Here is a 72,089-nt window from a genome sequence, read left to right on the forward strand (position 1 = left end):
TTATTCCTCATGTTGCCTTTGGTTCTTTTGCCAATTACCTTAAATCTGTGTCCTCTGGCTACCAACAGTTTCTCCTTATTAGCTCCATCAAAACCCTTCATGATTTTGAACACCTCTATCAATTCACCCCTTAACCTCCTCTGCTCTGAGGAGAGCAACCTCAGCTTCTCTCGTCTCTCCACATAACTGAAGTCTTTCATCCCTGGTACCATTCTAGTAAATCTCCTCTACACCCTCTCTACAGTGTCAGCCATAGCTCAGTTCATAGCACTCTCACCTCTGAGTCAAACGTAAGTCAGCATATGCTCATAGAAAAGACACTGATCAAAATGCAAAATCAATAAGCAAAGGTACCTCAGTTGGTGTGTAGCTCTCTCTCTCTCTCTGTGTAGCTCTCTCTTAGTGTGTAGCTCTCTCAGTTGGCGTGTAGCTCTCCCTCAGTCGGTGTGTCACTATCTCTCTCTCTGTCGGTGTGTAGCTCTCTCTCTCCTCTCTCTCTGTCGGTGTGTAGCTCTCTCTCTCAGTCGGTGAGTAGCTGTTGTTTTGAACAATCTTCTGTTCAGTTGAGTAGTAAAGAATTCAGTCTTATGGTTATGATCACTTTATTTTTTCTATTTTAACACAAAAAATCTAAAAGCGGAGTATAATTTCTTCAGAGTATAGCAGAATTTTGTCAGCAGTTCTGAGCGTAGGCATGCACTCAAGTAGGTCTCTCTCTTTCTAAACTTCACACAAAAGCTTTTTTTATACACTATTCTCTTTATCAAACTGGAAGTGGCCTTGCCTTATTTAGTAGCCTCCGGTCAATGCACTGCCCTTCAGCTGATTCTTACACACACAAGTTTACATTTCTCATACATCAACATCCCGCATAAGTTGTAATGGTATGTAGTGGGATTTTTATAGTATGGCATGACTATAAACATCCCAAGGCCAGGCCTTACTTCAATCTTGAACACTGGCTGTTGCTAGGGTGATCTGTAATTCTCTCTCTCTCTCTCTCTTTCTCTCCAATTGTGCCAATCACTGTTTTTGCTCTATATTGAATGAACTAAACATGAACACCTTTCAGAAGCCGAATTAACCAAGTACTATGTGCCAACAAGCCTTACTTTTTATTATTTTTTTCCCTCGATGGGTTACCTCTTAGCAAAGTGCTTTACACCCTTCTTTACCTTTAATAATTCTGGCTTCCTCTTAGAGCCCTTGCTATCTCTTTACCTTTCCTTATATTTTCTATATCTCTTATTGACTTCTTCATACAGTATAACACAATGATCAGAATTACTAATATTACCACTTCCGCTATCACCAATCGCATCTGAAATAATCTAACCCATGGGTGTAACTCCACCCCATTCATGATTTCCTAGTTTCTTAATTGCCTGTTCTATTTGATTATTATCTTGCAGCATATGCACAATATATTTTTGTGAGGTTCTGTAGATTATGGATTTCAAGCTGAAGGATAGAGGGGGTCAATCTGCCCCTAATTTTCTTTGGGTGCGCAGCTCCTTTAAGGGGCTGCGCGGTCCATTCACAGTTTTGTGCATACATAAAATTTAACATTGGATGGGTACATAGTGTTCATTGTGTGAAATTGCTTGAATCATCTCATTCTCCAAAACCTCCTCACTTGGAGGTGGGTCTCAATATGATGGTGTACTGGCACCAATGCTTTATCACCAATTTGGCTTTTCCCAGCTGGAAACACACAGAATCAGTGTTACGGTATGGGTCAACAGTCATAAAAGCAGCTGTGATGGTCACACAGTATCTTCCCTTGCCTTTGTAAGCTATATTAGTCCGTCCCTCTTACCAGAGTTTTAGACTCGTCTTACAATTGGGTGATTTCCCCATCAATTATGAACCCGCAGGCTGAAGTGGTATGTTTTTGTACCACATTGCACCTACAAACTCAAGTGGTCCCTTTTAGGGTGCAGCACTCTGTCCAGTGCTATCCAAGTTCCAGCGTTCTTTATCAATGACATGGGCATTCTTCATATTGTTTATGTATCGGGCCTATTCCAGAGTCTTTGCTCACTTCGATAGACTCTGCTATCTAGTACACTTCCCAAGGTTGACTCCCATGCTTTGCTAACAAGAGTAGTGCCAGTACTACCGGTATGATATTGTCCCCGCCCTCATTTCGGAGGGCCAAAAATGCCATTCCCATCTTTTTTATTTGTTTTTTTATGGGATGTGGGCATCGCTGGCAAGGCCAGCATCTATTGCCCATCCCTAATTGCCCTTGAGAAGGTGGTGGTGAGCCGCCTTCTTGAACCGCTGCAGTCCGTGTGGTGAAGGTACTCCCACAGTGCTGTTAGGTAGGGAGTTCCAGGATTTTGACCCAGCAACGATGAAGGATCGACGATATACTTCCAAGTCAGGATGGTGTGTGACTTGGAGAGGAACTTGGAGGTGCCTGCTGCCCTTGTCTTTCGAGGTGGTAGAGGTCGCGGGTTTGGGAGGTGCTGCTGAAGAAGCCTTGGCGAGTTGCTGCAGTGCATCTTGTAGATGGTACACACTGCAGCCACGATATGCCGGTGGTGGAGGGAGTGAATGTTTAAGGTGGTGGATGGGGTGTCAATCAAGCGGGCTGCTTTGTCCTGAATGGTGTCAAGCTTCTTGAGTGTTGTTGGAGCTGCACTCATCCAGGCAAGTGGAGAGTATTCCCTCACACTCCTTACTTGTGCCTTGTAGATGGTGGAAAGGCTTTGGGGAGTCAGGAGTTGTGCATGGAATGGAACTCTGTACAGTCATCAGTGAACATCCCCATTTCTGACATGTTGGAGTGAAGGTCATTGATGAAGCAGCTGAAGATGGTTGGGCCTAGGACAATGCCCTGAGGAACTCCTGCAGTGATGTCCTGGGGCTGTGATGATTAACCTTCAACCTCATATTATAGTCTATATCCATGGTTCCTTTGAACCACTTTCACAGTTGTTCTTCATGAATAAACAAAGTGAATTGATTCCCCTCGATGTTGTCCAGTTCCTTCTGTACCTCGTTCATCACAAATGTCACACAGTACTTCTAGTAAGGTCTTGCTTTTGGTTAGCCTCATTGTTTGCCAATAATCTTTTAAATTTCCTCTTCATTACCTCATCATAAGAAATAGGAGCAGGACTAGGCCAATCGGCCCCTGCTCCACCATTCAATAAGATCATGGCTGATCTGATCCTAACCTCAAATCTTCTATCACTCTCCATCCCACCCGAACCCATGTGATCTCCCGGGAGAGGCGAAAAACCAGATAAAAAACCCAATGGCCAATTTGGGAGAAAAAATCTGGGAAATTCCTCTCCAACCCATCTAGGCGATCGAAACTCTTCCAGGAGATCACTCTGTCCCTATTTTTTCTACAGTACTTACCTTCTGTAAAGGCGATCTCCGCCCCAGCCAGGAACAGGAATAAAACCATCTCCTGAAATCTAACACAGAATTAGAACACAAGAAGTAGGAGCAGAACCAGGCTACACGGCCCCTGGGCCCGCTCCACTACCCACAGGGCCATGACCATTCCGAACCTAGACTCATGTCCAATTTCCTTTACTTCTAGGAAACTATCTATTTCTGTTTTAAATGTATTTAATGATGTAGCTTCCACAGCTTTCTGGGGCAGCAAATTCCACAAACCTACCACCCTCTGAGTGAAGAAGTTTCTCCTCATCTCAGTTTTGAAAGAGCAGCCCCTTATTCTAAGATTATGCCCTCTAGTTCTAGTTTCACCCATCATTGGGAACATCCTCACCGCATCCACCCGATCAAGCCCCTTCACAATCTTATATGTTTCAATAAGATCGCCTCTCATTCTTCTGAACTCCAATGAGTAGAGTCCCAATCTACTCAACCTCTCCTCATATGACCACCCCCTCATCCCCGGGATTAACCGAGTGAACCTTCTTTGTACTGACTCGAGAGCAAGTATGTCTTTTCTTAAGTATGGACACCAAAACTGTATGCAGTATTCCAGGTGCGGTCTCACCAATACCTTGTATAACTGCAGCAATACCTCCCTCTTTTTATATTCTATCCCCCTAGAATAAAAGCCAACATTCCATTGGCCTTCTTGATCACTTGCTGCACCTGCATACTAACTTTTTGAGTTTCGTGCACTAGGACCCCCAGATCCCTTTGTACTACAGTACTTTCCAGTTTCTTGCCATTAAGATAATAACTTGCTCTATGATTTTTCCTGCCAAAGTGCATAACCTCACACTTTCCAGTATTGTATTCCATCTGCCAAATCTCTGCCCACTTACTTAGCCTGTCTATGTCGCTTTGCAGGTTTTTTATGTCCTCCTCACTCACTACTTTCCCTCCCATCTTTGTATCATCTGCAAACTTTGATATGTTACACTCGGTCCCCTCCTCCAAATCGTTAATATAGCTTGAAAAGAGTTGGGGACCCAGCACTGACCCCTGCGGAACACACTAGTTACTGATTGCCAGTCTGAGAATGAACCATTTATCCCAACTCTCTGCTTTCTATTAGAGAGCCAATCCTCCACCCACGCCAGAATTGTTAAGTCTGTGTGTTCCAGTTGTATTAAGATTAATTACTGACACAGACTACAAGAATAAAGTTCAACAGGTCTTTACTAGTTGGAGGTCAGGACTATACTAAATACAATATCACTACACAGTACCTATATACCGGTGGTCACCACCGGTATTACGTATACAGCAGCCAGAGAAAGTAGTACATCTCTTAAGGTGGAACAGGCTTAAGTTCTCTTAAGGTGGAACAGGTTACATACACCACAATCCTCCCTTTTTAGCTTAACAGTCATATCCCCATTTAACATAACATCATAACATATATACATATATAACTTCAGGTATAAACAGTTCAAAGGTTCAGTCTCTCAGGAGGCCTTCTGATTCGGTTTGGATAACGCCTTTCAGTGGTCTCTGATTCTTGTTGCTGAGGTGACTCTTCTTGTTGGTTTCCTATGTATTGGACGTCATCATCAGGTACAGTCCCTGCCGAGGTAGATGCTTCAGGTTCATTAACGTCTTCCACAGTTGTCTCTGTCGCAACCATGGGTTCGACCCTTGCTCTTGATTCTACCAGTTGATCCGCATGACGCCTTATCACATTGTTACCAATATCTACTGTGTACATCAGAGGTCCTTGTCTGGCCCAAATTGTTCCGGACTGCCATTTTTCGTTTCCATAGCCCCTTGCCAACACTGGTTGTCCTATGTCGAAACTTCGAGTGGACTTGTTATTAATATGCCGGAACTGTTTGTTTTCCACTTCCCTCCGCATATTTGGTTTTAACAAGTCCAACCTGGACCGCAACATCCTGTTATAAAACATCATGGCAGGATTTTGGTTAGTCACTGCATGAGCGGCATTTCGATATGCCATTAGGAAATTGTCCACCTTGTGTTGTAATGGAATCTGATCATCGTTCATGGCCTTTATTGCCTTTTTGAATGTTTGGACAAATCTCTCGACCAACCCGTTTGTCGCCGGATGATATGGGGCAGAGGTATAATGTTTCACCCCGTTCTTCTTTAAGAATTTTTGGAATTCTTCCGACACGAACTGTGGTCCGTTGTCCGAACATATCTGTTCTGGCAATCCGTTCCTTGCGAATATTGTTCTCAACACCGCAATTGTCTTTTCTGAAGTAGTGGTATTCATCTTGATCACTTCTGGCCATTTGGAATGTGCGTCCACCGCAATTAGGAACATGGAGTCCATGAATGGACCAGCAAAGTCAATATGTACGCGTTGCCATGGGGCTGAAGGCCATTCCCATGGGTGTAGCGGTGCGATCGGAGGTGCATTTTGCACTTTTTGGCACCCAGCGCAGCTTTTTGTCAACTCCTCTATCTGTTGGTCAATGCCCGGCCACCATACATAAGCCCTAGCAAGACTTTTCATCTTAACTCCCCCCAGATGACCTTCATGCAGTTCCTTTAGAACTCTTTCCCGTAACTTGGGAGGAATAATCACTCTTGTCCCGTACATCAAAGTACCATGGCAGACGGACAGCTGGTCTCGCCTTGCCGAGAATGCCGGTAACAGAGGATCACCATGTGTTGGCCATCCCTTCACTGTCACCTCGTAAACTCGGGACAGTGTCGGGTCGTTCCTGGTTTCTCTTTCAATACTTGCATTGGTGACTGGTAAACACTCGATGATGGTCGAATGAAATAACTCAACAGGGTCAACTTTCGTCGTCTCTTCCGCTTCAGGTAGTGGCAGGCGCGACAGCCCATCAGCATTGCCATGCTGCTTTGTACCTTTGAATTCTATTTGATATTGATGTGCCCCTAGGAAAAGGGACCATCTCTGGAGTCGCTGTGCTGTCATCACCGAAACACCCTTCTTAGGGTTAAAAATGGATACCAACGGCTGATGGTCTGTCAGAAGTGTGAATTTTTGGCCCTGCAGGTAATGATTAAACTTCTTCACTCCCCATACAAGGCTGAGAGCCTCCCTATCGATCTGCGCATAGTTGCGCTCAGCGGAGGTCAATGATCTGGATGCAAACGCGACTGGCCTTTCCATGCCATTTGGCAACTTGTGTGAGAGTACTGCCCCAATACCATATGGAGAAGCATCACAAGCCAACCGAATAGGCAGTGTCGGGTTGAAGTGAGCCAACACTTCCTCTGAGGTGATCAATTCTTTGCTTTTGCGAAATGCCTTCTTACAGTTTTCGCTCCATTCCCATGGTACCCCCTTCTGTAAAAGAGCGTTCAGTGGGTGCAGTACCATGGATAGATTCGGTAGAAACTTATGGTAATAGTTAATCAATCCCAGAAACGACCTCAACTGAGAGACATTATCCGGAGCGGGAGCCTTTACAACTGCCTCTATCTTGTCAGGAGACTTATGAAGCCCCTCCCGGTCAATGACATGACCACAGTACGAGATCCGCTTCTGAAAGAACTCACATTTCTGCCGATTAACTCTAAGTCCATACTCTTTCAGTCTGTTGAGCACCAGTTCCAAGTTTGCGAGGTGTTCTTCATCACCATCACCTGTAATCAGAATATCATCCAGGTAACATTGTGTGCCTGGAATTCCCTGTAATACCTGCTCCATGGCCCTCTGCCAAATTGCCGGAGCCGATGCCACTCCAAAAACCAGCCTATTATACCGGTACAAACCTCTATGCGTGTTGATCGTGAGGTACTGGCGTGACTCTTCATCAACCTCCATCTGCAAGTACGCCTGCGCCAGGTCTATATTCGTGAAGTGTTTCCCGCCAGACAATGAAGCAAAAATATCCTCAATCTGCGGAAGCGGATACTGCACCGTGTGAAGCACCGGATTAACGGTGATCTTGAAATCTCCACAGATGCGAACCTTCCCTGGTTCTCCTGGCTTGTTGCTCGAAGGACGTTTCATAACGGGAACAATGGGCGTAGCCCACTCACTCCAATCTACCTTAGGCAGTACACCTGAACGTTCTAGCGCTTCCAGTTCCGCTTCTACAGTAGGTCGTATTGCATAGGGTACCGGTCTGGCTTTGAAAAATTTTGGTTGCGCATGTTCATCAATCTTGATGTTTACCGTAATTCCTTTCAGTGTTCCCAGTCCTTGCTGGAACACCTCTTTAGCATCATCCAATATTTTGGACAATCGTTTAGGTTTGACATCTGTTTCCCCGGAATCTACCGTTAGTGCTTTTAAGGAGTGCCAGTCCATATTCATTTTCCTAATCCACTCCCATCCCAGTAGTGGTGGACCTCCTTCAGGTAGCACATATAAGTCCATTACTTGGCTTTCTTCGCCCTTGTGGACCACTTTTACCTCTATCTTTCCGATGGGGTACACTCTTTGCCCGTGTATGTTTTCAATATAATCTCCGTATCCTGTAGGGGAATATGTTGGAATAACCTTTTGTAATCTTTCTTATTCATGACCGTCAATGCCGATCCAGTGTCCAATTCCATCTTTACTTGGACTCCTGCTATCTGAAGAGTGACCCAAATTGTCTGGAGATCTGCATCCTTACCAACGTTGTGTACTCTTAAGCTATCCAGTTCATTACTGCTAGCGTCTGAATCTGACTTCTGTTCGTTCGAACTGGTCTTTGTCACCTTGTGCACCTTTATGTATTTTCCTTGCGGTGACTTTTTGTTGCTGGTCTTCTTTCCTGACCGGCATACTTTAGCTATGTGGCCAAGCCTGCCACACATTCTGCATTCTTGGTTTTTAAGCCAACACTGGTTCTGATCGTGTGTTGTCTTTCCACAACGATAACATTTTACAGTACTCAAACCCAATTTATTTGTACTGTGTTCCGGTGACCGTAGCTGCATTACTGCCATGCCTCTCGCTGCGGCTTCGTGTGCTGCTGCCATAGTGACCGCTTTCTCAAGCGTCAGCTCATTCTCCTCGAGCAGTCGCTTTTGTGTATCTTCTTTTAATAATCCACACACAAATTTATCTCTTAGCACGTCTGTTAGTCCCGTTCCAAACTGACAGTACTTTGCTAGCTTATGCAATTCCATTAAATATTCAGCATTGCTTTCATCCTTCAGCTGCCTTCTGCTGTAAAATTTAAATCGTTCCGCTAGCATCAGCGGCGTGGGGTTTAGATGATTTTTCAGGACAGTAACAATCTCCTCGAACGTCTTATCCGCCGGTTCATCTGGTGATAAAAGGTGTTTCAATTGCCCGTATGTCTTCGCACCCATTAAATTCAATAACGTTAGTGCTTTCTCTGCATCTGGGATTTTATTTGCTTTACAATAATTTTGTATGCGTTCTACATACATGGCCCAATCTTCGATGTCGCCATCAAAGGTATCAATGTTCCCATGTTTAGGCATCGTTGCAATTTATTTTATCCCAAGATGGCGGCTTCCCGCTCTTGTCTTCATCCTCCGCCTACAAAATGGCGGTTTTCCCGCACTTGGCGGTCTTCACCCACTGGCTGCAATGGCGTTTGGCGTGCCGCTGCTGCTCCCCTTTCCCAGCAGTTAGTAACTCCCCCGACGCTGTCTCCGCTTCACCGCGGCTCCCTCAGGCATTCGCGCTTCCCCGATGTCGTGCCTCGCAGCCCTTCTTGCAGCCCGGTTATTAGCACCGGCTGCGTTCGCCTTCACCGCGGCTCTCGCGCCTTCAGTCGCCCCAGACGCTGCGCCTTTTTGGCCCGAAAGCGGCCCGGCCCTTATCACCAGCTGCGATCAATGTCCCCGCGCTGCGCCTTTCGGCCCGAATGCGGCCCGGCCCTTATCTCCGGTCACGATCGATCTCACCGCCCTTATTCCTCCGTCTTCCTCCCCCCGTCTGTACAGCCAACGCGGCCGACTTTCTACTCGCGTCGCTGACCGGCTTACCCACCACCGAGGTAGAAAGAAAATAGCTGACTGCTGCTGATGGAGGCTTCAAGTTCAGGATGTCTTCTGCACTCCGGGTTCTTGATGCCTGCCGCGCGACGTGTCTTCCAGCAGGGTGATGAGGGTGGATGCCTCTCTTCGACGCCTGTTCTGTGGACGAAGCCGCCGTGAATATAAACTGCCGCAGGGTAAGAATCGGACTCGTCGCCACTGTTAAGTCTGTGTGTTCCAGTTGTATTAAGATTAATTACTGACACAGACTACAAGAATAAAGTTCAACAGGTCTTTACTAGTTGGAGGTCAGGACTATACTAAATACAATATCACTACACAGTACTTATATACCGGTGGTCACCACCGGTATTACGTATACAGCAGCCAGAGAAAGTAGTACATCTCTTAAGGTGGAACAGGCTTAAGTTCTCTTAAGGTGGAACAGGTTACATACACCACAAGAATATTACCCCCAATCCCGTGATTTTTTATCTTGAGCAATAATCTTTTGTGTGGCACCTTGTCAATGCCTTTTGGAAGTCTAAATACACTACATCCACTGGTTCTCCTTTATCCACCCTGTATGTTACTTCCTCAAAGAACTCAAGCAAATTTGTCAAACATGACTTCCCCTTCATGAAACCATGCTGAGTTTATCCTATTAAATTATGTTTATCCAAATGTCCCGTTACTGTCTCCTTAATAATGGACTCTAACATTTTACCAACCACAGATGTTAGGCTAACAGGTCTATAGTTTCCAGCCTTCTGCCTACTACCCTTTTTAAATAAGGATGTTACATTAGCAGTTTTCCAATCTGCTGGGACCTTTGCTGAGTCCAGAGAGTTTTGGAAAATTACTACCAATGCATCCACAATCCCTACCGTCACTTCCCTCAAGACCTTAGGATGTAAGCCATCAGGTCCAGGGGATTTATCCGGCTTAAATCCCATTATTTTACCAAGTACCACTTCCTTAGTGATTTTAATCGTATTTAGCTCCTCTCCCCCTAGAGCCCCCTGTTTGTCCAGTGTTGGGATAGTCTTAGTGTCCTCTACCGTAAAGACTGATACAAAATATTTGTTCAGCGTTTTTGCCATCTCCATGTTTCCCACCATTAATTTCCCGGTCTCATCCTCTAAGGGACCAACATTTACTTTAGCCACCCTTTTTCTTTTTATATAACTATAGAAACTTTTGCTATCTGTTTTTATATTTTTTGCTAATTTATTTTCATAATCTATCTTCCCTTTCTTAATCAATCTTTTAGTTATTTTTTGCTGTCTTTTAAAGACTTCCCAATCTTCTATCCTCCCACTAGATTTGGCTACCTTATATGCCCTTGTTTTTAGTCGGATACTATCCTTAATTACTTTACTTAGCCACGGATGGCTATCTTTTCTTTTACACCCTTTTTTCCTCAGTGGAATATATATTTTTTGGAAGTTGTAAAATAACTCCTTAAATGTACACCAGTGATCATGTACCGTCTTACCCTTTAATCTATTTTCCCAGTCCACTCTAATCAATTCCACTCTCATAGCTTCATAGTCTCCTTTATTCAAGCTCAGCACGCTTGTTTGAGATCCAACCTTCTCACCCTCTACTTGAATATGGAATTCAACCATGTTATGGTCACTCATTCCAAGGAGATCCTTTACTAGGACATTTTTAATTAATCCTGTCTCATTACACAGGACCAAATCTAAGGTTGCTTGCCCCCTGGTCGGTTCAGTTACATACTGCTCAAGAAACCCATCCCTAATACACTCAATGAACTCATCCTCAAGGCTGCTCTGCCCAATTTGATTTGTCCAGTTAATATGATAGTTAAAATCCCCCATAATTATAGCTGTTCCCTTATTACAAGCCTCAACTATTTCCTGATTAATACTCCGTCCAACAGAGTTGCAACTGTTCGGAGGCCTATAGACTACGCCCACTGGTGTTTTTTTCCCCTTTTTATTCCTTATCTCTACCCAAACTGTTTCACTATCCTGCTCCTTTGACCCAATATCATTTCTCTGTATTATAGTGATTCCTTCCTTTATTAACATTGCCACCCCACCTCCCCTCCCTTCCTGCCTGTCCTTCCTGATTGTTAAATAACCTGGTATGTTTAATTCCCAGTCATGGTCACCCTGCAGCCATGTTTCTGTAATGGCCACAAGATCATACCCAAATGTAGATATTTGTGCCGTTAACTCATTCATTTTGTTATGAATGCTACGTGCATTCAGATAAAGAACTTTTAAATATGTTTTGTGACACTTAGTTCCTGTTTTTCCCCTTTTACTACTTTACCTTTTACTCCATACCTTCTGTCCCTTCCTGACACGTTCTGTTTTTTAATTTCCCCTCTGCTACCTAAATCTATAACCTTCTCCGTTGTCATTTCTGTTATTTGCTCTCTAGAAACCTCCCCCCCATTAATTAGTTTAAAGCCCTCTCTACAGCCCTAGTTATATGATTCGCCAGGACTCTAGTCCCAGCACTGGCCAAGTGGAGTCCATCCCAATGGAACAGCTCCCTCCTGTCCCAGTACTGGTGCCAGTGTCCCAAGAAGCAAAACCCATTTCTCCCACACAAGTCTTTGAGCCACGCATTTAACTCTTTAATTTTATTTATCCTAGCCAAATTCGCTCGTGGCTCAGGTAATAATCCAGAGATTATTACACTTGAGGTTCTGTTTTTTAATTTGACCCCTAGCTGCTCATACTCCTTTAACAGAACCTCCTTCCTTGTCCTATCTACGTCGTTTGTACCAACATGGACCGCGGCAACTGGATCCTCCCCCTCCCACTCCAAGTTTCTTTCCAGCCCAGAAGAGATGTCCTTAACCCTGGCACCGGGCAGGCAACACAGCCTTCGGGACTCCCGCTCTTGACTGCAGAGAACCCTATCTATCCCCCTAATGATACTATCCCCTACCACTACAACATTTCTTTTTACTCCCTCCACTTGAATGGCCATGGCCCCCTGTACCACAGTGCTGTGGCCAGGTTGCTCATCCTCCCTGCAGTCCCTGCTCCTGCCCTCACAGGGAGTAAGAACCTTGATCCTGCTTGACAAGAGCAAGGGCTGCGGCTCCTTAAACACTACATCCTGGATCCCTGTACCTTCCTCACTTGTAGTCACACTGTCCTGTCCCTGACCACGGACTACATCTGCAGTAATTAATTTCATATGTGTGACCACCTCCTGAAACATAGAGTCCAGTAACTTCTCCCCCTCCCTGATGTGTCGCAGTGTCTGAAGCTCGGTCTCAAGCTCTTTAACATGGAGCTTGAGTTCCTCTAGCAGCAAACACTTATCGCAAATGTCATCACCGTGAGCCTCAATGGGGTCCACCAGCTCCCACATTTTGCAACAGTGACACATCACCTGTTCACCCATATCTGTGTAATTAATTAAATTTCTTATTATTAGTTATGAAGACCCTCTGCCCCGATATAGATGATAATATTACACCACTATTTAATAGGACTTACCAACTTAAAGGTACAGAAGAGAAGGAAGAGAACCTACCAACCAGCTGATCACCAACCTCCCTCGTGGAAGCTGTCTGGGGGACCTGTCTGGTTGAATTGTCTCGCTGCTCCGCATCCGCAGTGTTGGATTAGCCTGAGAGAGGGAAGCAAAACAGAGCAACAAGCACCCCCTCACCTCCCACTTGCCCGAACTCTGCCACATACCAAACTTTACTTACACTCAATGCGACCGCACTCAGTGCTACCGCACTAAGCCCGCCCCTTTTTATACCCGGATTCTACTTCCGGTTTAAACTCCCCAACAGCTTAATTTACTCTAAAAAATTAAACTTACTTCAAATAATTCACTTTTTTACTCACTAAAATTCAGTAAATGCACTTAAAATACTTTTTCTGCCACTTACCAGAGTCTGCTTAAACTCTTCCTGGTCTCCCACACATGGGACTCCCAATCTTCCCAAGGAGCCCGCTTTAGGTTTTTTCTCTAATGCCACTGAAATTATTCTTTGAGAGACTATACCTCGTTTCATCACCGATTCCTAACCGAAACCTTTTGAGGTTCTCTGCTTCCTCATGGAGGTCGCTTCTCACTTGGATCCATGTTCCCACATACTTTCTATATCTATTCTGTTTATTCCTGCTAACCTTGCCGTGGCTCCTATTCCTAGCCATTCTGTCAGGGCTCACTTTCTTTGCAATTTAAACTGATTCTCTTTAAGTTCCCCATCTTCCTCAGCCCTTGGTTCCTGTTTTCTATTCTTTACAAATACGTCCTTTACTAATTCTCCTACCATTTTATCTATTAATTGTGAATAACTCCCTTCACATAATCTAGTAGACAGATTCAAAGAAAGAAAGACTTACATTTATATAACACCTTGCACAACCACCGGACGTCTCAAAGCGCTTTACAGCCAATTAAGTACTTTTGGCGTGTAGTCATTGTTGTAATGTAGGATTCAAGCTCATGTTTAACACAACCGATGCAATTTCAAAATGCACATAGTTATATAATACATTTCATGATTCAATTACTTCTAGTCAATTTACTTTTGGGTTCTTTTCCTGGATCGGACAGGTAGAGTTCTTTTTGTGAAGTGGAATGTCTTTTTTTGGTTCCACATACGTTTAGTGTTATGATGATCACCATCAGTGTTTGTACTTGGCAATCCAATAGTTAATATTACTTATCAACATAAGACATTTCTTACTTTAAAATAACCTGCTATCATCACCTTTTAAGTTTGTATTGAAGTGTTTTTAAATGTTCTTGAATTACTTTTTGTCCAAGTGTGATAATCCTTAACTGAATCCTATTAATTCCATGTCCAATTTAAGTCTTCCTGGTCTCCCACATATGGGGCTCCCAATCTTCCCAAGGAGCCCACTTTAGGGTTCTTTCTCTAATGCCACTGAAATTATTCTTTGAGAGACTATACCTCGTTTTATCACCGATTCCTAACCGAACCCTTTTGAGGTTCTTTGCTTCCTCATGGAGGTCGCTTCTCACTTGGATCCATGTTTTGTTATAAAACCTGTAAGGTATGGCCTCCTTGTCTCCCACCTTCAGCTTGTAGCTTATTTGTATACAACCATGCCCCCCTTGTCCAGACAGACACAGGCCTAGGCCTCTCTTATTTTTTTGTTTTTAGCCTCCCTACTAGCTTTCTTTGTTCAGCAGTTAGTGGAGGTCTTAAAGCTGATGACCATTCTAGCTGTAAGGAAATCCTAACTTAATCAGCATTCTCTTTACTTTTAATTTTAATCCCACTGACAGACAGTGGGGGGAAAATTCAATATCGCCCCATGTGGGGCGCGATTTTCGCCCGTGCGCAAAGTTTAGTGTCTGTCGCTAATTATCGCCTCCGACTGCAAACTTGGCTTTTATCGCCCCCGGAGTTGATTGGAGCGCTAAATCAGGTGCTACACACCTCTCAAGATGCAAAGGCCGAGGAGTGAGGCACTAACTCAGAGCGTGGGCACAGCGCAGGTGCTGTCAGTTAGTGATGGAACACAGACACACTGGCGCCAGACAGTTCTTAAAGGGGAGGGTCGATCTTGCTGTCCAGCCACACCCTGCTTATTGGAGCCTTGAATCTCGGCCTGGAGAAACCTGTGCCTAAATCTTGCAGCCAAGGACTATGGAGAGGGCCAGGGAGCGAGCACAGCGCTTCAGCGAGTGGGCTTTGGAGGCTCTGGCTGGCACGGTGGAGCGCAGAAGATCAATACTGTACCCAGAGAGTGGCAGGAGGCCTTTGTCGTGCGATTACAGAAGAGTGTGGAGGGAGGTGGTACAGAGCGTCTCCTCCAGGAGCAAGGTGCCCAGGACCCATATACAATGTAGAAAAAAGTTCAACGAGCTCACTCAGGTCGTCAGGGTGAGTGGCTTTTTTTCAATACCTCTCCATCCCTCCATCTCAACCTCACTCTATGGCCAGAGGGTCTTAAAACCCCAATGCCCAACACTCATCCAACACCTATGGCGCTCTCATGAAACACACACACACATTCCACACTTTGCATACAGTAAGGGCTATTCACCTATGGGAGGCACATCAGGCAAAACCATGGCTGTATACAGTAAGGGCTATTCACCTATGGGAGGCACATCAGGCAAGACCATGGCTGTATACAGTAAGGGCTATTCACCTATGGGAGGTACATCAGGCAAGACCATGGCTGTATATTTACTCAGACGCCGTCCTTTTTCTTGCAGGCCAAGCTATCTCATAACAGGAGACAGCAGCAATGGACGGGTGGAGGGCAGCCTCAGCTGCAACACCTCAGCGATCTTGAGGAGCGCATCCAGAGGATTGTGGCAAGCCAGGTGATTGGTCCCGTCGGCCCTGGAAAGGCCGACCCCATTCTGGACAGCAATGGTAAGGTCATCACCTTTATGTCCTCTCTCCTTCCACTTGTCCCTCACAACAACAGCCTTTGACACTTTCAATCCAACTTACTAAATCGCTGCACTCATTCCTCCCTTACTGCCACCCTGTCCTCACGCAAAAGCCACTCTTGTACCTCCCTGCTTTCAGATGGTGATTCACCAGCTGAGGAGACGGGCCATTAAGCTGCCAGTGGGAGTGAAGCTGCAGGCGAGGAGGAAGATGAAACCGGAGCATCAGCGCCACCCTCTCCCGAGTAAGCCCCTGCCCACACTGGGAACACGCCTTCCCTGGAGGGGAGCAGGGGGGAAAGGTCTCATGAGGGTGAAGCTCCAGGACCCAGTGGGCTGCAGCAACGCGATGGGGGTAGGGAAGCTCGGGGGCCTTCTCCCCAGAGGGAGAGTATGCCAGCGAGTCCTACTGCACTGGACGCAGAGGAGGAGCGGCTGATCGCTGAAATGAACACCCAGGCGGTGGACATGCACACTGAGCTCATAGGTGCAGTGGGAAGGGTGCCCGAATGCATTGAATCACTGGCAAGGAGTGTGGAGCACTTCGCTGTAGCACAGGCGGATGCCACACAAATGTTTAGTGCTGCAATTCAGTCATTGGCTGCCGTGACCCCATCTCTGACTGCTTTCATGCAGACTCAGATTGAGGCCACGCGAGAACTGACTGCTGCCATCCTCGCTGGTTCGGACACATTTCCCCGGGGTTCTCACTGTGCCGCAGCATGCCAGCAATCTGTGCTCCAGCAGATTGCTCCGGATGCTGAAGTGATGTCCTGTGGGAGTGCCAGTGTGTCAGTCGAGCAGGGAGTTGCTGTCCTCTCTCAAGATGACAGCATTCCTGCTGCCACCACTGTCACTTCTCCACTGCACCTGCCACCGCCTGTAGGACAGACTGCTGCCGCCCATGCAGAGTTGGTGCAGTCTGCAGCCGGGCCCTCCAGTGCCAGAGCTGGTCGAGGCCATCCTTCAAGGGCATCTGCAGTCTCAGGTTCTGATAATCAGCAGCCTTCCACCAGCCTTGCTGCAGCCACTGGGGTCCCATTACGGAGGAGCAGTAGGGTGGGAAGGGGGGAAGTGCGCAAGGGAAGGAGATCACCCTCGAAGGGCAAAAAGTAGGAGGTGTGACAAAATGTTGGTCATTTTTTTATTAAAGGCCGAGGTTCGTGGTCAAACTTTTGTTTAGTGTTTTGGACATTGGCCCAGAAATTAGTGTCCCAACGTGCGAGTAAGCACCGTGTACTCATGCGTGGGACCGATGGAATTGCCGGTTTTCTGCATGCACAGCGCATGCGCGGGAAACTGGCATTTCCGATCCTCTGAACCAAGGGGTTCAGAGGTCGAACGCGTGCGCGCAGGAGTCTGCGCGTGCGCGTTGAACTTCCTTTTTTTTTTCCAGGTTTGCCCGTGCGTGAAGGCCTCCACTTTTTACACTTTAAAAAAGCAGACGTAAGGACTTAATTTTAAAAGGTAAGTGGTCTATTAATTAAAATTATAATTTTTTTTCCACAGGTTTATTATTTTTAGCCCCGATTTTTTATAATATTATTTTTTTCAAAAATTTAAATTATTGTTTAAAATAGTTATTTAAAGTTATTTATAGTTCATTTAAATAGTGTGATTTAAAAAAAAAATTATTTCAAGTTTAAGTACTGTTTTGGGCGCCCGGAGTTTTCATGAGTTTGACAGTTCTTACTGTCAAACTCATGAATGAACTTTTGCATCCTCCGATTGGTTGCCCAGTGCTCACGTGATCCCAGCCGACGCATCGCATTAAGTACGCCGCTGGGTCACGCAAGCACAGCGCGCCGGGAGCTGAACCGGGCCACAGACAGGAAATCCACGCAGGCCCAGGCTTCAACTGCCGGCGCGCTAGGTAAGTGTAGGTCGGGGGCTTGCACCCGCGGGAAGCCCCCGACACGAATTTCTGGGCCAAAATCTCCAGGTTGTGCGAACCAGTTATGTTAATGACTTTTTTTGTGTTTCTTTCTATTAGTTTGTCATGAGGAAATGACACACATAGAGTTTGTAAAATAAATACGTTTTTGTATTCAAAATGTAATCATTGCTGTCTTGGCCGGCTTAGGGGTTGCGGGTTGGTTTCATTCACGTTGTTCTCAATGGCAGAAGCCATTTCCTCAGCAGGGGCCTAGAAGCGGCTTGCTATCAGCCGTTGACGGACGGCCTTTCCAGTATCTACATTGTGGGCCTCCCTCCCGCCTTGGTGCTGCTGATGCTCCTCCTCCTCCTCTTCCTCCTCCCCTTCTGGTGGTGCTCCAAGGCCTGGTGCCATTGGCTGGGTCCTGAGGATTGCCAGGTTATGCAGCATGCAGCACACAACAACGAAGGGGGAGACTCGCTCAGGCGAGTACTGCAGTGCTCCTCCAGAATGGTCCAGACAGCGGAACCGTAGCTTGAGCACGCCGATTGTGTGCTCAATGAATTTCCTGGTAGCTAGATGGCTCTCGTTGTACCGCAGCTCAGCAGGGGTGTTGGGCGTATGGAGCGGTGTCATCAGCCAGGTGCACAGTGGATATCCCTTGTCCCCGAGAAGCCAACCACCTGGGTGATGCGGTGCCTGGAAAAGGTCTGCCACAGTAGTCTGACGCAGGATGTATGCATCCTGGCTGCTGCCAGGATAACAGGCATTGACAGCGAGTATCAGCTGTCTGTGGTCACAGACCAACTGCACGTTTAAGGAATGGAACCCCTTTCGGTTGCAGAAATCCTCTGCATTCTCAGGCGGAGCATGCTAAGCCACATGCATGCAGTCAATGGCGCCCTGCACCATGGGGAAGCCCGCTATCCTCGCAAAGCCCATAGCGTGTTCATGCTGCTTGTCCGGGGTCATGGGGAAAGAGATGTACTCTCGTCTCCTTTTATAGAGGGCATTTGTGACCTGACGGATGCAGCAATGCATCGCGAACTGGGAGATATTGGCAATGTCTCCAGTAGCTGATTGAAATGAGCCGGTGGCATAAAAGTTGAGAGCCACTGTTATCTTCACTGCCACTGACAGAGATGTCCTGCCCTTCAGTTGAGGCTGCAGATCTGGCTGCAGCAGGTGGCAGAACTCAGTGACCACATCCTTGCTGAAGCGCAGCCTTCGCAAACACTGCTCCTCAGACATATTAATGTATGAGAATTGTTGGCAAAATACCCTGGGAGGGTAAGGTCTCCTGTACAGAGGCCTGTTGGCCCTCCTCCGTCTGGCCATGATTGCCACCCTCTCTCTGCCTCTCTGTGGCCTCCAATTCTGCTGGCGCAGGATGATGCCCCCAATTAGTGCAGCCCCCAAAGTCTCTTGGCAATCAAAGTAATGAAGGTCAAAAACCAAAGTACCTGCAAATTTATGCTCAGTAGCCAAAACTATTTCACACAGCGTTGACTCAATGCAGATGTCTCTCTTTGTCTCTCTCAAAATCTCTCTTTCTCTCTCTCTCAGAACGAGTGGTGCAAAAATGTCTACCACAGAAAAAGCCAGGAAGAGGCCCCCTTTAAATAGTGCCCCGCCAGCCCCATAGCGACTGGGAAGCATTCCAGTCTACCTGTCGATGGTTGCGCCAGGCGGAAAGGAGGGGGGCACCACTCAATTTTCGTTCTGGGGTGCCCCAAGGGCGTTACACACTCAAATGATGTAAGATCTGCGTGCACAGGAGATCGGGGCAGTATTGTTTAGCGCCGCCGCCAAATGCCCGGTCAATTTCGCGAGAGGCACAGATATCGCCGCGCCCGGGCACTAGTTGCTTTGCGCCCCATTAGCGCCTTCTTAATGCGCTAACGGGAGGCACAAACCAACTGAATTTTCCCCCCGGTGTGTTTAACTCTATCCTGATTATTTCATAATCAGTTTCTCTATGGAGTATGTGTCAGTGCCTTGATGATTCAAAAAGTTGTCTCGATCTCCTGAGCCACATTAACCATTTCATGTTGTGCCGTTGTCTATAACTCAGCATGTCTGAGACCCGTTCTTCAGAGCAAATTCAACATGCATTCCCGCATGCTAGTTACTTCACACGTAACACATTTACATTTGCACACACATACCAATATCATGCCACACGTAACATCTGATACAAACCATTCTTGAGCTTTCAGGTGATCTTATCAAAAGTGCTTTGCTCATCTCCCCCTGTAAGATTCCGATGTCTCAGATAGTGGCCAGGCTATCAAATGTAGTTTTCTTATTGTTCAGTATAGGCAATGACACAAACATCTCCAAGAAAGCTTATCAATTCTTAACTACACTTTTCTGATTCCCACAAGAATTGCCTGTTGTGATACTAAGGGGGCGAAATTCTGTATCGCCCCGTTTGGGGCGCTAGTATTGGCGGTGCGCAAAGTTTAGTGCCAGGTGCAAATTATCGCCACCTCCTGTGAAATTGGGTACCTGCGCCCGAGGGTGATTGCGGCGCTAAATCAGGCGCTGCACGACAGTCTTAAGGCGCTAACCCAGCGGAGCGAGGCGCTACCTCACAGTGCTGGCGAAGCTCATGTGATTTCAGTCAGCAATGGAACACAGACACACTGGCACCATCCATTTCTTAAAGGGGAGTTCTGACGAATGGTCATCGACCTGAAACGTTAAATCTGTTTCTCTCTTCACAGATGCTGCTTGACCTGCTGAGTTTCTCCTGCATTTTCTGTTTTTTTCTTAAAGGGGAGGGTTGATCTTGCCTTGCTCTCCCTCCACATCCTGCTCATTGCAGCCTTGAATCTCGGCCTGAATCTCAGCCTGGAGAGACCTGTACATCTAATCTGCTGGAGAGAACAACAGAGAGAACCAGGGAAAGATCTCAGAGTGTAGACCCCACAGCTCTTCTAATTTGATACAAGGAAGGGCAAATCAAAACCAACCTGCAAAACTCCTTCACACAGCGTGGAATCTCTCCAGAAGTCTGTCTCTCTCTCTCACAATGTGTGTGACATACCTATCAATTCAGTTCATGAAAAGCGACGAGTTAAGTTAGTAACTATAGGTTTTTATTGGCTAAATAACAGAGCCCACCCTCGTGGGTGATCGGATCCAACAAGGAGGAATACCAGCCAGTCGACCACCTTTATACCTGGGCAAGCAGGCGGAGCCATGGGCGGAGTCAGCTGTGGTCAGCCCAGGTATAACAGCGTGACAAGAGGTGACCTTGTGTAGTGATACAACAGTGTAAACAGTGATAACCATAGTGTAACGATATAAACAGTGATAACCATAGTGTAACGATAGTGAACGATAAAAGTGGTTTACCACAGTGTGGTGCAAAAATGTCACCTTCAAAAAAAGGCAGGAGGTGTTCCCCTTTAAATAGCGCTCCCCTAGTCCCTTTCAGACAGCATAACGGTCCCCTCAACCAGTCGTTGCTAGCGCCAGGCGGTAAGGCAGGGGACGCCACTGAATTTCCGGACCGGGGCGCCCCAAGGGCGTTGCACTCTGGAATGACGTCATGATCTGCGTGCGCCGGTGAGCGGGCGCTACGGTTTAGCACCGGCGCTAAATGTCTGCTCAATTTGGGAAGAGGCGCAGGGTTCGCTGCGCACAGGCGCTAGTTGGTTAGCGCCCCACTTTTCGACCTCTTTAGGCGCTAATGGGTGGCGCAACCAACTGAATTTTCCCCCCCTAAATCTTTAATGAATCCTATTAATTCCATGATTAATACCATTATAGACTACCTTATCTTTTTTTTTCTCAAGCCAATTTTCAATTTACGATGTTTGGTACTTAACCTCATTTGGAAAAGCAATTAATTATTACCAACTGGTTACCCTTCTGATTCCTCTGAAATGTGTCAATGTAATCAATCTGCAAATTTCTATCTACCCTATCAGTTTCCCTTAATATCATGAAAAATTCGATCAATCACCCCATTTTTTTTTATTCCAGGGAATACAACTGTAGTTTGTGTAATCTCTCCTCATAATTTAACCATTGAATTCTGGTGAATCTACATAAGAACCTTAGTATTAGGAGCAGGAGTAGGCCATACGGCCACTCGAGTCTGCTCCACCATTCAATAAGATCATGGCTGACCTTCGACCTCACCTCCACTTTCCCACCCGATCTCCATATCCTTTGATTTCCCTAGAGTCCCAACATCTATCTATCTCAGCCTTGAATATACTCAACGATTCAGCATCCACAGCCCTTTGGGCTAGAGAATTCCAAAGATTCACAACCTTCTGAGTGAAGAAATTCCTCCTTATCTCAGTCTTAAATGGTCTACCCCTTATCCTGAGACTATGCCCCCTATTTCTAGACTCTCCAGCCAAGGGAAACAACCTCTCAACATCTACCCTGTCATCCCCCTCAGAATCTTGTATGTTTCAGTAAGATCACCTCTCACTCTTCTAAACTCGAGAGTATCTACTTAATCTCTCCTCATAGGACAACCCTCTCATCCCAGGAATCAATCTAGTGATCCATCGTTGCACCACCTCTAAGGCAAGGATAGTCTTCCTCAGATAAGGAGGCCAAAACTGTGCACAGTACTCCAGATGTGGTCTCACCAAGGCCCTGTACAATTGTAGCAAGACTTCCTTACTCTTATACTCCAACCCCCTTGCAATAAAGGCCAACATGCCATTTGCTTTCCTAATTGCTTGTTGTACCTGCATGCTAACTCTCTGTTTCCTGTACGAGGACACCCAAATCTCTCTGAACACCAACATTTAATAGTTCCTCACCATTTAAAAAATATTCTGTTTTTCTATTCTTCCTACCAAAGCGAATAACCTCACATTTCCCCACATTATACTCCATCTGCCACCTTTTTGCCCACTCACTTAACCTGTCTATAACTCTTTGCAGGCTCTTTGGCCTAGAAATTCAGTTGCTTGCGCCAGCCATTAGTGCCTTAAGAGAAGTGAATTTCGGGCGCTATGCGTGTAGTGTCCGGGCACCTCACGCCTCGCCCCAAATTAAGTACACATTTAGCGCCGGCGCAAAGTTTAGCGCGCGCTCACCTGCGCGCGCAGAAAATGACGTCATATCCTCGTGCAACGCCCTTTGCGCGCCCCGATCCAGAACTTCAGTGGGACCGCCCCACTGTGCGGCCGGCGGCCCGCACGCTTGTTTAGTGGAACGCAACAGAGCCGACGTGGGCCCCGGGGAGCGTAAATTAAAGGGCACTTACCCTGCACTATAAAGGGCAGGCATTTTGCAGCAAACACTCTTGTGCAACGGATTTCTGGAGAGAGACCAAGGAAGACAGCTTTCTGGTTTGGGCCAACACTAGCTCAGGTATTTTTGGCTTCAGGCCAGAGTGTTGCAAGTGGCCTCTTGGATATTTGACTGTTTGGCAGCATATTATGGGGGCTGCATGGGGTGCCAACGCTGAGTTTCAGCGTCATGTCCGTAGGGCTCGCAGACGCGGTGTGAGAGGGGCAGCCCTGGCTAGACGCAGAGGGGGCAACAGGCGTCGGCAACATAGGCCTTACCCAGTCAGGGCATACCGCCAGCAGCGCTCCTACCTCAACATGAGTGGCGCGCGATGTGTAAAAAGGCTGAGATTCCAAAAGGAGGTGGTTGCAGAGATCTGCCATCTGCTTCGCAGAGATCTGCGTCCAAAGCTCAGGAGCAGGACGTCTCTGTCGGTGGAGGCGAAGGTGACGGTGGCCTTGAACTTCTATGCCACCGGCTCCTTCCAATCCGCTGCTGGGGACATTGCTAACATATCCCAGTTCGCCGTGCATTGCTGCATCCGCCAGGTGACCGATGCCCTTTTCAGAAGGAGACGCCAATTCATCTCCTTCCCCATGGCCCTGGAGAGGCAGCATCAGCGTGCACTGGGATTTGCAAAATTCGTGGCCTTCCCCTTGGTGCAGGGCGCCATTGACTGTACGCATGTGGCTTTGCGGGCACCTGTGGAGCATGGCGAGGATTACCGCAACCGGAAGGGCTACCATTCCCTCAATGTGCAGCTGGTGTGTGACCTGCGGCAGACAACTGTGCGTGACATGTTCGAGGCACAGCCTCCCCCAAGAGGATGGCTTCTCGGGGACAAAGGCTATCCTTTGTGTACCTGGCTCATGACCCCGCTCCGCGCGCCCAGGACCCCTGCTGAAGAGGCATACAACGAGAGTCATCAAGCGAGCAGGAACATAACCGAGCAAACAATTGGCGTCCTCAAGCAGCGGTTCCGCTGCCTGGATCGTTCCGGCGGATCTCTGCAGTATTCCCCGGACCGAGTGTCCCAATTCATCATTGTTTGCTGCATGCTGCACAACCTGGCTCTCCGCAGGACTCAGGCACTGCCACCTCACGTTGGACCACCACCTCAGGAGGAGGAGCAGGAGGAGCATGAGGAGGAGGAGCAGGAGGAGGAGGAGTACCATCCCAGGAGGGAGTGAGAAGGTCCAAGAGCCATCCGTCGGCGGCTTATTGAACGTCACTTCTAAGCCCCCTGTCAGGGAATGCCTTGTGGCCATGAAGGAACATGAACGCAGCCGCTCCGCAAGCCCTCAGCCGGCGAAGGCAACAAACACTTACAGCAACAAACATGGACACTCTCTGAATAAAGAGAAATCTTTATTTTAGACCAATGAAACCCCTTCCCACATGAAACCCAGAAACATTCAACGGCCCCAAAAAACAGTACATCAAATGACTCACTCCCACAACCTGGGGAGGAATAACTGAACATTTGTTCAAAAATGGCCTTCATCCTTGGCCTTAACCCAAAAAACATCCCCAGAAACAAAACAACCATCCCCAAAAGAAACATAGGCATCGCCATATAAAATAACACTTGGCCACACTGTCTACTTATTGGGCCGCGAGGGCGAGACCTTGTCGAGCCTTTTGGGGCCCCTGCCCGGCCTGCTGCTCCTCCGCAAGCTCTGCCCAGTGGCTGCTGCGAGGCTGGGGAAAGGCTCCTGAGGGTCAGATGTCCTTCCGGCAGATGCCCTTGGGGGGCGGCCTAGACGGGGTTTGCCCCTCGAGGGGCCGGCTGGTGATTGGCGCAGCTGTGCCTGGCCAACATCATTCGCAGCCGCTTGCCGTTGAGGCGCCACTGGGGGAGTGGCGGTGACGGCTGGAGGAATGTGTGCAATCTGGCGGATGGTCGGCCCTGGCTGGTGATGTGGCACTCTGGCACTCGCCCGGGCCCGCACTGCAGCATGCGCACCAATCTGCCGAAGGGCAGCCTGCTGTGCTGCTGCAGCGCGGCGGGTGTCCAGGCGATGCCTGGCTGACGCAGCACGTGTGGCAGCAGTCAGTGCCCCTGTTGCCCTGGTCTGCGACCGCAACAGAGCAGCCACCGTCTGGACGGCATCACTGATCAGCCGGCCACTCGCGGCATGTGAGGCCCCGAACTCGCGCACACTACTAGCCAGGGACTCGATGGCCTCAGGCATCCGTGCCACTACCCCCATCAGCTCGGTGTGCCGGCGATCCGAATCCTGGGCCATTTGATCGAGGTGGCGCGCCTCCTCTGAGTTGAACGTGGCCGGACTGGAGTCCGGACTCTCCCGCTGGGGAGCAGGGGGCAGAGCTGGCCGACCCTTGCCACGTTGCCGGCGGCGACTGGGCCCAGCAACTGCACTCCCCTCCGATCCTTCCCCCCTCTGGGGGGAAGGCCGTGGACCAACCGCAGCCCTCCTGGGTTGCTGGACGCCACTGGTCCCAGCAGCTCCACTCCCCTCCGACACTTCCTCCAGGCTCTCCTCCAGGGAAGACGTGTCCACTACTTCGGCATCTGCAGCCGCACCTGACTGCTGCCCTGATGGTCCGCCTTCCTGTTCCTCCTCCTCCTCCTCCTCGGAGGGGCTGTCACTGGCAGCTTCAGGGAGCTCCTCATCACCAGCTGAAAGCAGGAAGGCACAAGAGTAGCTTTAGAGTGAGGAGAGGGCGTCAGCGAGGGAGGCATGACTGGTGGCATTCAGCGCATTGGTCGGACAATGGCAAAGGCGGTAGATCGGATGCGCAAGTGCGACGAGAGAGGTCCAAAAGGTGATGTCCATACCATTGTGGCCCAGAAGAGGGTCGGCATCTCCACAGGCGACGGGCCCAATCACCCGGGGTCCCATGAGGCAACTCACGTGCTCCTCCAGGGGAGTGAGCTCCTGGATCTGGGGGCGGCCTCCCCCGGTCTGCTCCTGGTGCCTTCGGTTGTTGGCAAGTTTTGCCTGCAAGAGAAAGGACGGCCTGTAAGTACGGTGTGTAGTCCTGATGTGGTGTGCGCTGCCTCCCATGGTGGAATAGCTTGGCCAGTGTGTAGCCCTGATGTGGTGTGCGCTGCCTCCCATGGTGGAATAGCTTGGCCAGTGTGTAGCCCTGATGTGGTGTGCGCTGCCTCCCATGGTGGAATAGCTTGGCCAGTGTGTAGCCCTGATGTGGTGTGCGCTGCCTCCCATGGTGGAATAGCTTGGCCAGTGTGTAGCCCTGATGTGGTGTGCACTGCCTCCCATGGTGTAAAGTGCAGAATGTGCAATTGATGTTCATGACTGTCCCATAGCTGCTGGCTGAGGGCTGGCCATTAGGGATTTCAGGTCCCTTTGCCCATCATGTCAGGTGTACATGCAAGGATGAGGAGGAGACTGGAAAGGGTACTCACCCTGACAATCCTGGTCAGGTCATTAAACTTCTTCCGGCATTGGACATTGTCCCTGGGGGCATCGCCGGTGGCCGACACCCAGCGGGCGACCTCCCTCCAGGCTTTCCTATAGACGCTGGTGGGAGGCTTCCTGCCAGTGTCCGGGAACAAGATGTGCTGTCTCTTCTCCAAGGCCCTCACCATCACCTTCAAGTCATGGGCTGAGAAGCGCAGGGCACGCTCACGGGCCTTCTGTACCGTTGCCATGGCTCCTTCTGATCACCAGCAGTGTTCAGGCCTAGCTGGAAGGCTGCAGTGTGCAGGCCGTTGCAGCAGAGCAAGTCTACCCTTCCCCCTTTAAGAGCTGGCCGGCGCCACGGTGTCTGCTGTCAATCAAGAAATGACCGCACCTGCGCTGCGCCCGGCCTCGGCGCTATCCCTCAGCACCGCCGGCTTAGCGCCTAAAGATAGGCGTGCATCGCCAGTTTTAGCGCTCAAGCAACCTCTTAGGGTGAAGCTACTGAATATCGGCGAAGTGCCATCGACTTTGCGCCGGGCGCAAACTTTAGCGCCCGCCCGACTTTACCGCCCCAAAAGTGGCTATACTGAATTTCTAGGCCTTTGTGTCCTCCTCACAGCTTACTTTCCCATCTAGCTTTGTATCATCAGCAAACCTGGATACATTACACTCGGTCCTTCATCTAAGTTATTAATATAAATTGTAAACAGCTGAGGCCCAAGCACAGATCCTTGCGGCACCCTACTAGTTACAGCCTGCCAACCTGAAAATGAACCACTTATCCCTATTCTGTTTTCTGTCCGTTAACCAATCCTCTATCCATGCTGATATATTACCCCAACCCCATCTTATCTTGCATAACAACCTTTTATGTGGCACCTTATCGAATGCCTTTTGGAAATCCAAATATACTACATCCACTGGTTCCCCTTTATCTACCCTGCTAGTTACATCCTCAAAAAACTCTAATAAATTTGTTAAACACAATTTCCCTTTCATAAATTCATGTTGACTCTGCCTAATCATATTATGATTTTCTAAATGCCCTGTTACCACTTCCTTATCTGAGGAAGGATGTCCTTGCCATGGAGGGAGTGCAGCGAAGATTCACCAGACTGATACCTGGAATGGCAGGAATGATGTATGAGGAGAGAATGGGTCGATTGGGCTTATACTCACTGGCGTTTAGAAGAATGAGAGGGGATCTCATTGAAACTTATAAAGGACAGAGATGAGGAGGAATTTCTTCACCCAGAGAGTGGTGAACCTGTGGAATTCTCTACCACAGAAGGCAGTTGAGGCCAATTCATTAAATATATTCAAGAAGGAGTTGGATATATTTCTTAAGGCTAAAGAAATCAAGGGATATGGGGAGAAGGCAGGGACAGGGTACTGAGTTTGGATGATCAGCTATGATCTCATTGAATGGTGGAGCAGGCTCGAGGGGCCGAATGGCCTACTCCTGCTCCTATCTTCTATGTTTCTATGTTTCCCAATGACTGATGTCAGGCTAACTCATCTGTAGTTCTCTGTTTTCTCTCTCCCTCCTTTCTTGAATAGCAGGGTTACGTTTGCTACCTTCCAATCCACTGGGACCGTTCTAGAAACTAGGGAATTTTGGAAGATCAAAATTCTCTATGCTGCACTCCCTCCAAGTCCAACATACCCTTCCTAAAGTGAGGTCAAACCAGGGCTTTGTATAACTTCTACCCCCTTGTATTTTGGTCTTCTAGATATAAGACTACAATTTCAATAGCCTTTTTGATTTTTTCTGTGACTGTTCATGACATTTTAATGATCTATATGCATGGATTCCCAAATCTCTTTGGACCTCCACTGTTTCTGGCTTTTCACCGTTTAGGAAGTACTCTGTTCTATCCTTTTTAGGTCCAATGTGGATGACCTCACATTTGTGTAAAATAAAATGTATTTGTCACAGTTTTGCCCATTCATTAAATCTACTAATATCTCTTTGTAATTTATGCTTCCATCTACACTGCCTACATTGCCGCCTATCTTTGTGTCATCAGCAGACTTGCAGTAATAGCGCTTTGTAATTGTTCAAATTGATTTAAAATAAGACCATGGGTCTTTAAACAATTTTTTTAACTCTAGTCCAATTAAAACTGTAATGTATTATCACATGGTTCAGTATGAGCATGCTCAGTTCACTCTGGCCTAGTAAAGCAAGCACATGGACTAGCAACTCATTGTGTCTCTGTCCTTCATTTGTTCTACCCACATATATTACATTTTGATTACGAGAATGGGATCCCAAAACCATTTTTAGGGATCATGGAAGGACACAGTGCTCAACCTTCGAATGGACAAGTTTAAGGTGAATTTGTGACACGTAATCTGATTTTTTGCGATGTTTTACCAATTTGGATAATGTTGAGGGGGATGACTCACCAGGGGAAGGCAGCAGCAGCCAACTTCCTGGCACCAGGGATGCTTCTGCTGCTCAGGAAGGGAGGAAAAAGAGTGGGAGAACAATAGTGGTAGGGGATTCTATCGTAAGGGGAACAGATAGGAGTTTCTGTGGCCGTAGAAGTGACTCCAGGATGGTTTGTTGCCTCCCTGGTGCCAGGGTCAAGGATGTCACTGAACGGCTGCAGGGCATTCTGAAGGGGGAGGGTGAACAGGCAGAGGTCGTGGTTCACATTGGGACCAACGACATAGGTAGGAAGAGGGATGAGGTCCTGCAGCAAGAATTTAGGGAGCTAGGTAGCAGATTAAAGAGTAGGACCTCAAAGGTTGTAATCTCTGGATTACTTCCGGTGCCACGTGCTAGTGAGTATAGGAATAGGAGGATAGAACAGATGAATGCGTGGCGAAAGAGTTGGTGCAGGAGGGAGGGCTTTAGTTTCCTGGATCACTGGGCCTGCTTCTGGGGAAGGTGGGACTTGTACAAGTCGGACAGGTTGCACCTGAACCAGAGCGGGACAAATATCCTTGCGGGGAGGTTTGCTAGCACTGTTCGGGGGGGTTTAAACTAAAATGGCAGGGGGTTGGGAACCTGAGCAGGGAGACAGAGGAAAGGGAAACAGGGATAAAAGTAAAAGATAGGAAGGAGAAAAACAAAAGTGGCAGTCAGAGAAATCAACGGTTTAAATCAAACATGGCCACAGTAAATAATAATTCTAATAGGTCTAAGAGCGTTAAAAAAACAAGCCTGAAGGCTTTGTGTCTTAATACGAGGAGCATTTGTAATAAGGTGGATGAATTGGCTGCACAAATAGAGGTAAACGAATATGATTTGGTTGGGATTACGGAAACGTGGCTCAAGGATGGCCAAGATTGGAACTCAACATCCAGGGGTATTCGATATTCAGGAAAGATAGGCAAAAAGGAAAGGGAGGTGGGGAAGCATTACTGGTTAAAGAAGGGATTAATACTATTGTAATGAAGGATATTAGCTCTGATGATGTGGAATTTGTATGGGTAGAATTGAGAAATACTAAGGGGAAAAAAACATGACGTGAATCCAGGATGGTTTGTTGCCTCCCTGGTGCCAGGGTCAAGGATGTCACTGAGCGGCTGCAGGGCAGTCTGGAGGGGGAGGGCGAACAGCCAGAGGTCGTGGTCCACATTGGTACCAACGGCATAGGTAAAAAGAGGGATGAGGTCCTGCAGCAAGAATTTAGGGAGCTAGGTAGAAGATTAAAGAGCAGGACCTCAAAGGTTGTAATCTCTGGATTACTCCCGGTGCCACGTGCCAGTGAGTATAGGAATAGGAAGATAGAACAGGTGAATGCGTGGCTAAAGAGTTGGTGCAGGAGGGAGGGCTTTAGTTTCCTGGATCACTGGGTCTGCTTCTGGGAAAGGTGGGACTTGTACAAGTCGGATGGTTTACACCTGAACCAGAGGGGGACCAATATCCTTGCGGGGAGGTTTGCTAGCACGGTTGGGGGGGGGTTTAAACTAACTTGGCAGGGGGATGGGATACAGAGTGGAGCTATAGTAGGGGGTGATTTACAGCCAAATACGGAGGAAAAAACAAGTCAGCTGGGAAGGCAGAGCAAATATGTGAAGGCAAAAGGGAATATGGCAGGGCTGGAAGGCATTTATTTTAATGCAAGGAGTCTTGCAAATAAGGTGGATGAACTGAAGTTGTTGTTGAACACATGGGAGTACGATATTGTTGCTATCACGGAGACATGGTTGAGGGAGGGTCAGGACTGGCAGCTCAATATTCCGGGGTATAGAATTTTCAGGCGAGACAGAGGGGGGTGTAAAAGGGGAAGGGGTGTTGCAATATTAATTAAGGAGTCAATTACGGCTGTAAGGAGGGATGATATATTAGCGGGTTCCTCTAATGAGGCCATATGGGTAGAACTTAAAAACAAAAAGGGGGCAAGCACTTTGCTGGGAGTGTACTATAGGCCCCCAAACAGTCAGGGGGAGATAGAGGAACAGATATGTAGGCAAATCTCAGAGAAGTGCGAAAATAATAGGGTAATAATAGTGGGGGATTTCAACTTCCCCAATATTAATTGGGATAGTCAGAGTGTGAAAGGCTTAGAGAGTGCAGAATTCTTAAAGTGCATCCAGGAGAGCTTTTTGAGCCAGCGTGTAGAAAGTCCAACAAGAGAGGGGGCGGTACTGGACCTAATTCTAGGGAATGTAGCCGGGCAAGTGGTGGAAGTGTCAGTAGGAGAGTATTTTGGCGACAGTGACCATAATTCAGTGAGATTTAAGGTGGTCATGGAAAAAGACAAAGACGGCCCGGAAATAAGGGTTCTAAATTGGGGGAAGGCCGATTTTAATATGATAAGGCAGGATCTGGCCAAAGTGGACTGGGAGCAGCTACTTATAGGAAAATCCACATCAAAGCAGTGGGAGACTTTCAGAAGGGAAATAGAGAGAGTACAACGCCAACATGTTCCCGTAAAGGTCAAGGGTGGTACCAACAAGCAAAGGGAACCTTGGATGACAAGGGATATACAAAAATGCATTAGGAAAAAAAGGGGGGCTTTTGGCAGTTACAAAAGACTAAAGACGGAGGAAGCCCTAGAGGAGTATAAAAAGTGCAGGTGCATACTTAAAAAAGAAATTAGGAGAGTGAGGAGGGGCCATGAAATAACACTGGCGAGCAAAATAAAGGAAAATCCTAAGATGTTTTATCAGTATATTAAGGGCAAGAGGATAACCAGGGAAAGGGTAGGGCCCATTAGGGACCAAAGTGGCAATCTGTGTGTAGAGCCAGATGATGTAGGCGGGGTTTTAAATGAATTTTTTGCATCTGTGTTCACTATGGAGGAAGACGATGTAGACATAGAAATTGGGCAAGGGGACTGTGATATACTTGAACATATTAGCATCGAGAGGGAGGAGGTACTAGCGGTTTTAGCAGGCCAAAAAGTGGATAAATCCCCAGGCCCGGACGAGATGTATCCCAGGCTGCTGTGTGAGGCAAAGGAGGAGATTGCAGGGGCTCTGACACAAATTTTCAGAACCTCTCTGGCCACAGGGGATGTACCAGAGGACTGGAGAACAGCTAACGTAGTGCCATTATTCAAGAAGGGTAGCAGGGATAAACCAGGAAATTACAGGCCAGTGAGCCTAACATCTGTGGTAGGGAAATTATTGGAAAAAATTCTGAGGGACAAAATTAGTCTCCACTTGGAGAGGCAAGGATAAATCGGGGATAGTCAGCATGGCTTTGTCAAGGGTAAATCATGTCTAACCAACCTGATTGAATTTTTCGAGGGGGTGACAAGGGGTGTGGATGAGGGAAATGCTGTGGATGTGGTATACATGGACTTCAGTAAGGCTTTTGACAAAGTCCCGCATAGGAGACTGGTCAAGAAGGTAAGAGCCCATGGGATCCAGGGTGCCTTGGCACGTTGGATCCTAAACTGGCTGAGTGGCAGGAGGCAGAGGGTGATGGTCGAAGGTTGCTTTTGTGACTGGAAGCCTGTGTCCAGTGGGGTACCTCAGGGATCGGTGCTGGGTCCCTTGCTGTTTGTGATCTACATAAATGATTTGGATGAGAATGTAAAAGGTATGATCAGTAAGTTCGCAGATGACACAAAAATTGGTGGGGTGGTAAATTGCGAGGAGGAAAGCCTCAGGCTACAGGAAGATATAAGCGAGTTGGTCAGATGGGCGGAAAAGTGGCAAATGGAATTTAACCCTGAAAAGTGCGAGGTGATGCATTTTGGACAGACAAATAAGGCAAGGGAATACACAATGAGTGGTAGGGCCCTAGGAAGCACAGAGGGTCAGAGGGACCTTGGTGTACATGTACATAGATCCCTGAAGGCAGCGGATCAGGTAGATAAGGTCGTTAAAAAGGCATATGGTATACTTGCCTTCATTAGCCGAGGCATAGAATATAAGAGCAGGGAGGTTATGATGGAGCTGTACAAAATGCTGGTAAGGCCACAGCTGGAGTACTGTGTGCAGTTCTGGTCACCTCACTATAGGAAGGATGTGATTGCTTTGGAGAGGGTGCAGAGAAGATTCACCAGGATGTTACCTGGGATGGAGCGCCTCAGCTATGAAGAAAGACTAAACAGGCTGGGGTTGTTTTCATTGGAGCAAAGAAGGCTGAGGGGGGACCTGATTGAGGTGTACAAAATGATGAGGGGCATAGATAGGGTAGATAAAGAGGAACTTTTCCCCTTAGTAGGGGGGTCAATAACAAGGGGGCATAGATTCAAGGTAAGGGGCAGGAGGTTTAGAGGGGATTTGAGGAGGAACTTTTTCACCCAGAGGGTGGTTGGAGTCTGGAACTCACTGCCTGAAAGGGTGGTAGAGGCAGGAACCCTCACAACATTCAAGAAGCATTTGGATGAGCACTTGAAATGCCATTGCATACAAGGCTATGGACCAAATGCTGGAAAATGGGATTAGATTGGACAGGGCTTGATGGACGGCGCAGACACGATGGGCCGAAGGGCCTCTTTCTGTGCTGTATAACTCTATGACTCTATGGCCTAGAAATTCAGTTGCGTGCGCCAGCCGTTAGCGCCTTAAGAGGAGTAGACTTCGAGCGCTAGGCACTTAGCGGCCGGGCGCAGCACGATCTGCGCCTACGCCCAACTTCAGTAGACATTTAGCGCCGGCGCAAAGTGTTTGCGCGCGCTCAGCTGCGCGCGCAGCTTATGACGTCATTTCGTCGTGCAACGCCCTTTGTGCGCCCCAAACCGGAACTTCAGTCGCGCCCGCCCAATGTGGGCGTGGCGGTGCTAAGAACTGTTAAGTGGAACGCAGCAGAGGCCCTGCGGGCCTCGGGGAGCGCTAATTAAAGGGCACTTACACGGAACTATAAAGGCCAGCCATTTTGCTGCAATGACTTTTGTGCAACGGATTTCTGGACAGAGACCAAGGAAGAGACCTTACTGATTTGGCCCAACATAGGAGAGGTATTTTTGGCTTCTGGCCAGAGCTTGGAAATTTGCCTCATTGTGATTTCATTGTTTGCCAGTATATTATGGGGGCTGCATGGGGTGCCAACCCTCAGTTCCAGCATTATGTGCGAAGGGCTCGCAGACGCTGTGTGAGAGGGGCAGCCATGCCTAGACGCAGAGGGGGCATCAGGCGTCGGCAACGTAGGCCTTACCCACTCAGGGAATACCGCCAGCAGGTGTCCTATCTCACCATGACTGCCGCGCAGTGTGTTAAGAGGCTGCGCTTCAGAAGGGAGGTGGTTGCAGAGATCTGCCAGCTGCTTCACAGAGATCTGCGTCCACAGCTGATGTGCAGGACGTCTCTGTCGGTGGAAGTGAAGGTCACGGTGGCTCTGAACTTTTATGCAAGCGGCTCCTTCCAAGCCGCTGCTGGGGACATAGCTAACATATCCCAGTTCGCCGTGCATCGCTGCATCCGGCAGGTCACCGATGCCCTTTTCACAAGGAGACACCAATTCATCTCCTTCCCCATGACCCTGGAGAGGCAGGAGCAGCGTGCAGTCGGATTTGCGAGGATCGCGGACTTCCCCATGGTGCAGGGCGCCATTGACTGCACGCATGTGGCTTTGCGGGCACCTATCGACAATGCCGAGGATTACCGCAACCGGAAGGGCTACCATTCCCTCAATGTACAGCTGGTGTGTGACAACAGGCAGCGCATCCTAGCTGTCAATGCCCGCTTTCCAGGCAGCAGCCACGATGCATTTATCCTGCGCCAGACTACTGTGGCTGACATGTTCCAGGCACAGCCTCCCCCAAGAGGATGGCTTATCGGGGACAAAGGCTATCCTTTGTGTACATGGCTCATGACCCCGCTCCGCGCGCCCAGGACCCCTGCTGAGGAGGCATACAACGAAAGCCATCAAGCCACAAGGAACATCATAGAGCAAACGATTGGCGTCCTCAAGCAACGGTTCCGCTGCCTGGATCGCTCCGGCGGATCTCTGCAGTATTCGCCGGATAGAGTCTCCCAGTTCGTCGTCGTTTGCTGCATGCTGCACAACCTGGCTATCCGCAGGACTCAGGCACTGCCACCTCACGTTGGACCACCACCTCAGGAGGAGGAGCAGGAGGACCATGAGGAGGAGGAGGAGGAGGAGGAGGAGTACCAGGTCAGGAGGGAGCCACAAGGTCCAAGGGCCGTCCGTCGGCGGCTTATTGAACGACACTTCTAGGCCCCCTGTCAGGGAATGGCTTGTGGCAATGAAGGGACATGAATGCAGCCGCTCCGCAAGCCCTCAGCCGGTTAACGCAACAACCACTTCAAACATCAAACATGGACAAGCTGAATAAAGAAAAAGCTTCATTGAACAAACTCAGGGCCCTTCCCACATGAAACCCAAAAACAGACAACACCCCCAAAAAACAGTCAAACACATGACTCACTCCCACAACCTGGGGAGGAATAACAAAACTTTTCCATCCAAATGGCCTTCATCCTCGGCCTTACCAAAACAACCACCCCCATAGACAACACAACCACCCCCATATAAAAAAACATTTGGCAACACCCTCTACTTTGTGTGCCGAGAGGGCGAGTCCTTGTCCAGCCTTTTCCGGCCCCTGGCCGACCTGCTGCTCCGCCTCAACCTGGGCCCTGTGGGTGCTGCAAGGCTGGGGGAAGGCTCCTGAGGGGCACATAGCGTGACGGCAGATGCCCTTGGGGGTCGGCCTAGACGAGCTCTGGCCCTCGAGGGGCCGGCTGCTGACTGCTGCATCTGTGGCTGGGCAGCATCAGTCTCTCCAGCAGCTCGTGGCAGCTTCACTGGGGGAGTGGCAGTGGCGGCTGCAGCAATGGGGGCAAGCTGGCTGATGCCAGGCGCTCGCTGCTCGCCTGAGACACTGGCACTCGGCCGGGCTGGCACTGCAGCAAGCGCAGCAATCTGCTGAAGGCCAGACCGCTGTGCTGCTGCAGCGCGGCGGGTGCCCTGGCGATGCCTGGCTGACACAGCGAATGTGGCAGCAGTGAGTGCCCGTACTGCCCTGGTCTGTGCCCGCATCAGACCAGCCAGTGACTGCACGGCACCACTGATCAACTGGCCACTCGCTGCCTGTGCTGCCCTGAAGTCGTCCCGACTCGCGTCCTGTGCTGCCCTGAATTCGGCCCGACTCGCGTCCTGTGCTGCCCCAAATTGCTCGAAACCCCTGGCCTGTGCTGCCCTGAGTTGCTCGAAACCCCTGGCCTGTGCTGCCCCGAGTTGCTCGAAACCCCTGGCCTGTGAGGCCCCGAAATCGGACACACTATGAGCCAGGGACTCGATGGCCTCAGGCAACCGTGCCACAACCCCCATGAACTCGGTGTGCCGGCGATCCGAGTCCGCGGACATTTGATCGAGGAGGCGCGCCTCCTGGGCGAGGACCGTCTCCGGACTGGAGGCCGGACTCTCCCTCTGGGGAGAAGGCCGCCGAGCTGCCCGACCCTTCCCGCGTGGCTGGACGCCACTGGGCACAGGAGCTACACTCCCCTGCAACACTTCCCCCCTCTGGGGAGAAGGCCGCCGAGCTGCCCGACCCTTCCCGCGTGGCTGGACGCCACTGGGCACAGGAGCTACACTCCCCTGCAACACTTCCCCCGGCTCTCCTCCAGGGAAGACGTGTCCCCTCCATTGCCATCCCCTGGCGCGGATGAGGGTTCCCCCGATGGGCCGCCTTCCTCTTGCTCCTCCTCGTCCTCCTCTTCCGAGGGACTGTCACTGGCAGCTTCAGGGACCTCCTCCTCACCAGCTGAAAGCAGGAAGGCACAAGAGTAGCTTTAGAGTGAGGACAGGGCGTCAGCGAGGGAGGCATGAGTGGTGGCATTCAGCGCATTGGTCGGACAGTGGCAAAGGATGTAGATCTGAAGCGCAAGGGGAACGAGAGAGCTCCAAAAGGTGATGTCCTTACCATTGGGGCCCAGCACAGGGTCGGCATCTCCACATGCAACGGGGCCAATCAGCCGGCCACCCATGAGTCGACCCATGCGCTCCTCCAGGTCACTGAGCTGCTGGAACTGGGGACGGCCTCCCCCGGTGTCAGTCCGGCTCCTCAGATTCTGGGCCAGCTTGGCCTGCAAGAGAAAGGACGGCCTCTAAGTACAGTGTGGTGCCCTATTGTTGTGTGCACTGCCTCCCATGGTCGAATAGCTTGGCCAGTGTGGTGCCCTGTTGTTGTATGCACTGCCTCCCATGGTAGAATAGCTTGGCCAGTGTGGTGCCCTGTTGCTGTATGCACTGCTTCCCATGGTCGAGTAGCTTGGCCAGTGTGTAAAGTGCAGAAAGTGCAATTGATGTTCATGCCAGTGCCATAGCTGCTGGATGAGGGCTGGCCATTAGGGCTTTGAGGTCTCTTTGCCCATAATGTGAGGTGCACATGCAAGGATGAGGAGGACACTGGAAAGGGTACTCACCCTGACAATCCGAGTGAGGTCGTTAAACTTTTTCCGGCATTGGACACCAGTCCTGGGGACATCGCAGGTGGCTGTGACCCTCTGGGCGACATCCCTCCAGGCTTTCCTGTACACCCTGGTGGCAGGCTTCTTGCCACTGTCCGGGAACAAGATATGGCGTCTCCTCTCCAAAGCCCTAACCAGCACCTTTAAATCATGGGCAGAGAAGCGCTGCGCTCGCTCACGGGCCCTCTGCATCCTTCCTGGCGCTATTTCTCTCCAGCAGCAGTGTTTAGGCCTAGCTGGAGGGCTGCAGTATCCAGGGCGTGGCAGCAGACCAAGTCGACCCTTCCCCCTTTAAGAGCTGGCCGGCGCCAGGGTGTCTGCTGTCAATCAAGAAATGACCGCACCTGCGCTGCGCCCGGCCTCGGCGGTATCACTCTGCACCGCCGGCTTAGCGCCTAAAGATAGCCGTGCATCGCCAGTTTTAGCGCTCGAGCAAACTCCTTGGCCAAAGCTACTGAATATCGGCGAAGTGGCCTCCACTTTGCGCCGGGCGCAAACTTTAGCGGCCGCCCGACTTTACCGCCCCAAAAGTGGCTATACTGAATTTCTAGGCCTATGACTCTATAGACCTCCAAACAGTAAGGCGGAGGTTGGGGATGGCATTAAAAGGGAAATTAAAGAAGTGTGCAATAAGGGCACAGCAGTCATCATGGGTGACTTTAATCTACATATAGATTGGGCCAACCAAATTAGTAACTACTGTGGAGGAGGAATTCCTGGAGTGTTTACGGGATGGTTTCCTGGACCAATATGTCGAGGAACCAACCAGAGATCAGGCCATCTTAGACTGGGTATTATGTAATGAGAAAGGATTAATTAGCAATCTTTTTGTACGAGGCCCCTTGGGTCGGAGAGATGATAATATGATCGAATTCTTCATTAAGATGGAGAATGAAGTAGTTGACTCAGAGACAAGGGTCCTCAATTTAAATAAAGGAAACTACGATGGTCTGAGGAGCGAGTTGGGTAGGATTGATTGGGAAATGGCACTCAAAGGGTTGACGGTGGATAGGCAATGGCAAACATTCAAAGACCGAATGGATGAGCTACAGAATTTGTTCATCCCAGTTTGGCATAAAAATAAAACAAAAAAGGTGACTCAACCGTGGCTAACAAGGGAAATTAGGGATAGCATAAGATCCAAGGAGAGGTCATATAAATTGGCCAGAAAAAGCAATAATCCTGAGGATTGGGAGCAGTTTAGGAGTCAACAAAGGAGGACAAAGGGATTAATTAAGAAAGGGAAAATAGAATATGAGAGTAAGCTAGTAGGGAACATAAAAACTGACATAGATATGTGAAGAGAAAAAGATTGGTGAAGTCAAGCGTAGGTCCCTTGCAGTCAGAATCAGGGGAATTTATAATGGGAAACAAGGAAATGGCAGACCAACTAAATACATACTTTGGTTCTGTCTTCACAAAGGAGGACACAAATAACCTCCCAGAGATGCTGGGGAACATAGGGTCTGATGAAAGGGAGGAACTGAAAGAAATCAGCATTTGTAGGGAAATGGTGTTAGGAAAATTGATGGGACTGAAGACCGATAAATCCCCAGGGCCTGATGGTCTACATCCCAGGGTACTTAAGGAAGTGGCCCTAGAGATAGTAGATGCATTGCTGGTCATCTTCCAGAACTCAATGGACTCTGGAACAGTACCCATGGATTGGAGGGTAGCTAATGTTACCCCACTATTCAAAAAAGGTGATAGAGAAAAAGCGGGGCATTATAGACCGGTAAGCCTGACATCGGTAGTGGGGAAAATGCTAGAGTCTATTATAAAAGATGTAATAGCAGAGCACTTGGAAAGCAGTGACAGGATCGGACAAAGTCAACATGGATTTACAAAAGGTAAATCATGCTTGACTAATCTACTGGAATTTTTAGAGGATGTAACTGGTAAAATAGATAAGGGAGAACCAGTGGATGTCGTGTATTTGGACTTTCAGAAGGCTTTCGATAAAGTCCTGCATAAGAGATTAGCGTGTCAAGTTAAGGCACATGGGATTGGGGGCAAGGTATTGACTTGGATAGAGAACTGGTTGGCGGACAGAAAGCAAAGAGTTGGAATAAACGGGTCATTTTCCGAGTGGCAGGCAGTGACTAGTGGGGTACCGCAAGGATCGGTCCTAGGACCCCAGCTGTTCACAATATATATTAATGATCTGGACGAGGGAATTGGATGTAATATCTCCAAATTTGCAGACGACACAAAGCTTGGTGGGAGGGTAAGCTGTGAGGAGGATGTCGTGAAACTCCAGTGCGATTTGGACAGGTTGGGTGATTGGGCAGAAACATGGCAAATGCACTATAATGTGGATAAATGTGAGGTTATCCACTTTGGTGGCAAAAACAGGAAGGCAGATTATTATTTGAATGGCAATAGATTGGGAGAAGGGGAAGTGCAAAGAGACCTGAGTGTTATTGTGCACCAGTCACTGAAGGTAAGCATGCAGGTGCAGCAGGCGCTTAAGAAGGCAAATGGTATGTTGGCCTTCGTAGCAAGAGGGTTCAAGTCCAGGAACAAGGATGTCTTGCTACAGTTGTACAGGGCCTTGGTGAGGCCGCACCTTGAGTATTGTGTGCAATTTTGGTCGCCTTACCCGAGGAAGGACGTTCTTGCCATGGAGGGAGTGCAGCGAAGATTCACCAGGCTGATACCTGGGATGGCAGGAATGACGTATGAGGAGAGATTGGGTCGATTGGGCTTGTACTCACTGGAGTTTAGAAGAATGAGAGGGAATCTCATTGAAACTTATAAAATTCTGATAGGACTAGACAGACTAGATGCAGGAAGGATGTTTCTGATGGCCGGGGAGTCCAGAACCAGGGGTCATAGTCTAAGGATAAGGGGTAAGCCATTTAGGACTGAAATGAGGATGAATTTCTTCACCCAGAGAGTGGTGAACCTGTGGAATTCTCTACCACAGAGGGCGGTGGAGGCCAGTTCATTAAATATATTCAATAAAGAGTTGGATATATCTCTTGAGGCTAAAGGGATCAAGGGATATGGGGAGAAGGCAGGGTCAGGGTACTGAATTTGGATGATCAGCCATGATCTCATTGAATGGCGGAGCAGGCTCGAAGGGCCGAATGGCCTACTCCTGCTCCTATCTTCAATGTTTCTATGTAATGCTTGTGCAGAATCGTCTATGCTTTGCCTTCGCATGTACATATACACATCAACAGCGGCATTGATTTGCACAGGTACACAGGTAGCGTGCTGAGTTACTGTTCAACGGGATTGGTTTTCTTTCCCGACCTGCAGACTCTTGCTATGTGTCCTACTTTTCCACACTGTCTGCACACTTTGTCCTTAAACCAGCAATCATTATGGTCGTGTGTTGTTCTGCCGCAGCAATAACACTTCACTGTTCCGTATGACATTTCATTTGTGCCATATTCTTGCGGTCTCCGTTGTATCTCTGCAGCGCCCCGTGCGGCTGCTTCGTGTGATACTGCCATGCTGAAAGCCTTTTCCAGTGTAAGGTCCTTTTCAGATAAAAGCCGTTTCTGGGTTCCTTCACTTTGAAGCCCACACACAAACTTGTCCCTTAAGGTATCTGCCAGTCCCACTCCAAACTGGCAGTGTTTCGATAGCTTACGCAGTTCCGTTAAATACTCAGCATTACTTTCATCTTTATGCTGGTTCCTTTTGTGAAACTTAAATCTTTCTGCTATCAGCAACGTTGTGGGGTTTAAATGGTTCTGTAGGGTTGACACTATGTTTCCAAAATCCTTGTCCACTGGCTTTTCTGGGGTTACTAGGTTTCGCAGTAAGCCATACGTTTTTGCACCCATGGAATTCAACAATACCAGCGCTTTCCTCTCATCTGGCACTTCATTCGCCTTGCAGTACACTTCTATGCGTTCGACATATGTCGTCCAATCTTTGACTTCATTGTCGAACGCTGTGATACTGCCACTCTTCGGCATCCCTGGGTGTGGTTAGACTGGCTCAAAATGGCGTTTTCCCGCGCTTCCCTTCTTCTCCGCTGCGGCTCAAAATGGCGTTTTCCCGCGCTCTCCCTTCTTCTCCGCTGCGGCTCAAAATGGCATTTTCCCACGCTCTCCCTTCTTCTCCGCTGCGGCTCAAAATGGCGTTTCCCGCGCTCTCCCTTCTTCTCCGCTGCGGCTGCTCGGCCCTTGAACACCGGCTGTGCTCTGCGCATTTCCCTTTCTTCCCCGCTGACGCCGCTTGTCCCTTGAACACCGGCTGCACTCTGCGCGTTTTCTTTCGCGCCTCTCTCTCTTCTCCCATCGACGCCATTCGGTCCTGAACACTGGCTGCGCCCTGTGCGCTCTACCCTCTCTCTTCTCCCGTCGACGCCGCTCGGTCCTGAACACCGGCTGCGCCCTGTGCGCTCTACCCTCTCTCTTCTCCCGTCAATGCTGCTCAGCCTTTTCTGTGCCGTCGGTCGGCTCTAGCCGCCGCTGCCCGGGAAGGGTCTGCGCTGTACCTGTTGCCAGCCTGTTTCGCTGGACCACCGTGACTGGAGAACCAAGCCCAGCTCTCAATAGCCTCCCCTGCGATGCTCAATCTCTGCTGGATGACTGGGCGGTTGCTCGTGGTCGACGCCCGTGCTTCTGGCCTCAACTTTCTTCCACTGTTCTCCAGGAGCGAATCCCTGGGAGGTAATGCAGAGTTGCAGGTAGGTTCGAATCTGCCTCGTCGCCACTGTTAGATCCGTGTATTTTTGATGTAGTGTGTCCTTCAATAACTAGACACGAGACTGCAGGAACAATCAACAGGTATTTACTGGATGAGGGTTACTCTAAAACTAAACGTACAGATCCCTACTCAGGGTTTATATACAGGTGTGGTCACTGCCGGTACTACAGTATATAGGAGCTGTAAAAAGTAGTTCTCCCCTTAAAGGTACATACACTACAATTTCAACCCAAAGCCATTAGAAATAGAGAGCTATAAGTTTGGTACCAGAAACCAAAAACAAAGTGAAGCCATCAGTGAGTACATTATAGCACTTAAGAACCTGTCTTTGCATTGTAACTGGCACATTTTTGGATCGTGCGTTGCGAGATAAGTTTGTGTATGAATTGGTGCATAAGCGCGCACAGTCCAAGTTACTGAACACTCCAAACCTAAATTTTGACATAGCATGCAAAATTGCCCTATCTATGGAGATGGCATCTAAGAATGCTAGGGAGCTCCGTCCAACTCAAGTGACTATTGCAGCTGAGGTCAACAGTCACAAAGCCACTGCTGAACATAAAACTGTGAGACCGAGTCAAAGACATGCCCGTGAGAGCAGTTCAGTGAATTGTTATCGCCGCAATGGAAATCACTCACCACAGTCCTGCCAATACAGAAATGCAAAGTGTTTTCACTACCAGAAGCAAGGCCATATTTCAACAGCTTGCAGAGCTAGTTCGAAAGCAGGAAGTAAGAACCATTCTAGTGGCAATGCAAAGCAGTGACAACAAAAGGGAGGAGTTCACAATATTGAAGTGAACACACCTGATGTTGAAGAACTAGGCATCTTCAGTATCTATGCCACTAGCGGCAACGCTAGCAGTCGTGAGAAAGACTTCATACAAAACTTTTGATCAATGACCAATAAGAAAGACTTGCATTTATATAGCGCCTTTCACGACCACTGGACGCTCAAAGCGCTTTACAGCCAATGTGACAATCTATGTGTATCGACACGGCGGCGACTGCTCTATCATGAGAGTAAGTTTAATCAAATACCACTTACAAAGAGTACCACAGAGTTAAAAACCTACTCCGAAGAAATCCTAGAGACATGTGGACAAATGGAATGTACAGTTCAACACAATGGCCAGTCAGTAAAACTGCCTATTATTGTAGCGAGCTACAATAGGCCAAACTTCATGGGCAAAGACATAGAAACATAGAAAATAGGAGCAGGAGTAGGCCATTCGGCCCCTTGAGCCTGTTCCGCCATTTAATGAGATCGTGGCTGATCATCCAAATTCAGTACCCTGTCCCTGCTTTCTCCCCATATCCCTTGATCCCTTTAGCCTTCATTAGCCGAGGCATAGAATATTGGGAGGTTATGATGGAGCTGTACAAAACGCTGGTAAGGCCACAGCTGGAGTACTGTGTGCAGTTCTGGTCGCCACACTATAGGAAGGATGTGATTGCTTTGGAGAGGGTGCAGAGGAGATTTACCAGGATGTTACCTGGGTTGGAACGCTTCAGCTATGAAGAAAGACTGGACAGGCTGGGGTTGTTTTCCTTGGAGCAGAGAAGGCTGAGGGGGGACCTGATTGAGGTATACAAAATTATGAGGGGCATAGATAGGGTGGATAGAAAGGAACTGCTTCCCCTTAGTAGAGGGGTCAATAACAAGGGGGCATAGATTCAAGGTAAGGGGCAGGAGGTTTAGAGGGGATTTGAGGAAAAACTTTTTCACCCAGAGGGTGGTTGGAATCTGGAACTCACTGCCTGAAAGGGTGGTAGAGGCAGGAACCCTCACAACATTCAAGAAGCATTTGGATGAGCACTTGAAATGCCATAGCATACAAGGCTACGGACCAAATGCTGGAAAATGGAATTAGATTAGACAGGGCTTGATGGCCGGCGCGGATGCGATGGGCTGAAGGGCCTCTTTCTGTGCTGTATAACTATGACTCTATGGCCTAGAAATTGGGTATAGCCCCGCTTGCGGCGTTAGAACTGGCGCTGCGCAAAGTTTATAGCCAGACGAAACTTATCGCCGCCTGGCGCGATATTGGGTTGCAGCGCCCCCAAAGGGGATTGAGGCGCGAATTCAGACGTTGCACGGGCCTCCTAAGGCGCAAAACTTCCGCCGCTACCCAATATCGGTGCGGACGGGCGCAGCGCAGGTGATCTCAATTACCGATAACCACGAGACTTCCAGGCGCCGGCCGGCTCTTAAAGGGGTGGATCAGTCAGCCTCAGCTTCCACACTCAACGCCCTGTAGGCCTCAGAATCGGCGCTCTCCCTTCTCTGGCGCAAAAAACTTGGTCAGGATGGAGAAGGTGAGACAGAGAGCAGAGCGCTTCAGCACTGAGGCTCTGGACCAGTTGGTGTCCGCAGTGGAGCGCCGTCGAGATGTTCTGTATCCTGACAATGGCAGGAGGCCGAATCAAAAGGAGTACCGCCGAGCTTGGAGGGATGTTTCTCAGAGTGTCAACTCCAGCAGCATGGCGACCAGGAGCCCTGTTCAGTGCAGGAAGAAATTCAACGACCTCACTCAGGTCGTTAGGGTGAGTGTTGTTTATGCAAACTTCTGATTCCCTCCATCTGCACCTGACTTCGCGCACCCTGTTGCCATGATGCCCCAATGGCCATCTGGCAGCGAGCACCCATGGCCATTTCTGGGCACACACATGGACCTTTGACTCAAGGCATCATGTAAGGGCTCTTGCACCATGGGGGGCATGAGATGATCTCTCAAGGCATCATGTAAGGGCTCTTGCACCATGGGGGGCATGAGATGATCTCTCAAGGCATCATGTAACAGAACTTCCCCTTCTTTCCCCTGCAGTCCAAGCTGGCGACGATCCACAAGGACCAGCGTCGAACCGGTGGCGGACCTCCACAAGTGGTCACTCTCACGGATCTCAAGGAGAGAGTGCACCAGATTCGTGGAGGACGTCTGAGTGGTCCTGTTACCACTGCAGCTGCCGACCCCATTGTCGACAGCGAGGGTAAGGCTCTCACCTTTTTCAGCTGTCTCCTTCCACTTGGTCCCCCCGCCAGCATGCTTTCTCAGTGTGCAGCCATGTCAGAGCCTTGCCGCAATCTGGCATGCCTTGCCGCCAACCTGTCCTTTTGCTAAAGCCACTCTTCCACTTCCCTGCTCTCAGATGCTGCATCACCAACTCGGGATCTGCGCCCTGAAGCTGCCAGTGCCAGTGCCTCCGGAGGCAAGGATCAGGAGGAAGCCGGAGCATCCGTTCCAACTTCAGGGGAGCGTACATATCTGCAGACTGGGGATAGTAGTTCCCTGGAGGGGAGTGGGGGGGGGGCTCTGCTGATGAGCCAGTTGCCGGAACAAGCGGCCTGCAGCAACGCGAGGGGGGTAGGCAAGTTCGGCCACCGGCTCCCCGGAGGGCAAGGCAGGGAGTGATGACTGCTGCACGGAGTGCAGAGGAGGTGCGTAGCCTGGCTGAAATGAGCACCCAGGCCCGGCTCAGGCACACTGAGCTGATGGCTGTAGTGGGGAGGATGCCTCAGTCGATAGAAACACTGGCAAAGAGTGTGTTGGACTTTGGAGCAGCAATGGAGAGGACTGTCCAGGGCTTCGGGGCAGCAATGGAGAGGACTGTCCAGGGCTTCGAGGCTGCTATGGAAAGGACTGTTCAGAGCTTCAGACAATCCCTGGAAAGGTCTGTCCAGGGCTTGTCCGAGGCAGTGGAACGGACTGCTCCAGCCTTGTCCGAAGCAATGGAAAGAACTGTCCAGGGCTTCTCCGAAGCACTGGCACCTGTCACACAGGTCCTCACTGCTGCCACGCAGTCACTTGCTGGCCTCGTCCACACCCAGATTGAGGCAATGCGAACTCTCACTGCAGCCACCCTATCTGCATCAGCTAGGATCACCCCGGGCCCTTCCAGTACCATACAAGGCCAGGAATCAGTGGAGCAGTCGATTGTGGCGGATGAGCCGAACCGGTCCCCTCAGAGAGCCAGTGTGTCGTCCGACCATGGTGCAGGTGTCCTCTCTCAGCAGGTGACCATTGCTCATGCCACCGCTGGCACGTCTGCAGTGCAGCTGCCACCACCTGCAGGGCACACTGCTTCCAGCCACGCTCAGAACAATCAGCCTGCGTCCGCACCCTCCAAGACCAGAGGTCGTCCAGGCCGTCCCTCAGGGGCTTCTGCACTTCCACACAGTCAGCAGGCGTCCCCCAGCCTTGACCCCGCCACTGGGGTTCAATTACGTAGGAGCAGCAGGGAGGGAAGGGGCCGACCGCGAAAGAGAAGTCGTTCTCCATCAAGGGGCCAACAGTAGAGGGAGGTGCTAAGATGTTTCTTTGGCCAAATTCAAGGACTCCCTCACCTGTTGTGATTGTTGGAAATGGTTTGTTTAGTTTTGCGGCTTTGCCGAAGAGTTAACTATTATTTTGTTAGTTATGGTTTCTGTTGACATGATGTTGTTATGCTGGAAGGAAGGACTTTTTTGACAATAAAGAAAAGTTTTAATTTGCAATGGTACACGTTACTATTTACAGTCATGCTGGCCTTCAGAGGCTTTGAAAGATCCGAAGTGCGCAGGACGAATGACACCCATCATTCCGCCAGAGGGACCTCGAACCGAGTCCTGATGAGCCTCTGACGGATGGCCCTTCCACTTTCAGGAGCCCTCCCATCTTCCTCCTCCTCCTCCTCCTCCTCCTCCTCCTCGTCCGCCTGCTCGTCCTCCTCCTCCTCCTCCTCGTCCGCCTGCTCTGCTGGACCTTGAGGGACAGCTGGCATTGGCTGGGTGCGTCGAATCGCCAAGTTGTGGAGCATGCAGCAGACGACGACGATGTGACCCACTTGCTCCGGCAAGTACTGCAGGGCTCCCCCCGAATGGTCTAGACAGTGGAAGCGCTGTTTGAACACACCAATAGTGTGCTCCACAATGTTCCTGGTCGCCTGATGGCTGCTGTTGTACAGCTCTTCTGCTGGGGTGGCGGCCAAACGGAGTGGTGTCATGAGTCATGGGCAGAGAGGATAGCCCTTGTCCCCAAGAAGCCAGCCTCGTGGGCGAGCCGGCCCCTCAAAAAGGTCACAAACTGAGGTCTGCCGCAGGATGAAGGTATCGTGGCTGCTCCCTGGGAATTGGGCGTTGACTGCCATGATCATTTGGCGGTGGTCACAGACCAGCTGCACATTGAGGGAGTGGAACCCCTTGCGGTTGCGGAAGTCCTCAGCATTCAGTAATGGCACCCGCAAAGCCACGTGTGTGCAATCAATCGCCCCCTGCACCAAGGGAAGTCCGCAATGGCAGCGAAGCCCTGCGCACGCTCTGCCTGCTTCTCCAGGGTCAGAGGGAAGGTGATGAATTGACGCCTTCTTCTATAAAGGGCAGCTGTCACTTGCCGGATGCAACAATGGACTGCAAACTGAGAGATATTCACAATGTCCCCAGTGGCTGACTGAAAGGATCTGCTGGCATAGAAATTGAGGGCTGGCATAGAAATTGAGGGCAACAGTCACTTTAACGGCCACCGACAGAGAGGTCCTGCACCGTAGACGCGGCTGCAGATCCTCAGCAAGCAGGTGGCACAGCTCAGTTACAACCTCCTTACCGAAACGGAGCCTTCGCACACACTGCTCCTCCGACATGTCAAGGTATGACACCTGCTGCCTGAATACCCTCGCAGCGTACCCTCGGATTGGCCGACCTCCATTGCCCCTCCTCCTTCTGGCCAATCCCAGCCCTCTCTCCTGCCATCTCTCTGCCCCTTCACAGTGTCCGGCCATGAGGACGTGGCCCTCCAAAGCAGCTCCCATTCCGATGCCAGTCGATCAAAACGCTGTTAGGTGTAGCGCTCCAACTGCTCCGGACAGGTCTGAAGGTCCCAAGTATTCTAAGGCTAAATTAAAAAAATCTGCTCCACAGTAGCTCACCAACTCTCTCCAGCAACGATCACAATGAACAGGCCAAGTGGCTGCAGCTTTTATACTAGAGCTATCCCCTTTAAATAGCGCCCCCCCGACTCCGAGAAGGGCCTGGTAACGTTCCATCGAACTGTCACTAATAGCGCTAGGCGCAAAGGTTCCGGGCGCCACCGAATATCCGGTCAGGGGCGCCTAAAAGGCGTTGCACACTGAAATGACGTCATGATCTGCCTGCGCACGTGGGTGCGCGCTAACACTTAGCGCAGGCATTAAATGTATAGTCAACATGGGAGGTGTCGCTATCTTCATTGCGCCCGCCCGAACATTGGGTAACGCCCCAATTCTCGGGCTCTTTAGGCGCTAATCGCTGGCGCAACCAACCAAATTTCTAGGCCTATGACTCTAAATATATCTAACTCCTTCTTGAATATATTTAATATAAGTTGGCCTCAACTGCCTTCTGTGGTAGAGAATTCCACAGGTTCACCACTCTCTGGGTGAAGAAATTCCTCCTCATCTCAGTCCTAAATGGCTTACCCCTTATCTTTAGACTGTGACACCTGGTTATGGACTTCCCCGCCATCAGGAACATCCTTCCTGCATCTAGTCTGTCCAGTCCTGTTAGAATTTTATAAATTCCAATGAGATCCCCTCTCATTCTTCTAAACTCTAGTGAATATAAGCCTAATCGAACCGTCATTCCTGCCATCCCAGGTATCAGTCTGGTGAATCTTTGCTGCACTCCCTCCATGGCAAGAACATCCTTCCTCAGATAAGGCAACCAAAACTACACACAATGTGGTCTCACCAAGGCCCTGTACAACTGCAGCAAGACATCCTTGCTCCTGTATTCGAATCCTCTCGCTATGAATGCCAACAAACCATTTGCCTTCTTAATCGCCTGCTGCACCTGCATGCTTACCTTCAGCAACTGGTGCACAAGGACACCCAGGTTTCATTGCACTTCCCCTTTTCCCAATCTATTGCCATTCAGATAATAATCTGTCTTCCTGTTTTTGCCACAAAAGTGGATAACCTTGCATTTATCCACATTATACTGCATCTGCCATGCATCTGCCCAATCACCCAACCTGTCCAAATCATACTGGAGTTCCTCTGCATCCTCCTCACAGCACACACGCCCACCCAGCTTTGTGTCGTCTGCAAACTTGGAGATATTACATCTAGTTCCCTCGTCTAGATCATTAATATATATTGTGAATAGCTGGGGTCCTAGCACCGATCCCTGCGGTACCCCACTAGTCACTGCCTGCCACTCGGAAAAAGACCCGTTTATTCCAACTCTTTGCTTCCTGTCTGCCAACCAGTTCTCTATCCAAGTCAGTACCTTACCCCCAATCCCATGTGCTTTAACTTTACACGCCAATCTCTTATGTGGGACCTTATCGAAAGCCTTCTGAAAGTCCAAATACACCACATCCACTGGTTCTCCCTTATCTATTCTACCAGTTACATCCTCAAAAAATTCCAGTAGATTAGTCAAACATGTTTACCTTTTGTAAATCCATGTTGATTTTGTCCGATCCTGTCACTATTTTCCAAGTGTTCTGCTATTACATCTTTTATAATGGACTCTAGCATTTGTAAGATTGTAAAATTTCTACATCTCCCAGAAGGTTATTATTAATAAAAAAAGGGACCCTGCAATGGACATTTTTAAATTAAAGGGTACCCAAGATGGCTTCCGGGCCTCGTGGCAGAAAGCCTGTGGGATTCAAAAGTGGATTCTGCAGAGCAGACAGCTTGGGAGTAATCGAAACTAAGGCTGCAGGCTTTCTGTGAAGAGAACTTTGTATTTTGGAACCAGACAGAACTTTGAATAATGTATCAGACCGAATTGGAGTCAGATCTAAATTCAGTGAGGCCCATAGTTAAAGCCATCAAACAGTCTGCATACATAATCGGAAACAGATTAAACACAGCCATCGAGGCTGGAAAAGCCCATCAAGAACTTTCAGGACAATACAAATCAATTATTGGGCCGGTAGATGCAATTACCAGCCATCTAAAAACAGTTAACATGGATTGTTACCATTATTGAAAACCAGCCTGCCAAAATTAAGACAAAGAACTAACCGGATTTGGTGTGAAGATAAGGGTTTTCGAAAAGGTATAACTGAAGGCCCCGGGGAGCAGTCCCGTGCTCTTGCTCTTGCCATCGACCCTGCTCTCGTGGCTCTGGCCTCTTGGGCTGCCGTTCGTACTCGTGCCCTGGCCTCGTGGCGGGTTCTCTCTCCCGGAGCAGACTCTCAGCAGCCAGGGACATCATACCCACTGCTGGGAAGGGGAGCAAGGCCCAAGTCCACAGCCATCCAGGATGCCCATGCCGCAGAAAGGGGCGAGACGAAGTCGAGCAGGTAGCCCAGGACTTGTAGTGTAGTCAGACAGACGAGACGAGACGAAGAAGACGGTAATACCTCGATAAGGGCAGAGCAGAGCAGCGAGAACCATATCGGTAATTTAAACCCCCAAGCGCCTAGTTATAAGCTGACGCCTGAGGGGAGGGAGAAAGTCCCTGAGGACGATAACAGCAAGCATCTTGTTGAACAAAGTGGTAACGCAGGTCTACACGCCACAACGAATACACAGGCGTTTGGTGCCTGGCCAATAAGGCCTAAACGGTAACGACTGGTGACTGTTCGATAAATATAACGTTACCGCCGACAACCGCCCGAGGGAGAAGAAGAGGAGAACCCATTGGGGCGAGACGATGACGATAGCGGAGGAGAAGAAGGTGTATCATGGCAGCAGCTCCAGTACTGCGCTTCTGAAGACCACGTGGCGACGGGGTACCTAAGAGGACAGAAAGCAAAACCTCAAAACCCGTTTTCTTTTCCAACAGTTGACTTTGAACTTGGATTGGTGAGCATAAATTCTGGCCCCTCATAGCTCAATCTAGTTAAGTATAGGGGTGGGATAAGGATAAGGGGATTGTTAAGATTGTTGTTTTCCCTCGATGTGCCGTGTGTTCCCCATTCCCTGTATAAGTGTATTTGCCTATAATATTGTAGTGGTAATTTCTTTTAAGACTGTATTAAAATTTTCCTGTTCAATAAAATCTTGGTTTTGTTTGCATCCAAGCCACCTGTCTACCCGAGTTTTCTATATCGCTGCCTGTACCTAAGTCCGGTGTCTAGAACCCAGGGGCGTGGGAGCGATTCGAACCGCTCACAAACAGTCAGGGGCATAACTGACCGGGCGCACGCGCCACACCCGCCACCCCCTACACATTTTCCCCACTGCCAATGTCAGGCTTACTGGTCTATAATTCCCCGTTTTCTCTCTACCACCTTTTTTTAATAGTGGGGTTACATTAGCTACCCTCCAATCAATGGGAACTATTCCAGAGTCTATAGAATTTTGGAAGATGACCAGCAATGCATCTACTATTTCCAGGGCCACTTCCTTAAGTACCCTAGGATGTAGATTATCAGGCCCTGGGGATTTATCGGCCTTCAATGCCATCAATTTCCCTAACACCATTTCCCTACAAATACTGATTTCATTCAATTCCTCCCTCTCATTGGACCCTATGTTCCCCGACATCTCTGGGAGGTTATTTGTGTCCTCCTTTGTGAAGACAGAACCAAAGTATATATTTAATTGGTCAGCCATTTCTTTGTTCCCCATTATAAATTCCCCTGAATCTGACTGCAAGGGACCTACGCTTGACTTCACCAATCTTTTTCTCTTCACATATCTATAGAAGCTTTTACAGTCAGTTTTTATGTTTCCTGCAAGCTTACTCTCATATTCTATTCTCCCCCTCTTAATTAATCCCTTTGTTCTCCTTTGCTGAATCCTAAACTGCTCCCAATCCTCAGGTTTGCTGCCTTTTCTGGCCAATTTATATGTCCTCTCCTTGGATCTTATGCTATCCCTAATTTCCCTTGTTAGCTACGGTTGAGTCACCTTTTTTGTTTTATTTTTATGCCAAACAGGGATGAACAAATTCTGTAGTTCATCCATGCGATCTTTAAATGTTTGCCATTGCCAATCCACCGTCAACCCTTTAAGTAACATTCCTCAATCCATCCTAGCCAACTCGCGCCTCATACCATCGTAGTTTCCTTTATTTAAATTCAGGACCCTAGTCTCTGAGTCAACTACTTCACTCTCCATCTTAATGAAGAATTCTATCATATTATGATCGCTCTTCCCCAAGGGGCCTCGCACAACAACATTGCTAATTAATCCTCTCTCATTATATAATACCCAGTCTAAGATGGCCTGATCTCTAGTTGGTTCCTCGACATATTGGTCCAGGAAACCATCCCGTATACACTCCAGGAATTCCTCCTTCACAGTATCGTTACTAATTTGGTTTGCCCAATCTATATGTAGATTAAAGTCACCCATGATAACTGCTGTGCCCTTATTGCACGCGTCTCTAATTTCCCGTTTAATGCCATCCCCAACCTCAGCATTACTGTTTGGGGGTCTGTAAACAACTCCCACTAACGTTTTCTGCTCCTTGGTATTGCTCAGCGCTACCCATACAGGTTCCACATCATCAGAGCTAATATCCTTCCTTACTATTGTGTTAATCTCCTCTTTAACCAGCAATGCTACCCCACCTCCTTTTCCTTTTTGCCTGTCCTTCCTGAATATTGAATACCCCTGGATGTTGAATTCCCAGCCTTGGTCACCCTGGAGCCATGCCTCCATAATTCGAATTACATCATATCCGTTTACATCTATTTGCGCAGCTAATTCATCCACCTTATTACGAATGCTCCTCGCATTAAGACACAAAGCCTTCAGGCTTGTTTTTTTAACACTCTTAGTCCTTTTAGAATTATTATTTACTGTAGCCCTGTCTGATTTACACCCTTGATTTCTCGGCCTTCCACTTTTGCTTTTCTCCTTCCTGTCTTCTGTTTCTATCCTTGCTTCCCTTTCCTCTGTCTCGCTGCACAGGTTCCCAACCCCCTGCCATTTTAGTTTAAACCCTCCCCAACAGCACTAGCAAACACTCCCCCTAGGACATCAGTCCCGGTCCCGCCCAGGTGCAAACCGTCCCGTTTGTACTGGTCCCACTTTCCCCAGAACCGGTTCCAATGTCCAAGGAATTTGAATCCCTCCCCCTTGCACCATTCCTCTAGCAACGTGTTCATCTGAAATATCCTTCTATTTCTACTCTGACTAGCATGTGACACTGGTAGCAATCCTCAGATTACTACCATTGAGGTCCTATTTTTAAATTTACCTCCTAACTCCCTATTTTCTGCTTTTAGGGCCTCATCCCATATTTTACCTATGTTGTTGGTACCTATATGCACCACGACAACTGGTTGTTCACCCTCCCCCTCCAGAATGCCCTGCAGTCGCCCCGAGACATCCTTGACCCTTGCACCAGGGAGGCAACATGGGACTGGTTGAGAAAGGTAAAACGAGACTGGATAAACATCTTCAGTGTAGATGCTTCATAGAAACGACTCAACACAATGCTGAACAAGTGCGAAAGCATGTTCACAGACAGTTATGAGAGCATCACTGGGTATGACGCACATATCCACATCAAGTCCAACGCGAAGCCTGTCTATTGTAAGGCAAGGCCGGTCCTCTATGCGTTGAAAAGTCAGGTGGAGGAAGAGCTAGCAAAGCTGAGAGAGAACGGAGTGCTAGTAAAAACTGACAAAAGTGAATGGGCTACCCTGATTGTGGTAGCGCCCAAAGCAGACAAAACTGTACGCTTGTGCGGTGACTACAAAGCTACTATCAACCAAGCAGTTGATGATGAGCAGTACCCATTACCTACATCACAAGGTTTTTATGCAGCACTCTCTGGGTCAAAGGTTTTCTCCAAGCTTGACCTGTCGCAAGCTTACACTCAGCTGAATTTTGACAGAGTCAACAGTATCTTACCATCAACACACACAAGGGACTGTACTCATACACCAAGCTGCCATATGTGTAAAGTCCTCCCCCAAAATCTTCCAGGCTACAATGGATAAGATTTTGCAAGGAGTTCCAAATTGCTTATGCAATCAAGACGATGTACTGATCGCAACAAGCAGCGAGGAGGAAAATCTAAAAGTGTTAGATTTAGTGCTTCAAAGGTTGAATTCCCACAATGTCAAATTGTAAAGCAGCAAATGTGCTTTTGTGCAGCCCGAGGTTGTGTACCTTGGTCTGAAAGTTGATGCAAATGGCTTGCAACCAGTTAAGGAAAAGGTTGATGTTGTCATCAATGCTCCAAAGCCACAGAATGTGTCTGAGTTTAAAATCTTTCCTTGGAATGGTTCGGTACTACACATGTTTCTTACCTGAGTTAGCAACCATGTTAGCTCCATTACACGAGCTCCTCAAGAAGGATGTCCAGTGGAAGTGGATGAAAGCGCAACAGGAAGCTTACGGCGCTTGTAAGAGAAGTCTCTCTAGCGTGAGATTAAGTTAGCGTGTGATGCTTCCATCTATAGTGTGGGAGCTGTCATAAGTCACATAATGGATGACGGCCAAGAGAAACCAATTGCGTTCGCATCATGAACCCTCACAAAGAGCGAAAGAAACTACGTGAAAATTGAAAAGGTAGTACTCACCATAGTGTTTGGAATCAAGAAATTCCAACAGTTTCTGATCAGCAGAAAGTTTACCCTGATAACTGATCACAAACCGTTCCTAGCAATATTGGGTCCCAAATCTGCCATCCCTGCAATGGCTGCATCAAGAATGCAACGTTGAGCAGTGTTGTTGTCACAATATGACTACACGATTGAATATCGCACTTCAAAGCAAAACGCAATCGCAGATGCTTTGTCTAAGTTGCCACATGAAGACTCGTGTTGGGAGTGAAGGTGATAGTTTTACGCTAGTGCAGTTGACAAAGACTTTCCTGTGAATGAAACTGAAATTGCAGATGAGACTCAAAAGGACTCAGTACTGAAAAGAGTGCATGAAAACACCTTGAATGAATGGACTGATCAGTGTATGGACACAGGATTGAAACCATTCCATAACCGTCATACTGAATTGTCTTGTGAGCAAGGTTGTATCAAGTGGGAAAACAGAGTGGTGGTACCTACTTCTTTGAGAGAATTCTGGTCGAACTTCAAACTGAACATCCAGGGATCATCAGTATGAAATCGATTGCAAGAAGCTTTGTTTACTGGCCTGGATTGGTTAGTGATCTTGAACCACTTGATCATGAACACATACATGAGTTTGACTCAGTTCAGACTTCAGTAACTGAAGTATCAGGTTCAAACAAGTCTGAGATAGAAACAGGAGCATCTTTGAGTTCGGAACCAGAACAAAACAGCCCAAAAATTGGATCAACACCAAAACCTTCTGTAAGAAGATCAGGAAGGCTCCACAAACCTGTTATTAAACTTGATTTGTAGTTCAGTTAAAAGAAAAAAAGCCAGGAGTTTTTGTTATGTGGTAATGCTGGGAAAGGTGGGACCATCGTTTTGTTGTATTTGAGGGGCATACCTACATTTTTTTAAAGGGGAAAGCAGTGTAATGTATTATCACATGGTTTAGTATGAGCATGCTCAGTTCACTCTGGCCTAGTAAAGCAAGCACACGGACCAGCAACTCATCGGGCTCGATTTTAACACAGGTGCGGGATGGTGTTGTGTTATCCGCATTTCGTGTTATCCACCCGAATCTAAATGGATGTGGGAGATTGATGCAATTTTAACTTAATTGTCCAATTGATTTCCAACGTGTGGGAACCCTTGGCAAATGGGTTTTTCCTGACTGAAAGTCGCCTCCGATGACGTCATCATTGCTGCTGCATTTAAGGTCTACAGCAAGCCTTGCTTCTTCTGCAGACTGCCAAGCTTTTTGCCTGTGGAGTGTGAGAGACCTGCAGGAAAGATGACTAGCGGGAGACCCAGATCAGCTCCTCGTTTTGGCGTGGTGGCCTTGCAGGCTTTAGTAGATGGGGCTACAGCCAACAGGGAGGTGCTCTTCCCTTCTACAGGGAGGAAGAGGCCTCCCAAGCAGACCAAGGCAGTGTGGATGCAGGTGACTGAGGAGGTCAACTCCTTGGGAGTCACCCGCAGAACCTGGATACAGTGCCGCAAGAGATTTAATGACCTTCTCCGCACTGGAAAAGTGAGTATGATTTTCCCATCACCCTCAATCTCATCCCCATTGCCTTTCCTCACCAGCACTCAGCTTCAGCAACCTCTTCCTCCACATCCCACTTGACACTGACATCCATGCACCCTTACCCATTCCCTTTCTCTCTATGGTCACATTCACATAACTATTCGACTATGCAGCCCTCACACTCCCTATCACTGTGATGCTATGCAAACAACTGACAACACTCAGGGAGACCCTTGGTCTTGCCACCTCACTCCATCTATGTCTCCTTCTAAGTATTGATGCTATGGAATCTCTACACTCACTCCTTCATTCTTACTCAACCTCCACTTGTCTCCCTCATTGCAGGAAAAGAGAGCTCACAATAAAAGAGAGCGAGCGAGGACAGGAGGAGAGACAGCCTCATTATCCCACCTGACTTCCTGGGAGGAGGCATTCCTGGAAATCGTGGGAGTAGAGGAGGATGCTCAAGTGGGGGTTGGACAGATGGGTGCAACACAGCAAACTGGTGACAGAAAAGTTTCCCATCTCTTTCATTGGCATTGCATGGGTCGCTGATAATGATTTTGAAGCTCTAACAGATGGACTTATGAGCATTTGCAATATGCAATGTGCATATAACCTTGGCATAGAAACATAGAAACATAGAAGATAGGAGCAGGAGTAGGCCATTAGGCCCCTCGAGCCTGCTCCGCCATTCAATGAGATCATGGCTGATCATCCAAACTCAGTACCTGTCCCTGCCTTCTCCCCATATCCCTTGATCCCTGTAGCCTTAAGAAATATATCTAACTCCTTCTTGAATATATTTAATGAATTGGCCTCAACTGCCTTCTGTGGTAGAGAATTCCACAGGTTCACTACTCTCTGGGTGAAGAAATTCCTCCTCATCTCTGTTCTAAATGGCTTACCCCTTATCTTTAGACTGTGACCCCTGGTTCTGGACTCCCCCGCCATCAGGAACATCCTTCCTGCATCTAGTCTGTCTAGTTCCTGTTAGAATTTTATAAGTTTCAATGAGATCCCCTCTCATTCTTCTAAACTCCAGCGAGTATAAGCCCAATTGACCCAATCTCTCCTCATACGTCATTCCTGCCATCCCAGGTATCAGACTGGTGAATCTTCGCTGCACTCCCTCCATGGCAAGAACATCCTCAGATAAGGCGACCAAAACTGCACACAATACTCAAAGTGTAGTCTCACCAAGGCCCTGTACAACTGCAGCAAGACATCCTTGTTCCTGTACTCGAACCCTCTCGCTATGAAGGCCAACATACCATTTGTCTTCTTAACCACCTGCTGCACCTGCATGCTTACCTTCAGCGACTGGTGCACAAGGATACCCAGGTCTCATTGCACTTCCCCTTCTCCCACTCTACTGCCGTTGAGATAATAATCTGCCTTCCTGTTTTTGCCACCAAAGTGGATAACCTCGCAATTATCCACATTCTACTGCATCTGCCATATCACCCAACCTGTCCAAATCATACTGGAGTTTCTCGGCATCATCCACACACGCCCACTCAGCTTTGTGTCATCTGCAAACTTGGAGATATTACATCTAGTTCCCTCATCTAGATCATTAATATATATATTGTGAATAGCTGGGATCCAAGCACCGATCCCTGCGGTACCCCACTAGTCACTGCCTGCCACTCGGAAAAAGACCCGTTTATTCCAACTCTTTGCTGCCTGTCTGCCAGCCAGTTCTCTATCCAAGTCAGTACCTTGCCCCCAATCCCATATGCTTTAACTTTACATGCTAATCTCTTATGCGGGACCTTATCGAAAGCCTTCTGAAAGTCCAAATACACCACATCCACTGGTTCGCCCTTATCTATTCTACCAGTTACATCCTCAAAAAATTCCAGTAGATTAGTCAAGCCCGATTTACCTTTTGTAAATTCATGCTGACTTTGTCCGATCCTGTCACTGTTTTCCAAGTGCTCTGCTATTTCATCTTTTATAATGGACTCTAGCATTTCCCCCACTACCGATGTCAGGCTTACCGGTCTATAATTCCCCATTTTCTTTCTACCACCATTTTTGAATAGTGGGGTAACATTAGCTACCCTCCATCCATGGGAACTGTTCCAGAATCTATAGAATTTTGGAAGATGACCAGCAATGCATCTACTATTTCTAGGGACACTTCCTTACGTACCCTAGGATGTAGATTATCATGCCCTGGGGATTTATCAGCCTTCAATCCCGTCAATTTCCTTCACACCATTTCCCTACAAATACTGATTTCATTCACTTCCTCCCTCTCATTAGACCCTATGTTCCCCGACATCTCTGGGGGGTTATTTGTGCCCTCCTTTGTGAAGACAGAACCAAAGTATATATTTAATTGGTCTTCCATTTCTTTGTTCCGCATTATAAATTCCCCTGATTCTGACTGCAAGGGACCTACGCATGACTTCACCAATCTTTTTCTCTTCACATATCTATAGAAGCTTTTACAGTCACTTTTTATGTTCCCTGCAAGCTTACTCTCATACTCTATTTCCCCACTCTTAATTAATCCCTTTGTCCTCCTTAGCAGAATCCTAAACTGCTCCCAATCCTCAGGTTTGCTGCTTTTTCTGGCCAATTTATATGTCCTCTCCTTGGATTTTATGCTATCCCTAATTTCCCTTGTTAGCCATGGTTGAGTCACCTTTTTTGTTTTAGTTTTATGCCAAACAGGGATGAACAAATTCTGTAGTTCATCCATGTGATCTTTAAATGTTTGCCATTGCCTATCCACCGTCAACCCTTTGAGTAACATTCCCCAATCCATCCTACCCAACTCGCGCCTCAGACCATCGTAGTTTCCTTTATTTAAATTCAGGACCCTAGTCTCTGAGTCAACTACTTCACTCTCCATTTTAATGAAGAATTCTATCATATTATGATCGCTCTTCCCCAAGGTGCCTCGCACAAGATTGCTAATTAATCCTTTCTCATTACATAATACCCAGTCTAAGATGGCCTGATCTCTAGTTGGTTCCTCGACATATTGGTCCAGGAAACCATCCCGTATACACTCCAGGAATTCCTCCTCCACAGTATTGTTACTAAATTGGTTTGCCCAATCTATATGTAGATTAAAGTCACCCATGATAACTGCTGTGCCCTTATTGCACGCATCTCTAATTTCCCATTTAATGCCATCCCCAACCTCAGCATTACTGTTTGGGGGTCAGTATACAACTCCCACTAACGTTTTCTGCCCCTTGGTATTTCTCAGCTCTACCCATACAGATTCCACATCATCAGAGCTAATATCCTTCCTTACTATGGTGTTAATCTCCTCTTTAACCAGCAATGCTACCCCACCTCCTTTTCCTATTTGCCTGTCTTTCCTGAATATTGAATATCCCTGGATGTTGAGTTCCCAGCCTTTCTCACCCTGGGGCCATGTTTCCATAATCCCAATCATATCATATCCATTTACATCTATTTGCGCGGCTAATTCATCCACCTTATTACAAATGCTCCTTGCATTAAGACACAAAGCCTTCAGGCTTGTATTTTTAACACTCTTAGACCTTTTAGAACTATTATTTACTGTGGCCGTGTTTGATTTAAACCCTTGACTTCTCTGCCTGCCACTTTTGCTTTTCTCCTTCCTGTCTTTTGCTTCTATCCTTGTTTCCCATTCCTCTGTCTCCCTGCACAGGTTCCCAACCCCCTGCCATTTTAGCTTAAACCCTCCCCAACAGCACTAGCAAACACTCCCCCTGGGACATCGGTCCTGGTCTTGCCCAGGTGCAAACCGTCCAGTTTGTCCTGGTCCCAACTCCCCCAGAACTGGTTCCAATGTCCCAGGAATTTGAATCCCTCCCCCTTGTCCCATTCCTCTAGCCACATATTCATCTGAAATATCCTTCTATTTCTACTCTGACTAGCACGTAGCACTGGTAACAATCCTGAGATTACTACCTTTGAGGCTCTATTTTTTAATTTACCTTCTAACTCCCTATATTCAGCTTTTAGGACCTCATCCCAGTTTTTACCTATATTGTTGGTACCTATATGCACCACGACAACTGGCTGCTCTCCCTCCCCCTCCAGAATGCTCTGCAGCCCCTCCGAGACATCCTTGACCCTTGCACCAGGGAGGCAACATACCATCCTGCAGTCTCATTAGCTGCCGCAGAAACGCCTGTCTATTCCCCTTACAATAGAATCCCCTATTACTATAGCTCTCCCACTCTTTTTCCTCCTGTCCTGTGCAGCAGGACCACCCATGGTGCCAGGAAGTTGGCTGCTGCTGTCTTCCCCCGATAAGCCACCCCCCCCAACAATATCCCAAGTGGTATATCTATTTGAGAGGGGGATGGCCACATGGAACCCCTGCACTACCTGCCTGCACCTACTACACTGCCATTCCCTTCCTGCCTGTGCAGCCTTTACCTGCAGTGTGACTAAATGCCTAAACGTGCTATCCACGACATCCTCAGCATCACGAATGCTCCAGTATGTATCCATTCGCAGCTCCAGCACCGCAATGCGGTCTGCCAGTAGCTGCAGCTGGATACACTTCCCGCACACATGGTTGTCAGAGACCACATAGTGTAGGAGGAGCATACCATGGCATCGAGCTGTCCTGCCATGACTTACCCTTCAATTAATTTAAATTAACTTAAATCAAATCAATACCAATTACACTACAATTAAATGATATACTCAAGGGCCCTTGATTACTAGCACTAGAAACTAAAACCACAAAAAAATTAAGACCTTCTAAACTTTATAAACTATGAACCTTAACTGTCAAACTATAGAGTAGTATAAATACTCCCTGGCTGTACTCACCCAATCAGCTGCTCCCTCCTGCCCGCATCACGTTATGAATCGTGACATGGCTCTGGAATGCCGCCGCCTGTCTGAGATTGGTAAGAAAGGCCGTGAAAGTGAGTTTAAATACTCACTGTGTCTCCAGTCTCACTGCTCCCGACACCAGCCTCTGTTAAAAAAAGCCCGCAAAAGTGAGTTTAAATACTCACTGGGTCTCCGGTGTCACTGCCTCCGTCACCAGCCTCTGCAAAGAAAGCCTGCGAAAGTGAGTTTAAATACTCACTGGGTCTCCGGTCTCACTGCTCCCGACACCAGCCTCTGCAAAGAAAGCCCGCGAAAGTGAGTTTAAATACTCACTGGGTCTCCGGTCTCACTGCTCCCGACACCAGCCTCTGCAAAGAAAGCCCGCGAAAGTGAGTTTAAATACTCACTGGGTCTCCGGTCTCACTGCTCCCGACACCAGCCTCTGCAAAGAAAGCCCGTGAAAGTGAGTTTAAATACTCACTGGGTCTCCGGTCTCACCGCTTCCGACACCAGCCTCTGCAAAGAAAGCCCGTGAAAGTGAGTTTAAATACTCACTGGGTCTCCGGTCTCACCACTTCTGACACCAGCCTCTGCAAAGAAAGGCCGCAAAAGTGAGTTTAAATACTCACTGGGTCTCCGGTCTCACTGCTCCCGACACCAGCCTCTGCAAAGAAAGGCCACGAAAGTCATCACATCTCTGACTCTTTCCTTTACTCCCCCACAGGACCATCGCAAGCATCCGTCCCCACTAGCCAGGAGGAACAGGCTGAGCAGTCAGACTTCTCAGAGGAAACTGCAACCTCTGAGGGCGCAGCGTCACCAGAATTCAGCGCACCCAGCACCAGCGCAGACACTCACACCTCGGTGGGACCTTCGGGACATAGAGTAGTGTTGTCACCTGGTGTATCACAGCTCACAAGTGAGCATCAGCAGATTGTGAAGACAGGGACAGCAGTGGAGAGTTCTAGTCAGAGGGCGCAGGACTCTGCCAGCTCGGCTCAGCTGCATGTCAATCCTCTGCCTCTGGGTCCATCCATAAGATCAGCAGTGCTGGAACTCCAGGAACAGATGCAGGAGTCTCTGGCAGGTTTTGTCTCCAGGGTCGCTGTGAGTGTGGAGTGAATGGAAGATTCCATAGCAAACATGAGCAGAGCCTTTGTGGAGTCATTGGTGCATGAACGCATCAACACGGAAAGGATGGTAACCTCCCTCGAACGGACGGTAACAGTAGACGAGAGGATGGCTTCTGCCATGGAGGAGATAAGTCGCCGGAGTGCTGAAAACATGGTGAGTGTTCATAATAGAATAACATCTCTGGAGGAGCGATGGTCATCTATTGAACTGAGAAACCAGACCTTCATGGAAGTCCTTGCAGATACGGGTCCCCATGGCCCCCCTAATGTGCAGCAAGGTGCTCTCCAGCCACTTGCAAGCGCTGAGGGGGACCTGACCCATGAGAGGGAAGTTGGTGGCAGGCATCAAAAAAGCGGGGGCTCCTCTCCAAGCGCTCACACTTCCATACCACTGCAGAGCCCTCGGTCAGAGCACAACCAGAGTCCACACCCAAGTGAGATAGGAGTCTCAACCCCTGCACAGCCGCAGGAGCAGCAGACTGTTGACAAGCCCTCACAGGCTCACAACCCCAGAGGGCACCTGCCAAAGGTGTCGAGACAGGAGCAGCAGCAAAGTGAGCAAGGGGCCTCCACATCTGCTGAAGCCACAGGGGAAGCACCACGTAGGAGCATGTGTAAGAAAAAAATTCTGCACAAATAGTCACAAGGGTAGTCACGTGGGTAAAATGTTGTGATTATTGTAAAAATGCCATCAGTTGGTTCTTGTACATAAAAATTCTGATGGCAACTGTTGCAGTTGTGGCGTGTGTCATTTCGCGAATGGGACTTTCACATTGAGGGCTTAGGATTACTTGCAACTGTCAGTATGCTGGTCAAGTAGCTAGAAATCAGCAGGATCTTGGCCACTGTCGATGCTCAGGCAAGAAGCTGCGAAGCAAAAGTGCTTGATCGGCTAGGCTAGGCAAATCTGGCCAAGATGAGTGCGTTCCTTGCATCCCGGGCAGCAATGTTCTCGCGTAATGCTGCCGCTGGTTGATGGGCCTCTGCAGGATGTGCATTTTCGCACTCCTCCTCATCTGAGGAGGGTATGTGAGGAGCCACTTGGTCCTTAGGAATCTGCAAGCAACAACGCTGTGCCATGTTGTTAAGTGCACAGCAAACCACGATGATTCTGGAGACCCTGGCTGCTGAGTACTGCAGGGCTCCACCGGATCTATCCAGGCATCTGAAGCGCATCTTCAGCAAACTGATGGTTTGCTCGATTATGGCTCTGGTGGACATGTGGCTGGAGTTGTAGCTCTCAGCTTCGTTGGATGGGCTCCTCAATGGCATCATTAGCTACGTCCTCAAGGGATAGCCCTCGTCTTCAAGTAGCCATCATTAAGTTGGTCTGGCAGATTGAAGAGCGGAGGCACACTAGACTGCCGCAGTATGAAGGAGTCATGGCAACTGCCAAGGTACTTGGCACAAACATGCAAAATTTCCTTCTTGTGGTCACACACCAGCTGAACGTTAAGGTAGTGGAAGCTCTTGTGGTTGACAAAAATACCTGGATTGTGATGGGGTGCCTTAAGGGCCACATGTGTGCAGTCAATGACACCCTGCACCTTTGGAAAGCCTGCCGCATTAGCTAATCCAACCACTCGCGCCGTCAGACTTGCTCGAGCCTTGGTGAAATGGATGCGATTGTGCGCGATGGCAAAGAGGGCATCAGTTACCTGCGTGATGCAAGTGTGTGTGGCCGCCTGGGAGATGCCGCTGATGTCTGCTGCTGATCCCTGGAATGAGCCTGAGGCAAAAAAGTTGAGTGCAGTGGTGACTTTGACGGCCACTGGTAAAGCTTGTCCACCTGGTCCTCTGGGCTGCAGGTATTGTTGCAGCATTGCGCAGATGTCACTCACTACCTCTCGCGAAAGCTGGAGCCGTCTTTGGCACTGCTGCTCAGACATGTTGAGGTAGCTGACCCTGTGTCTGTAGACTCTGTTTGGGGGGTATCTCCTGCGCCAACGTGCTTCCAAGCGCTGGCCCCTTCTGGCCTGTGCAGCTTCAGTTGGGTGAGCAGCAGCCTGGCACTCCTGTTGCTGCTGCTGCTGTTGGTGCTGCTGTTGTTCCTGGTTCTGCTGGTGCCGCGGCTGGTGCTTGAGCTCATCTAATGCCCAGAAGGGAAGGAAATAAATGGCTCCCATGCTTCTTGTATATGCCTCAGTTGAGGAAGCGCTCAGTGAGGGTGGTGAGAGGAGTTCCCAGGAGGTCACACTGGAGATGGGTGTCAGGCTCCAAACTTCCACAGCTGTGGTTATGCCTTCTAAAAGTTCCCCCAGACCTGAGACAACAAAGTCCTACCACCTGCAAATGATGGCTGATCAAATCTGCTCTTTAATGGTTGCCCTGCAGCTGATAGTCAGCAATCCAATAGTGCTCCCGCCAGGTTTCACCATCGTGTTTCCCACCAGGCGTGTTTCACGTGGGAAAAGGGTTAAATTTGCAAGGGCCTTTCAAAGTAGGATTATAGAGGCTATTTAGTGCTTGTTAAGGGCCTTAACGAACTATCCCGCCCGTTGGAGGCGGGATGGAGTCGGGACCATTAGACACGACTGAGTTAAAGTTGCTCGGAGTCTGGAACCAGGCGGGGGGTCCCGCCCGCCAGTTTTCGCGATTTTTAACCCCCCACACACCTCCAATCACGCCTCCACAGCCCATTGAAAATCCAGCCCATCGTGTCTCTGTCCTTCATTTGTTCCACCCACATATATATTATAAAAACAATGTTTTGAAAAGTTCAAATTCATTTTCTTCCAGGCACCATGGCAACAGTAACTTCAGGGCTGAAATTTGGGACTGAAACATATCTTTTGTAAAACAAACTTTTGTTTTTCTCTGTTGCACATGTCAATGTTAGTTAAAATAAATGATTTTAACTTAAAATTTAGTTCAATTTTTTTTCCCAATTCTGAGTGCAGAATCTTAAATTAAAACAAACATAATCAACCATATTCACACTTTCATGCAACTTAGAAATATAATTTCTAACGATTTCTTATCTCTGGCCCTTTCCACATAGTTTGAGCCCGCCACCATTGTTGCCTTTTGATATGAGTCCATGTCTGGACTGCTCGAAAATGACACTAATTTCTTATCTCTGGCCCTTTTCCCTTTAGATTTGGCCCCTAATTGGAGGTGACTAGTCTCACCCTATTTTTCCTTCCATTGATCCCTGCAATGGGTTATGAACTCAAAGTGCCAAAATATATGTGATATTGTGTGGTCACAAGCCAAGAAACATTCACACACACTCTTGGAAACTTTTTCCTTATTTTTAAATAAAAACAAAACATGCTGAAGACACTTATCCTATTTCTTCCTCACAGCAACCCTATTTCTTTAATTTTGGCTGTGGGATTTGTAACTTCTTTCTCCTTTTCCTAAACCATTTGTTACACATTCAAGTGTTCATCCCAGCATTATTTTATTAGCTGCTATTTACGTCACAAACTTATAAGGCAATGTCACGCTGGAAGTAAGGCAGCCTGCAGCAGTAGAAAAGCTTCCTTGTCTGTCAAGGCCTGCACCTGCTGTAGCAATCAAATGTTATATTAGGATAGGTGGCCAAAAGCTTGGTCAAAGAGGTAGGTTTTAAGGAGCGTCTTATAGGAGGAGAGAGAGGTAGAGAGGTTTAGGGAGGGAATGCCTGGAAAAATTGCCCCCCTGGATCTCAAACCCAGCACCAAGCTCATGGTCTACAGAGCAGCAGTGATACCCGCCCTCCTGTATGCTTCAGAGAAATGGACCATGTACAGTAGGCACCTCAAAGCACTGGCGAGGTACCACCAACGTTGCCTCCGCAAGATCCTGCAAATCCAATGGCAGGATAGGCGCACCAACGTCAGTGTTCTCGCTCAGGCCAACATCCCCAGCATCGAAGCTTTGACCACGCTCGATCAGCTCCGATGGATGGGCCACATCGTCCACATGCCCGATACGAGACTCCCAAAACAAGCGCTCTACTCGAAGCTCTGACACAGCAAGAGAGCCCCAGGTGGGCAGAGGAAATGGTTCAAGGACACCCTCAAAGCCTCCTTGAAAAAGTGCAACATCCCCACTGTAAGATTCTCAAAATTCACAGATCCCCCAAAGCTAAAAGAAAACCCTGAGGAAAATGACTTTGGACTCTTTCTAACAAACTTCAGGATGATAAAATACACATCGGGCCTAACAGAGGGAGATTTAAGGTCGGAAACCAAGATTTGGCATTTTAAAAGGCATGTTGGGCCTGTAAAGGGAGAAAAGGCTGCAACAGGGAATGGGATCAACCTCTGTAAAGAGAGTTTGGGTATTGGAGTAAATCAAATTGTCTGGGGAACTGTGTAACCTCACTCAGCCCCTATCAGACATTAACATCCTAACAATCGACCCACAGAGGAGCAATCCCCACCCAAAACACAGGACCCATCCAAAACATGCATAATGCAAATCACCTCGCCAACCTACATAGAAATCTCGGGCTCAGACAAGAGACTCGAAACCTGAGTATAGCTATGACAATTAACTAGGAGCTCAGCAGCTCATTGAATAATCAGTACAGCATCCCAAAACCATTTTACACATTTCTAATCAAGTTACCATTAACGAGCCCGCCCAAATCAAACAATAAACCAGGACTGATTTGGCGTGCAGATTAGAAGGCCCCTCAAAGTATAATTGAAGGCCTGTTTTCTCAAGAAGACAGTTCTCTCTAGAAGCAACACACAAGAAGAAACCAGAGCATCGAGACGGGGCAGCATTCTACCGTACACCCAAGTTCAACAGCTTCAGTAACCCAGGACATCATCAGACACATCGTGGCAACAAGAGCCTTACAAAACTACCAACAAAATATTACCACCAACCAACCTGGTGATATCGAGCTACCGCGACAAAAGAAAAACAACTCAGGAGAAAACCGAAGATTCAAAATTTTTCCACTCTACAATCTATTCCTGACTTACCCCTGGGTAAGATTTTTACTTAAAAGTTCTCTACAGAAGAAAAGTGGGTACTCACCCCATAAATCCAAAACGCACCAGCGGACTCGCAAAGACTGACCAGCAGTCGAAGTCCTCTACCGCGTCTGGGGTACGGCAGACACCGACCAACACATCTAGCGAACCCTGAAACCGCAAACCAGCTCAACTGTCAAGGATTCGTTTGGTGAGCATTATCCCTGGTCTTCTAGAGTTCAACTTAGCTAGGAAGTGGGATTGGGAGGGGTGAGGTATTTTCTACTGTATTTCCCTCGTATGTATTCAAATGTTCCCCATTTTTATTAGAGTATAAGATTATTATGTTGTATTTTCTTTCTTGAATAAAGATCAAAGTTTCTTGCACCAAAACAGTTGTCTGCTACACTTTTGTCACCCCCCCCCGCAAATAAGCCCAAGGTCTAGAACCAAGGGAGTGGGAGCAATTCGAACCGTTCATAAGTCAGTGGTGCGGCTGACCCACATACCACCCCCTACACCACCGACACCTGGGAATCCCTGGCCCAAGACCGCACAAAGTGGAGGAGAAGCATCTGGGAAGGCGCCGAACACCTCGAGTGTCTTCGCTGGGTGCAAGCAGAAGCCAAGCGCAAACAGCGAAAGGAGCGCACGTCAACCCAAGCACCCCACCCACCTGCCCCTTCAACCACTGTCTGCCCCACCTGTGACAGAGACTGTAGGTCCCGCATTGGACTCATTAGTCACCTGAGAACTCATTTCTAGTGTGGAAGCAAGTCATCCTTGGTTCTGAAGGACTGCCTAAGAAGAAGAGGGGCTAGACAGCTGAAGGCACTATTAGCATACAATGCCATTTCAAGAGGCTGCATTAAAAGAAAGGTGGCTTTAAAATTCATGTTGCAATGAGGACAAGGTTTTTAATAAAAACATTCACATTTCCATTAATTTAAAGTAAAGAATATTCATAATTCACTTAAAACTTCCCTTTTTGTCCTTGCCTGGAAACTCTGAGCTAAGGTCAAACACAATACCACACTGCTGCCCAGTGGCTTTGTAATATAACTTCATGCTTATGCACAGGCTGACTCTAAAGACGAAAATACAGTTCCAGGGCTGGGTTTGCAGCTTATGTTACGCGATGGGTCTTTTAACATTATAAACGCTGCCAACAGGTATAACAAATATTGCAAGAAAACGCTGACATTTAAAAATGGATTTTGCCATTGAAAGAGCCTGACATGGCAGTTTTCTGGCATTAGGATCAGCCAACCGTTATAGGAACGGCCCGATTTTCAATTCATTGAAATCAATAGGAATGAAAATCAAGCGGTTTCTATAACTGACAGCTGATCAGCAAGACCAGTATTACACCCTGGTACAAATTGAAAATCCACCTCTGAGTGTTTTGACCCACTTATCGATTTCAATATATAATGGATTTTCAACCCCAACTTAGCTCTAAAGAAGTTTTATATCCAGTACTATGCACCATTACGAATGCAACTCTGAACTTAATGGTCAAATAAACGTTCGCAATTAATGTTGTTTCCAGGTTATGGCTAAGATTCATTGGTCGCTTGGCTTTTTTATGGTGTTGGGCAAATTGATATTTTCAGTGCAAATCCATGATAAAGTAATGACTGCAAGCGCCGATTTATTAATACTTAGTCAAAGAATACATTACTAGCATCATATCCACCCTTTGCAGAGGCACTAAGGGGGAAAAATTTGGTTGCTTTGCGCCTCCCGTTAGCACCCTAAGAGGGCGATAACAGGACGCAAAGCAACTAGTGCCTGGGCGCGGCGCAAAATTCAAAGGGAGGTTAGCGGCAGCGGTAACCGTTAGCGCCCCGCAGCGCTGCGCTGCCGGCGATGACATCATCGCCGTACGCAGCGCCCTGCTCGCGCCCCAACCACAATCTTCAGTAGCGCCCCCTGACTTACTACCGGACGCTATGTCCGACGGGGTCAGGGGGGCCTACCTGCGGCCGGGGTGGCGTTACATAAAGGCGCGGTGCCGGGCGGCCATTTTTGTTGCTGGCAGCCTGCCAGCATCTGCCCCCGTTACCGTCCCTGGCCTCCTCTTCAGCCCCCCTGCGGAGAGCGGGCTGCGCTCTGTGAGCCCGGCACTTCTCTTGAGTGCCGGGCTCTTTTGCCGGCAGTCCGAACCCTGGTGGCCCAGCTGGGCCCCGGGTCACATTGCGATAGGCCCCTCCCCTTTAAGAAGGGGAGGAAGGCCTGTATTACCTCGGCGCGACGTGCCGCAGAGCGTGGCGCTGCGGCACATAGCGCCGCGATATTCCCTCGCAGTGCCCCAAGAGGGAGGCAGAGTGCTTCCAGTAGCGTCCCACTTCCCTCTTGGGGTGCTACCAATTAAATTCGGCTGCAGGGGTGCTAATTTTTTTGTGGCGCTAAAAGTAGCGCCCCAGCAAAGTAAGCACCCCAAAGAGGGTGTTGTTATGTCCGTGTATCTTAATGTTGTGTCCTTCAATAATCAGACAACAGACTGCAGGGAACGATTCAACAGGTGTTTACTGAATGAGGGTTACTCTAGAACTAATTGTACAGATCACTACTCAGGGTTTATATACAGGTGTGGTCACTGCCGGTACTACAGTATACAGGAGCTGAAAAAAGTAGTTCTCTCCCTTAAGGTATATATGCATTACATACATTACAATTCCTCCCCTTTTAGATTAACAGTACCATAATACTCATTTAACAATTAACATTTTTAATATACAATGTTGTATGAAAATAGTCCATTCATATATTCAGTCTCTGGGGAGGCTTCCTGATTCTTTCTGGATAACACCTTTCCCGAGTGCCTCGCTCTTGGTGCGGAGGCGATTCTAGCACCCTGTCGTCAGTTGATTCATCAGCTTCCAATGCTATTGTTTCTGAGGTAGATGCGACCTGTACATCGGGTTCCTCACCAGGTATGTATGGCCAAGACATGGGGTTGACTTGTTCCTGTGACTCTAGGATCTGGTCAGCATGGCGTCTCACAATGTTCTCCCCAACATCCACTGTGTACATTAGTGGCCCCTGTCGTGTGCATATCATTCCTGGTTGCCATTTTCTGTTCGGTAGTCGCGGGCCAAGACTGGTTGCCCTACATTGAAGCTCCTTGTCGGCTTCTCATTGATGTGCTGGAATTGCCTACTCTCAACATCTCTTCGTACATTTGGTCTGAGCAAATCCAGACGAGATCTCAACCTTCGGTTAAAGAACATCATGGCCGGGGCCTGGTTGGTGACTGCTTGTGTCGCATTTCCGTAGGCTAACAGGAAATTGTCCAACTTATGCTGCAGTGGAATGTCGTCATCGCACATGGCCTTTACTGCTTTTTTAAAGGTTTGTAGAAACCTTTCATAAATCTTCGAAACTCTTCGGACACAAACTGTGGTCTGTTATCAGAGCAAATCTGTTCTGGCAAGCCGTTCCTGGCAAAAATGGTCCGTAGGACTGCAATAGCTTTCTCCGTGGTGGTGGAGGATATTTTGATCACCTCAGGCCATTTCGAGTGCGCATCCACGGCTATTAAAAACATTGAGTCCATGAATGGACCAGCAAAATCAATATGCACCCGTTGCCATGGAGATGAGGGCCACTCCCATGGGTGTAGAGGGGCATGTGGTGGTGCATTTTGGACCTTCTGGCATCCTGAGCAGCTCTTTGTCAGGTCCTCGATTTGTTGATCGATCCCCGGCCACCACACATAAGCCCTAGCAACGCTTTTCATTTTCGCCGCTCCCAGATGACCTTCGTGAAGCTCATTGAGCACTCCCTCCCTTAAACTGGGTGGAATTACCACTCGGGATCCACACATCAAGGTCCCCTGGCATACTGACAGCTGTTCTCTTCTGGATGAGAATGCTGGCAACAGTGAGTCGCCATGTGCTGGCCATCCCTTCACCGTCAAATCATATACCCGAGACAGTGTCGGGTCATTTCAGGTCTCCTTCTCTATACCAGCGTTAGTTACTGGCAAGCATTCAATTATAGTCGAATGAAATATTTCGACAGGATCCACTGCAGGTGCTTCCTCCGCAGTAGGCAGTGGCAGGCGTGATAGCCCATCAGCGCTTCCATGCTGTTTCATGCCCTTATACTCGATTTCATATTGGTGCGCCCCTAGAAAAAGGGACCATCTTTGTAGCCGTTGCGCAGTCATCACCGGAACGCCCTTCTTTGGATTAAAGGTGGAGACAAGTGGTTGGTGGTCAGTCAGCAAGGTGAACTTATGCCCGTGCAGATAGTGATTGAACTTGTTCACTCCCCACACTAGGCTGAGGGCCTCCCTGTCAATCTGGGCGTAGTTCCGCTCGGCTGAGGTTAGTGACCGAGACGCAAAGGCTGCTGGCCTCTCCGAGCCGTCCGGGAATTTGTGCGACAGCACCGCTCCAATGCCATAGGGTGATGCATCACACGCCAACCGAATTGCTGGTGCTGGGTTGAAATGAGCCAACACCTCTTTTGATGTGATCAATGCTTTGCTCTTCTGGAAAGCTCATTTACATTCGTCACTCCACTTCCATGGTACCCCCGTTTGCAGTAGGGTGTTCAGTGGGTGTAGTACGGGAGACAAATTCGGCAAGAACTTATGGTAGTAGTTCACCAGCCCAAGGAACGACCTCAGTTGTGACACATTTTCCGGTGCTGGAGCCTTGACTACTGCCTCAATCTTTTCAGGGGACTTATGTAACCCCTCTTTATCAATAACATGGCCACAATACGAGATCTGCTTCTGGAAAAACTCGCATTTGTGGCGATTAGCTCGGAGCCCATATTCCTTCAATCTAGTGAGCACCTGCTCCAGGTTGGCGAGGTGATCACTGTCGTTTTCGCCCGTGACCAGGATGTCGTCCAAATAACACTGGGTCCCTGGAATCCCTTGCAGGACTTGTTCCATTGCCCTTTGCCAAATAGCCGGAGCTGATGCTACCCCGAACACTAGCCGGTTTTATTGGTAGAGACATTTATGAGTGTTGATCGTGAGGTACTGTTTCGAGGCTTCGTCTACCTCCATTTGCAGGTACGCCTGGGCCAGATCAATCTTAGTGAAGCGTTTCCCTGCAGATAGCGAGGCGAAAATATCTTCAATCCGCGGAAGCGGATATTGTACAGTGTGAAGGACTGGGTTCACTGTCACCTTAAAGTCCCCACAGATGCGAACCTTCTTTGGTTCCCCAGGTGTATTGCTCAATGACCTCTTCATTACAGGAACGATGGGTGTAGCCCACTCGCTCCAGTCCACTTTGGACAGTACTCCTGAACGTTCCAAACCTTCCAGCTCTACTTCGACGGCTGGGCGGATCGCATAAGGTATCGGTCTGGCCTTAAAAAACTTTGGGCTTGCATTTTCCTCTATTTTGATCATCGCTGTTATGCCTTTTAGTGTTCCGAGTCCCTGCTGGAACACTTCTTGTGCGTCAGTTAGCATTTTTGACAGTCGTCCAGGTGTGACGTCGTCATCCTTTTTGGCATCTACAGT

Source organism: Somniosus microcephalus, chromosome 5 (genome assembly GCF_052327205.1).
Source record: "Somniosus microcephalus isolate GS21.2 chromosome 5, FLI_Smic_1.0, whole genome shotgun sequence".
Taxonomy (NCBI): Eukaryota; Metazoa; Chordata; class Chondrichthyes; order Squaliformes; family Somniosidae; genus Somniosus; species Somniosus microcephalus.